The sequence below is a fragment of the Aplidium turbinatum genome, chromosome 2 (assembly GCF_918807975.1).
Source record: "Aplidium turbinatum chromosome 2, kaAplTurb1.1, whole genome shotgun sequence".
Lineage (NCBI taxonomy): Eukaryota > Metazoa > Chordata > Ascidiacea > Aplousobranchia > Polyclinidae > Aplidium > Aplidium turbinatum.
This window is the reverse complement of record NC_137473.1, coordinates 22,611,572-22,662,933: the sequence shown is the minus strand read 5'-3', so window position 1 is coordinate 22,662,933 and position 51,362 is coordinate 22,611,572. Positions and strand designations below refer to the sequence as shown.

The 51,362-nt window shown below is 38.0% G+C and overlaps 1 protein-coding gene across 2 annotated transcripts; it reads left to right on the top strand.

The window, feature by feature from the left end:
* The first annotated feature begins 1,970 nt into the window (after positions 1-1,970).
* Positions 1,971-41,166, top strand: LOC145788233 (tyrosine-protein phosphatase non-receptor type 11-like). Of its 2 annotated transcripts, XM_082599997.1 has the most exons (15): positions 1,971-2,137; positions 4,424-4,546; positions 4,663-4,857; positions 6,563-6,725; positions 7,400-7,621; positions 9,969-10,065; positions 14,791-14,870; positions 23,661-23,816; positions 25,065-25,196; positions 25,708-25,821; positions 26,633-26,738; positions 28,424-28,575; positions 38,250-38,339; positions 38,416-38,507; positions 39,644-41,166. In XM_082599997.1, exons 1-15 carry the CDS (start codon positions 2,127-2,129, stop codon positions 39,768-39,770), a joined length of 1,860 nt encoding a protein of 619 aa, XP_082456123.1. In that variant the 5' UTR covers positions 1,971-2,126; the 3' UTR covers positions 39,771-41,166. The 2 variants fall into 2 exon arrangements, with proteins under 2 accessions (XP_082456123.1, XP_082456124.1); XM_082599998.1 differs by lacking the exon at positions 23,661-23,816.
* The last annotated feature ends 10,196 nt before the right edge of the window (positions 41,167-51,362 follow it).

The following is a 51,362-nucleotide window of genomic DNA, read 5'->3' as shown; positions in this document are numbered from 1 at the left end:
ATTGTTTTTTTTGTAGTGCGATGTCTATTAGATTATGGCCTGGGATTACAGACACTTGTCTTTGTTTTGATCGCATGCGTATGTCTCACCTCTGCTTCATTTCGCCTTTGAACATTGCAGACAATTATGCGAAGCAAAAAAGAGACATTCTCATTTCGCTAACAGGCACAATTATACGATTAAATGAATGAAGTATGCAAACTAGAAGCAAATCCTGATGCTTTTATCCGACTTATACTTTTAAGCGGTATTCGTTTAACCGATGTTTTTACTTAACATTAGATTGGATTTGGTTTGGGATTTTAGGTTTTGATTCAAATAAACGATTGATACGTTTAAGCAGTATACTATTAACCGATTTCGTCTGTATAACAACTATTCAATATCTCTACAATTTACCTCTATGACGAAATCTTACCATGAGTTCACCCTTGTTGTTCTACAATCGTAAACATATTGTTGAAATTTGCAATTTTAATTTGCATAATTACTTGCCTTTTCTTTTAATCTAATGTGCTTTATATATCTCCATACAAACAAGTTTTACACACATTATTTCATTTCCAAATGCAAAATCTCTTCATTCTAAAAAATGTAAATTTAAAAATTGGTAAATTCAAGACAAATGTACGACCAGTCCAATTGATGTCAAGTTATCTTGTTGTGTATCGCGATTTCGAATATTAAATTCTCTTCAACATAACTTTATAACAGGCATAGTAAAATCTTCAAACTTTAGTTGGTCAGTTTAAGAATGCAGTGCTCAGTTAAGTTTAGAAAGAAATCAACAATTACCGTAGTGTTTTTCGGTAGCTAAGAAACAAATAAATTTAGTCTGCGAGCAGTAGTGACAATATTATGTAAATTTATGAAGGGAATTAAGTCATACATTACTAAAACGGAGTGACAACGCCAGGGAGGGGGTCGTCGCCGCTTAAAAATTGGTGTTTTAAATTCTGCAATGTGAACTCACAAATGAGCTTGTTTCCAAAACCGCTTAGGTGCCACTTTTACAAAATTGAGTTTAGAGTGTCATTAGGTAGAGTATTACCTTAGGTACCTACTATCCATTCCTTTTTTTCCAAAACCTTCTCTTTCTGCTTCAAATTCGACACTAAAAATTGCGTTTTCTTCCAAAACCACTTACGCGCATAAACGTTTTTCGTGGTTTTCTCGAAATCACGAAAGTGGATGTAAGCGGTTTTGAAAACAAGCTCTTCAAATAAATTCCTTGAGACTCATTTCGTTACCTCTGTGTCATCGAAGCGTAGTTACGCCAGCAGTGGTTGTGCTGTCATCAGGGAATTATAAACATTCAATAAATATAGCCACAGCCTCAATAGTGTTGTCAGATAAGGAATTCTGCCCTAATTTGGGAAAAGTTTAAAGCTGTTGAAAGCAAAAAACTTGTACTTTGGAAAATTTTTTTTAGTCCTGTGCAAAGATCAAAACCTCTAACCTTATTCCTAACTCTAACCCTTACCTTAACCCTTCCTAACTTTAATCCTAACTTTGGCAACTCCTGATTGTAACAATGGCAGCAAGTGTGTAAAAATAGCCACTTTCTAAAAAAACCTAGAACTCCTGCCTTGTCATTCGTGCTGTGGTGGCCATTTTTCTTCAAGGACCTCTGAAAATCTTATGAATATATTTTCAATCTCTTAAGCTTGTTTGTAGTAATGTGGTGGGATTATTGTACAGTATTAAAATTGCAGTAGTGCCTTTTGTGATTGCTATTTTTACATCCAATTGTGTTTAAATAATACAAATTCTTTGCATCAGAATTCAGCTTTTCGGCAAGTTACATGTTGGTGAAAAAAAGATTGCCTGATAGCAATAGATGCAGATGTCTGTGCTTATTATCAAGAGCATAAGCCTGGTATATTTTATCAGTCAAAAGTATGGTGCTCATAAAAGTTGCACGTGAACTAATATTATACATTTTGAAAATTTTTTTATCAGATATTTGCTACTTTTCATGAAATTTGTCCGGCAAGTTTGTTTTACCTGAAGGTTTGGAGTCTATAATGCATTCAACATTTTAGGAAAATTATTGCAGAATTTCAAGATGCAAAAATAATACTTGTTTCTTGGACAACAAACAGTATTCCTCAATACTCCATTCAATGTCACGAAGGTAAGGAAAATCTTATCATGAAAACTTTATCAAATTGATTTAGTGTTGTTACCTCACATTTAAATTTATCGAATTTATGATTGTGTTCTATTGCAACAAATGCATCATATGTTTTTTAGCCCATAGCTCTAATAAAACCTACATACTATCCACTACCGTATGATGTAGCATTACAGCGAGACCACTACAGAGAATCAAATTAGAATGGTTTTCGAAAGTTGTAAAGGTTTCAAAGAATGTAGGTGTAGCCTGTTTAAAAGTAGCTTTATACGTACTGAAGCGCTAATCTAGGCATGTGGTTGTTAATAGCGAGTTCATAAAGTTAGTTAGCGCTTAGCAGTGAGTAGAATATTGAACTTATCAAGCAATTATCCGCCTAAATCGGTGACGTGGCAAAAGGCAAGTTAACTGAGTTCAAATCTGCACAGAAAGATTATTAGAAGTTTATTTAAGTGTTCAGCATGAAATCTGATGCAATAACTGAAAGTTTTTCATTTTGTTATTGTCACGATTCTATCTTTTACCAGGAATGAGACTTGGAAAGATTAATGACATAGTTTATTGGGATATCAACGTAAAAAGGTCAAATAAATGGTCGAGTACTTCTACTTGTGAGATGATATATGAAAACTCTTGAAGGACCTTAACGAATGGTTCAGCACTTCAACAAAAATCAAAAATAACTGTTAACAGCAATATATTCCAACACCTGTAAGCTGTAACTCTTATATTTGACAACAACAACTTTTAATAGCATCAACTCTCATCTACCAATAACCATTAACCAACTTCAATTCAACTCTCAATCTCAGTAATCATTTCTATAATCATTACGCAAATTATGCCTCTATTTGGTCTGCTACTATTCGGCGAGAGCCTTTTTTCGGCGAGTTCCCTATTCGGTGATTTTTTGAAAATCCAACTACGCCTTCTGCAAATCCAATGATATTGAATCAATGTAAATTTGAACTGTTAGGCTAATTGGGTTCTTTGAATCCTACGTCACTGTCTGTATGCAAACTTAGAATATATAATATTAGTTATTTTTGTCATCAAATCACCTAGCCTAATTATATTTTTAGAAGTAGTCCTGCCAGACTTTTTTATTTTTTGTACTAAAATTCGTATCATCAAAGCTACTTTACTTTTGTAGCTTTAATGTTTTATACAAATTGTTGCAACTATAATCTCCTTAATTTGCTATTGACTGGAATTTTTTTGCATTTTTATCACTACCTTTTTGGTGAAAATACAGTATATACATATAATTGCGTTTAAATAGCCATAAAATTATTTCACTTGTAACTTTTGTAAAACTCTTGAAAAGTGAAATTGATTGAACAAAGTTTATTTGAACAGAAGTAGTATGTCTGTACATTTAATTGTATCTCTATTGTTATTTACTTTTTTCTGAATCCGCATTCCGCATGGTCACACTGAGCCGGTTCGGCAATATTTCTTCATAACTGTTAGTGTTAGGCTAACTGGGTTCTTGGAACAAATCGAAGTCTTCTGTGTATCCTACTCATCAAAAGTTCCTTTTTCTACATGATTTCAATGTTCATAACAACCTACTACCTCACAAATTGCTTGATTAGTTGGAGTCCCTTGTAGTTTTCCATGTATGCAGATTGCAGAGTCTTCTAGAAGTATATACATGACATAATAAAGATTTTGCAATCAAAGGGGAGCAAGTCTTTTAGGCGCAGATAGCTAGGCGCCGGTCAAATAGGCGCGCACACTGTGCTGTCAGGATATTTAGGTGCGGAGCACCGTGGCGCCTTTACATTTAGGTGCTATCCCTAGTAAAGTCTGCAGATTGTATCAGCTTGGCAGATAGGGCAATGGTTTGTTCATCAGCTTGCTTTTAATATTACATGTTTTATAAAGTGCATACGATACCAGCAATGAATGCAGCGCTATATAAAAGCGCAATATTGTTATTCCCAACCAGTCTCACATCAAAAAGCATCAAAACGTCTTGCAATGAAACATAATTATGCTGCATCAATGATCTGACAAGAGGTTAACTTTGTGTAATGATCAGATCCAAACTAAGGTGTAATTGCAACGCTTTTTTAAATTGCTTTACCTTTTGGTACTTTCAAAGTGTGTGCATTCTGTTGAAGCACCTGTTGTAATTAATAGACGATGTTCACCAACAATGATGATCCAGTGTATTCCATTACAAATGTTGGATAAAAGTCTGAAATATTTCAATGATATGTCACTGTAACTGTTGATGATATGTCACTGTTTTGAAGTCTCATTGCCTATTTTGTTTAGGTGGTTTCATCCTAACATTAATGGAGCAGATGCTGAAGCTCTGCTGCTTAACCGTGGTGTTCAGGGAAGCTTTTTGGCAAGACCAAGTAAAAGTAATCCAGGAGATTTCACTTTATCTGTCAGGTATGCACCTTGCTTGTATAGTGGTTACATCAATTTAACTTATAGAAAGCTTTACTGAAATATATTTTTGTAAGCTATTTATATCACTAAAAGATGTTTTGTGACTAATTGTTTAGGCGAGGTGAAGGTGTAACGCACATAAAGATACAGAACACTGGAGATTTTTATGATTTATATGGAGGCGAAAAATTTGCTACACTGACTGAGTTAGTGCAGTTCTACACCGAGAAGCATGGCCAGCTGCGTGAAAAGAATGGCGAAGTAATTGAACTGAAATATCCACTCAATTGTGCTGATCCCACTTCTGAGAGGTAACTTGTCATTTTATACCACTGAGTTAAAACGATTGTTTTAACACTACTTTTGAACGACGAAGTTATAGGAAAGATGAATGAAAAGTCAATATACATTTCATAAATTACAGTATAATTTTGTGACTGCACTTTTTATTAATAATATACCTTTGAATTTACCAATGGTCCAGATAGATATAATACAATGCAGTACAATATAAAATAATGATAGAAATAGGAACCACACTGAATCGACAAATTCAAGTGTGTTTGGGAGCTTTCGTCACACACGTGGCTTGTTGCCACATATTATATCATATCAAAGAAGAAGGTTTTAAGTTTTACTTCAAATGACAAGAATGACTGATATATAGCCTACTGACGAAGCCACGCTTGTGTGGCAAAAGCTAAACAGTACCATTGAATTTATCAATATAGTATGGTTTTCTTTGTTTCTCCAATGATACAAAATATTTGTATTTTTGTCATGCTTTCACACAGGTGAATATATCTATCTACAATTTATCATTGCCTAGTGTCTACCCTGTCGGCTTTTTTTATGCCACTCAGTCATGAGGGTCGATCGATTCGAGGTCTGCCTACTGCAAATCTTCCAGAATAGTATGTATCAAGCCAATGCTTCTTATCCTATCCTCGAAGGTTATTCCAATCAAAGGACTGACAACTTAACTGAGTTTTATTGAAAAATCCTAGATATGCTAGCCTAGTCACGGATCTTGACACTACCAGAACCCATATTCGCTAAAAATTTTTTTTTTTTTAAATTTTTATTCCAAAAAATAAACGAATCACAAACCTAATCGTATGTAAGGAATCATCTTGTAGTGTTGAACGTGGACTCTTCCAATTCACTGGATTGCAAGGTGTGGAATTGAAGACTTTGCTTTTGACACAGACCAGACCTTAGACAGCCAGACAGCTAGGCGAGGATTAATTCATATCTTGTATAATCAAAACTGGTTATTATGGTGTATTGAAGTTGTTTTAACCAAACTGTTCAGCTATCGGAATGTTATAGAGTTCTATTGCTTTTGTCGTATCCAGGCTTGCACCTAGTGGTTGAAGATTTAGATTAAGTGGACGGGAAGGCAAGGACGCCAATCTTCGTGTCCACCTTCAGGCATGCCTTTAAGTGTCCTGCCAGAAACACAGCCGCATGCTCTTGTGCGGTGTCGAACCAGCGCCCTTTCGATTGCCGTTCCAGAGCCCTCACCACTCGGCTATGCAGCCGAGTGGTGAGGGCTCTATTGCTAAAGAAAGATAACGATATTCTAACAGATTGCAAACGTGCTTTTGAATACAATTTTTTAAAAGTGCTCACACTACACTGTGAAGAAGCTTTATGATCAGCATCTATGCTGGTGCACAGGGGTCTGCTACTATTCGGTGAGTCCGATTCGGTAAGTTCCTAACCTCTAATCCCTAACCCTAAAACGGCAATGATAATTAGGCTACGGTACCCGATAATTAAAAAAAAAAATTGAAAAAATTCCCCGTTAAGGGATCGGACTCACCGAATCGGACTCACCGAAACGGGCCATTCCGGTGGACAGACATGGACATCAAATCCTTATTGTGCAGCCATGCTTTGAATTCGAACACTTCAATGCAGAATTCAATATTGAAAATAAACTTTTCTTTATAGTTTACTGCAGACGCCTGCAAATCAACATTAGATATCAATTTTAATATGTTTTTCTAGATGGTTTCACGGGCACACTTCTGGTCGGCAAGCAGAAGTCTTACTGATGGAGAAAGGAAAAAATGGAAGTTTTCTGGTGAGACAAAGCCTAAGCAAGCCAGGAGACTTTGTTTTGTCAGTTCGATGTGATGAGAAGATAATTCACATCATGATCAGACACAGTGTGAGTAAATTTTGTGACAATATACGGTAGTCCAACACATGTTGCTATGGAACTTGATCCAACTACTAAAAACTGGTTGAAAAAGTTTGTGACTGAAAGCAAGCTTTTATGATTGCTGCTTGGATTGTCTCTATTCAAAAATTTAAAACTAAAACTAACAGCTTCAAACTAAACTTTGTTTTTATTTATGACAAATAACATTCTTGTGTCACAATATTTTGACCCAGCCAACCTAAAGTACGACTACTCAGTGTGTTACCATGGCTTCAATCTCTGAAAAAAGAAACTGTAACCTGGGAAAAGTATATGCAGAGCTCTTAGTTATTTGTGAAGAACATTCTAGTTCCCATTAAGATGAATCTCATGTCTTGACCGTGTGGGTCCCTGAAACAATTCATGATGTGAAAAAGTGTAATATCTACAATTCAACCTTAACTGCTCTATATAATATAGACTACATACCCCAAGTCACGCGTGGACGAAAAAAATGTATATCTGTGTTGTGAGAGTGCTTTTTGTTTTTAAGTTCAACACTATCTGTAAAGAACCTTATCATATTTAACTTTATGTTCCAGTTGAATGCTCGGCAAATCTGCGCCCCTGATGCAGCACTTAATGATCATACATGACTTATTTCTATTGGATTTTTTTGCTAAACTTGTTTTCCCGTTCAGGACAATGACAAATACGATATCGGAGGAGGGCAGATGTTCGATACATTGTCAGAGTTGATCGACCACCATAAGCACAATGCCATGGTCGAACGAACAGGGAGTGTTGTTTATTTGAAGCAGCCCTATAATGCTACCCGTATCAATGCAGCTATGATTGACATGCGAGTTAAGGACCTTCATCTATCAGATTCAAGCAAAGCTGGATTCTGGGAAGAGTTTGAGGTGAGTTACAGCAACCACTGGCGCCGACTTACGGGGTTACGGGGTGGCCACGCCACCCCGTAACGGCTGTGGCGGGGTGGCAGCCACCCCGTTTAGGTTACATTACTTACTGCAAATAAATGTAATTTGAACGGACGTTTAAATCTTTTTTTGGTCATTAGTTTTCGCTTCAAGTCAACGTAAAGCAAGAGGTGAACCAATACAGTATTGCGAAGAAACTGATTGTTTTTGTCACAAGCATGATACTCGCGTAACATCAAGCAAGCTACGTGAAGATTACGCAACACGTGACTACGAGTTTTTTCCTTGTTGTTGTTGCGATCGTTTTATTTGTTACTTGTCATAAGTCATGTTACATTTGTTAGGTTTACAATGGGATTTATTAATCAATAAAATACGATCTTTCCCTTGCCTCCCTCAAAAATCTTTTTTGAAAATTTTTAAACTGCTCATAATATCGCTATAAATTATGCCAGCTATAAAATACTTGGAAATAAAATTATCTCGATGATTGATAGCTCCACCCCCTAAATGAATATCTATTTTTAAGTTTCATTAAAAAAATGCAATTTTTGAAACTTTTTGAGTTTTATTTAAAAAGTGCACTTAGTAAAGTAGCAGTTTTAACGTTTTGCAAATTTACACGTTTACATGATTCTATTCGGGGAAAGCTACACCCCCTACCAATTCCCAATAATAAAAGCAACCTTTTTCAATTACTCAAGATTTTGCATTTTGAATTATTTTCCGATTTCAGTTGGAGTGTACTGTACTGTGATATACTTCATGCAGTAATATTACGTGTCAATGCGTGACAAACTGTGAGGCGGGAATTTATTGGTCTGACATAGGAGTTGCTTGTTACATCACAGAAAAAATTACGAAAAGTCGTCCAGTAAAAGTTTTTGCCGACATTCCAGTTTTATTCAGCTTAAAGATGCCACCGAAAAAGCGTTCAAAGTTGCAGCCCTCCATTGAGTAATTTTTTGTTGCGTCTAGTCAGGATTTCAGCCAGCATGAAAGTGACCAAACGACTGAACGAAACGAAAGTGTGCCCGTGCCAAAAGGCAGCACGAGCAGGATAATCGCTGTTGAAGGGAGAAGCTATCAAATATCATGGGAGAACGAATTCCCGTGGCTAGAATATGATAGATGCATACGATAGATTCTGTCAGTTCTGTCCAAATGTTAAGTGTCAGAGCAGCAACGTAACAATAAAATTCACGACATACCTTCTGTGCTTTGTTTTAAAGTTGCTTTGTAAATTATCGAGCTACAAATCAGGTGTGAAAAGACAATTTCATCTACGAAACACGCTTAGTAAAAATCAAACAAAAACATGCAGTTTGAAAGTTTTTAGGTTGCCATATTGTGCTATCCGCCACCCCGTGCAAAAATAAAAGTCGGCGCCTATGACAGCAACCACGACATGTGTATGATACAGGGAGTTGTAAAAGTATGAGACGTCCAACTATTTGCCAAACGAAAGTTGCATTAAACAAAAATGTTGCCAGATACATTTCAAACTTAATAGAGAAATTTTATTTTACAGTGGCGTATCCCAAAAAGTGCTAGCAAAAAAATCTATTCCGAAAATAATTCAAGCAACTTTTGTTATCCCATTATCAAAACATCTTACTGCTTACAAATGTAACTTGTCTTAAACAGTAGAACTTATTGTCTGAAAAAAATTACAGGCTTGCATAAAACATGAAGCTAAAAGGGTGCATACTGCATATCCAAATATTTTGACCAGGAATCGGACTTTCAACTTGATAGGAATTTTGGACGTCCTTGACTTGAGTCGAATTCGAACCTCTGTCGAGATTGTACTACGGTGTCTATGCCGTTTTTAACTGTAAACAGTAAAAAGACTTGAAAACATTATTTTCAGATAATTTCATTCAAACAGTTAACAAAAATTGGTAAAAACTTCAAAAGTCTGCAGAATGCAACAAATCAGTCCATGGTTCTAGGTAGCCATGGGTGTATTTTACGTTTTCTAAAGTATGGTTGTTTTCAAATACTCAGTAAGATTTTGTGCTCAGTGCTAGATGACGTAATAACAAATTGCTTTCAACTTTGTAGAAGTTTTAACTTTGGGGTAGTTTTTAACTGGTAAGCTTTATGCAACTACTACTTCAAAAACAAAATATCAATTTTGCTAAAAATTTGAAAAGAATCTCACAGCACTTTTATTTGACGCTCTATTTGCTTGGCAGGTAATTCGATATGCCGTATTTCTATGAATGCCTGGCTTGATAACACCTGGATTTAAAAAAACGATTGTATGAAGTAAATTAAGGAAAGATAACGTAGTAAGTACTTATTATAATTGATTACACAGACCCTGCAGCAGCAAGAATGCAAGCATCTGTTCAGTCGCAAAGAAGGAGCAAGGCAGGAGAACAAACAAAAGAACCGATACAAAAACATATTACCCTGTGAGTGGTAGAAATGTTATTCTTGTTTGTGCGCATCATCTTTGTAAGTCCAGGTATCAAGGACCAAGGTATCTTCGCTTTATAGCGTGAGATAGTGGCGGTGAGCTGACTAAATGTTAGGAAAGGTATCAAGTGGCTATTGTATTTAATTTATTCTAAAGTATATGTTGAAATTGAATGCTCTCACATACTTTCATATTTGTCAGTCAAGATATTCAATTATTCAACGAATCAGTTGTTGCAAAAGTAATATAGAACCCAATGTTGCGTGTTCGTTTTTGAGTTGTTTGATGGTTATGAGTGACTTACATTAGCTTAGCTGGCCTTGCTTTTGATTGGGTAATACATTCAATTCAATGACATGCATCAGGCCGATGTTGTTTTGAAAGAGATCAAAGACTTTTAGAAATCATGTATGGCTTCACACAAATGTAAAACAAACGTAAATTTCTTATTGGGCATTGTTGTTACGCTATATAACCCGCCAGGGAAATTAAATGAATTTGTGCTGACTCGAACGTTGAATCAACCCAAAATTAACTTACTTCCCCCCCCGTGAGTTATTTAACGTGAATTACCGTAACAGCGTGCTTACCGCGTTGCTCGCTTTAACGCTACTTTTGGTAGTATAAGGCTACACCTACATCACAACAAATCAAACAATGCGTTCGTGATAGACTACTCTAGTATATTTTTCGCTTCCATTTTACATGTTTTGGTACAATCTTTTCGTAATAAATGTTCACAGCAATTGCCGGAGGCAATTTCAACTTTTGCCGTTTGGCCTCGGCAACGTTTTTGCCGAAGTAAAAATTTATGCTAATTTCGAAGACTGTACCAGTAGAAAAATTTTGCATGCCTGGTATAGACTTGCGATTGCAACTTACGTTCATTTGTCTACATTTTTTTTACCACAATAGCTTATTATGAAAACTTAAGCAGAGGTATGCCAAACACTAAATTGGTTGCATTGTGCGAGTTAAATATAACCGTTGACAAAAAATTTAAATGCGCAATTTTTGTGTAGGCTGTGTGTAGAGTGTAGAAGAGTTATAAGGAAAAATTTGACGAATAAGACTAGCCTGAACAATGAACACCAATGTTAATGTATGTTTGATGACATACCATATTTACTCAATTATAAACCGTGATACAAAGATTTTATTTTTCATAATTTAGGCGGTTTAGATTCGGAGGCGGCTTATATTTTTGATCTAAGTTGTACTTGTAGTATCAGTACAATATGTTTTTATGCTAAGAGTAGATTTTTGAAGGATGTTAAGTTTTCAAGTGCGTGAGACATCACATCAATCTAGGTAAGTGGTCAGTGGTTCCCAACCTTTTTAAACTTGCGGCGCCTTTCAGAGGATAAATATATTTTGTGGTACCCTGTTGCAATCCAATGATCTTACACCTTGAATGCAGCAAGGTGTCAGAATAAATCTCCTTAACTGTTTCATATCGAACACTTTAATAAATGGTATTCATAGCTTTTCTGCTTGACTTTCAGCTTTATTAAAGTGTGGAGAAGAGTAGGCAAGTTCGCTTGTTGTGCAATCAAAAAAACAAAACACAAGTGACTTAAAACAAAAATACGTACGTCGTACAATGTTTAATTGTTTTGGATAGGGAGAGACAACAAAATGACTATACGGTCTACTAGTCAGTTGCTACCCTGGAAAGAACAACTATTCAAATCGGTTACAAAAAAAAACGTAAACTAGACTAATACTACATTACTACAGTTAGTAACTTACTTACTTGTCAGCTTTACAAAATATTATGCAAAATTTCCCAACAAATAGTAATAGTGAAAATCACAAATGGACACCATGAACAGATAACCAATAGACGTCGTTGATTATCAGGATATGCTTAGGCCAATGAAGACCCACTTGTGAAGCATCACAGCTTTGTAAAGCTGATGCTAGGGGTGTTCAATTTCGATTATTTGAATATTCGAAATTCGAAATTCAATTTATTTTCGATTTTCGAATTTCGATTTCGAATATCACAACTATTCACCAAACTGCAAAATGTGATTTTATTGAAAGAAACGATATTGAAAATTCGCTAGAAAACGCGAAAAAAAGCCATGAAAATTTGCGAAAAAATAACACAAAATAACGTCTACAGCTCCAGGCCCATGTTGGTGTTTATGAACACAAGCTGATCGACATGGTCACCCGTCAGTCGGGATCTCAGCTTCGTGACGATCAGGCCAGCTTTTGAAAACGATCGCTCCGCTGGAGCCGAGGTTGCTGGGATCCCAAACACTTCAAGTTCATTTTCACAGCGAGCGATTCACTGCCGCAACATTTCACTGCAGAATGCAGAGGTTTCGACTCGAAAGCAACATTGAGTATGTTTGCAAGCGCATCAAGCTAAACGCACGCTCCGTCTACGTAAGCAAATTATGTTGTTTTTGGGTGCATTCGACATCTGATGACATTGAATCGACGCAAAATGGTAGATTTTTGCTATGTCCCAGGAAGCAAAATTAGTCATTTTTACATTGATTCAACGTCTGCAGACATTAAATCAATGTAAAAATGACAGATTTTGTTGTCTGGTGTTGAATTGTAGCATCGCAACTCGTTCTAGTGATTATTTATCGCGAAGCTGTTGCGGTTTGCATACAAAAAATGTTTTCCTGTTGCCGATCGCTAGTTCATCTATTGTTTTATGTATCAATACAGCATAAAAAGTTGCCCACACACAGAAATATGCGCAGGCCCGTAGCCAGCCGGGGTAGCCAGACCGCAGAGCAGGGGGCACCTTTTTTCAGGGGGCCTCGCCCCCCTGAAAAAAATTTCTCCCCCCTTGGCATAATCTCAATCTTCTCGGGCAAAAGCTACAATTATAATGATTTTGCATATTTAAATTTGTTCGGCCCCCCCTAAAAAAGTTGTCCCCCTTGCTCTGCGGTCTGGCTACCCCTCTCTCTGCGGTCTGGCTACGGCTCTGCCCCCACGGCTTAGGCGCCTATGAATTCGGTAAAAAATGGATAAAACTGCGACAAAGCTCAGCCTACACTTTCTGCTATTGCACAACCTAGCTATCTTTATTCTTGAGAAATTTGTGAAATTTGGCAATAAAAATGCCAACCTGGCATCCCTGGTGCAGGACTGGCCGTTGGACCCGCGAGAGCGTGTGATAGTCACGTGATCGACGATGCGCATGCGTCGAAGTCTTTTTTCGCTTGCAAAATGCGACAAGACAGATTTCGCGCCACTTGCGTTACTTTCAACCGCGTTCAGCCGAAAGGGCGGCTATAATTTCGAATATGTCCGACACGAATAACGAATTTCGAATATCACCATAATCGAAATCGAATCGAATCGAAAATCGAAATTGAACACCCCTAGCTGATGCTATGCTATGTTTTTTTAAATTATGAAAACATAACATTTTGATATCGCTTGGAGCATCTAACAACACCATCAATGTAATAATAGTATCACTTCAATTTTACTTGGAAATTAATTGCCACTTTGAAACGACATTTTAATAAAAAAATAAAGTGTTCTTTTTCAAGTCAGTGGGAAACTTAAATACCGGTAATCGCTCTTCTCTTAGCAGACAAAATGGGCAAAAATTTTCTATGCACATGATTCACCCACCAACTAGCAATCAGCACAACTTGTACAGACATTGACATCACAAATCCACAACAATACAAGAGTGCCACACTAAGAATTTGTGACCACAATACATGTGGCTATGTTTACCATGTATGATAACTATTGCTTCCGCAATTACTACAGCAGGTTGTACATCTTCAAAAGTAAACTTTATGCGTTATTAGCTCTGAAGATGCGCATTTTGATTGTGTGAGAAACGTCAGTAAAGTAGTGATGCATTGTATTTTTCTGCTGGTACTGTGAACATCATTCATAGAAAATACGATAATCTACATTTGAAGCACAATTTTTGCTGCAATTGGAGCCACAACCAAATAATCGCTTAATGTTTTGTTGCATTCATTATTTTTTTGCATTTTTCACATACATTTATTACTTTTGTTATATTGGGGCAGTGCTTTATTCATGTGACAATCGTAATACACTGTTAACAGTAAAACGTTTCCTTTATTGAAAGGTATCTGAAATTAAATAGAGTGACAAATGTGTCAATTAACAATGTCGCCCTAACTTGGGCACCTATGAGATTTCACTTCTAGTCCACTCTATGAAGCAGTCTATGCACGGGCATCTTATGATAAGAAATTTTTAATTGGATTAGTAAGGAATTCGTGTCAAGTTGTCGTTGTGATATGTCCAGGCGACAGGTCGGCCGTGGTCAGTTGTCTGGCGACAGGTCGGCAGCGATAGGATTTCCTGTTCCTGTCAAATACCCAAGCTACAAAACATGAAAACGCTTTTTAATGTAGCCTACTTACACTTGCGCATAGTTTTGTGATACACTTAGTTAACTATAAGTCTATATTGGTAAAAACACTTCCAAATTAAAACATGCACATATGTAATCATACCAAACCAGTACCTAGAAACTAGTTTGATTAAAGTGGGATAATAATCAAACTGGTTTCATTCAAATAAAAGTTTTGACTGGTACGTATAATATGACATCTTTACTACTCTAGGCACATCAAAAATTCAGTACGGTACCTTATTTCATTTTTGATTGGCACATGCTGTGCATTATGTCACCTTTTCTTAAAACATACACTACAGTAGCCTATAAAACTGTTTTGCTTTCCAGTTGATCACACTAGAGTGGTCTTGCGTGATGTGGACATGTCACAGCCAGGGTCAGACTACATCAACGCAAACTACATCAAGGTGGGTGTTTGCCACTCTTTTTATTGTAATAATTTGTAAGATAGGCATAAATTAGAGTTGTTGCAGAAGTGGCTTGATATATTTGTAGATGTTTAGAGCCTTTTATGCAGGCCTGGTTACTGGATGGAAAAATTGTAGTTTCCGCTTGTTGTTGAAATGTTGTTGTCTGTGAACTATTCCATTCACTAGTTAGTAGTTACGGCTGAACGGAGAGCTGCTCTTGATATGCGTTGCTCAAGCGCATATTCCGAGAGACAAACCAGCCCAGCCATACCATGGAAAAGTGAAACTTGGGAAAGAATAAAAAGCATACAGGGTGCGGACAAAGTCCTTGGACTGCTTTAAAGTGTAATATTTCTGTAATGTATAAAATCGCAAAATATTTTAACGGTGTATTGCCAAGACAGTAACTAACAATCGTACAAAGTTTTATTCAATATATCCCCCTCTGACCTGAATAGCACGCTCAAGTCTACTTCTGAAACTCCCTTCCACTTTACGTAGGGTTTCCTGGGGTACCTTATTTTGCCTCATGCTTTTTTAAGAGAGCACTTCAACGCCTCAACTGAACCATGGGATGAAGCACAGGCATCTGCCTCCAAAATGGACCAAACACAAAGTCCATTGGATTCAGGTCTGGTGATGAGGGCGGCCGAACTTCCTTGCTCTAAAAATGAGGAAAATGGTTCTGGCACCATTTGTGGGTTTTCTTGGACGTGTGGGAAGGCTTGTTGGAATGTGAATGGCTTCCTTTTGAAGTGTTTCTTAGCTTCTGCAAGGGCAGGAGTCAAACTTGTCTCAATGTACGAATTGGTGTTAACTTTAGCGCCTTGTGGAACAAAAATGAGGGGAGACCTCCAGGTTTTGGAGACATTGGCCCACACCATGACAGAAGACGGCTTCTGGCTCATGAAAACTTTTTTTACGGAGTCAGGAATGTCTGCAGAAGACTTAGCAAGGGTACGATCATTTTGTCGGTTACACACTGCTTCGACATTTAACAATTTTTTATCTGAGAAAATAATCTCTCCTGTGTCCGTACCTGACTTCATTTTGTTCAGATGAATTTTAGCTCGATCGAGTCTCTTTTCTTTTTGGAGATTGGTGAGGTGTTGGCAAGTTTGCGTTTTGATGTGGGACAACTTTAGATCGGTTTTAACGATCTTTCTGATCATCCATTTTGCGAGCCATTTTTCTCATGGATCTCTTGGGATTGCGGCGGATTCTGGCTCGAACCGCATTAATGACCTTTGGGGTACGAGAAGTTCGTGGTCTCCCACTTCGAGGGCGATCTTCGGCACTGTTCAGTTCTTTAAGCCTGCTAACTGTGTGATAAACTGTTGATTTCGGTGCTTCAAGAAGCTTTATTATCTCTGAATTGGTCTTGCCTGCTCGATGAAGCTCAATGATAGCTGCACGTTTATCACTCATACTTGAAAATAAAGCTAAATTATGATAAACTGATGACACATTCTGAAGATAAGGATTGATACTATAAATATGCACCATCAAACACTTACTAAATCTATTTAAGGACATAGTAATTAGTAAATTAAAATTTAATTTCAGTCCAAGGACTTTGTCCACACCCGGTAGAAAAGAAACTGCTCAGGCTCAAACTGCCAATCTTTAAGAACCTTGGTACATGATGGATTGATGGTGCTATTGTAGCAGCGTGTTTATTTTTCTTTGTTCTAAATATTTAAATACAATTCGTAGTTTGAAATCAGGGGTGACGAACCTTTTTGCGGTCGCGGGCCACTTTGTCAATTACACATGAGTTATCGGGCCACACAACTTTTTAATCGTAACCTACTATGAAATCTTTTAGAAGCGATTCAAGATATTATTCATGAAAAGTAACAAACGGCAGATGAAAGTAATAAAACACACACAGTTGAAATTATCTTACGCAGAATCGAAACATACAACAGTAAAAAATAAAAACAAATCAACTTGAGCAAAAAGGATAGAGCAACAGTACTTGCACTGATAATGATGACAGTTTAATTTTCGAAGCGTTTGCTTTCATATGAGTATGATTTCTTTTTCTGGCTCTTTCCTTTTTGCTCAAGTTGACTAAATGTTTCGCCCATTATGCTCCGAAACAACAAATCAGTTAATGAAATTTCTTTTTCAAACAACAAACAAAAGCCCATGCAAATCATACAGCTGAAGCTATCTAATGCAGCATTGAAGCATAAAATATTAAAAAATAACATTGAAGCATTGATTTTTTTGCTTAGTGGGATTTTTGGAAAGTTTTTTGCTTGAATAAGCGTTCAATATTAGGTCGAACAGACGATGTGGCAACTCTCCACTGCATACTAAGATTTTCATCTGTCAGCCTCGACCTGTAACGACTTTTTGTAAAGTGCATTTAAAAAAAGACTGTTTGCATAGGTATGTGCTGCCGAAAACAGATGACCATTTTAGAGTGTGAGCTCTCACGTTTGGAAACTCCTCCTTTGATAAACATAGAGCACGATAAAGCGGTGGTGAGATGGCACTGCGAATAAGGCATTCACTTTCCAATAATGCAATCCTATTCGACTCACGGCTTAAGCTGGTTGTTGAAAAACGCTCACCTCTACCCAAGGCCAAGGGTGTAATAAATTGGGTGGACGTAGTTGCTGAAGAAAAAGCGGTCGACCCTAATGACTAATGAGAACCTTATCTTCTCATCCCCCGATGCTTGGATCAAGTATGGGACTCATCTAACACGATAAAATTTAAGCAACGGCTTGTTCACTTACATTGCTTTTAGCGTGTCATCACTCTGTAGTTTTATGAGTTCAAGTTGGAGCTCATAGGGTGCAGAAACTGGTGTAACATTGAAGAAGATTCATAGATTGGAATCGACCAAAAATACAAGGTGAAGTTGGTGAATAGTGTTTTCACAACTTTACCATATAGCTTTCCTATTTTCTAACTTTAAACCCTGAAAGTTAGTGTTTAGGGCAAGAAAATAGCAAAGGAAAGGTGTACCAGTGAAGGCATAAAACAGCTTTGAGATGTCTTTTGTCTTCAATGCATGAGCGATTGTCAAATTGTTTTGCGGGCCGCACAAAATTCTTTGACGGGCCACATGCGGCCCGCGGGCCACAGGTTCGTCACCTCTGTTTTAAATCGTTCGTATTGTTGTGTAACTGTTTTACAATGAAATTATTCCATTGGTCCGCTGGTGAACAATATTAAGTACGGTAATTGCCAAGCCCCTAATGTCCTTTCCGGCAACCAAGTATCGCCTACCATAACTTCTTCCCAGTAGCCAAAATAAAAACTTTGTCATAAAATAACAGCAAATAGCGCTCTCTCAACTGGCAAAAACTGACTAACTAAAATTACGCGTTGTGGTTTGGTTGTGATGTCATGATTGTCGGTGTTAAGTCCCTGACACTTGATGTAGCTGTGTCACAGCTGAATTTCAAATCAAGTCACTGCTGGATATATTTTGTTTGAACTGGGCCTGGTAAATTAGTGTTATTGTATGAACTCACGATAATATCGTGAGTTATATTATAGCTACGAAAATTTGTGCTACAAAATGACGGCATTTAGTAAAATTTGCCTATATCAACACTATTATGAGTTTATGACTCAGGTTATGGCTTCAAGTAGTCATTGATAATTAAATTCTTCTGGTAGGTTAGCATTAGCGAAAAAGTTTTTTTAGACTGAAATTATTTTCACTGGTATAAGCTTAAACGTTGTTTTCAACTATTTTTCATTAAATCTTTTACCTTCAATCGACCTTGTTGGCGTCATCCTTCACCTGTTTTTCTTGGATCTTCCGGTTTCCTCTTTCCATCCACCTTTAAATCTTAATACCTTTCTGAAAACATTTCTTCCCTCTTTAGCAAATGCCCATTGCCAATACAATCTTTTTTTATTTGGCCTTGCATCTAAGCCTATAGTTTGTTTCTTGAATATCAACAAGTTTTCAGTTATTTTCTTCCCATTTTTTCTTCTCACATTGCTCTTGCCTTTTCTGTTCTTCTCAGGATTGTTGGTTCACTCTGTTCTTCGTCGTATGAGAACTCTGTTAATATCCATTCTAATTACTGTGGGAAAAAGAAAGTGAGGAGGGATCGTGGAGACACATGGTGGTGGGATGAGGAGGTGAAGCATGCGATTTCACAGAAAAGAGATGCATACAAGCAGTGGCGCAAAAATGGGTCAGAAGAGAATAAAAAGAAGTATAAGAGTATGAAAAAGAAGGCAAAGAGGGTTGTTGCAAGAGCTATGAAGAATGGTGCTGAGGAGGAACTTAATAAAATGGGGGAAAGCCAAAACAAAGTATTCAGACTCATAAAGCAAATGAAAAAGGATGGGAAAGATATTGTAGGGGGAAGATGTATAAGGAGTGGAGATGGGAAGTTACATTTCAGCCCGGAAAGCAGAGGAGAAGTGTGAAAGGAACATATGGAAAATGTTATCAATAAGGAGAATGTATGGGATCATATGACAGAGGTTGATCTGGTGGAGGGTCCAGTGGGAAAGGTTACTCGTGATGAAGTGGTGGAGGCAATGGGACAAATGAAACTGCATAAAGCAGCTGGTCCATCAGAAGTGAGCGTAGAGATGATAAAAGCAAGTGGAGAGTTGGGAATTGAAGTAATGCTACAACTTAGCCAAAGGGTATTAGATGGAGAGGGAATGCCGGAGGAGTGGAAGCATAGTATTGTTGTTCCACTGTTTAAGAGAAAAGGGGATGTGAGAAGTTGCAGTGCATATAGAGGTGTAAAACTACTAGAGCATGGAATGAAAATTGTGGAGCGAATACTAGAAAAGAGGTTAAGAACATTGGTGAAATTAAATGATATGCAGTTTGGATTTATGCCAGGAAAAGGTACAGTGGATGCTCTGTTTATATTGAGAAGAATGCAGGAGGAATACCGAGAGAAGCAGAGAAAACTATATATGTGTTTCGTCGACTTAGAAAAGGCATTTGACAGAGTACCAAGGAAAGTGATGGAATGAGGAAAAGAGGTATACCGGAGGTATTAGTGAGAGCTATGTATGAGGATGCAAGAACAAAAGTGAGAGTTGGATCAAATTATTCAAACGAGTTTTCTGTGAAGGTTGGTGTACACCAGGGATCAGTTTTGTCACCTCTGATATTTGCTATTGTGGTTGACGTTGTAACTGAAGGAGTGAGGGAGGGCTTATTGAGTGAAATTTTGTATGCAGACGACCTGGTCTTGACAAGTAATAGTATGGAGGGAATGGAGAGAAAGTTTGAGAAATGGAAAGAAGCATTTGAAACCAAGGGTATGAAGGTGAATCTTGAAAAAACAAAAGTGATGGTGAGTAGAGCAGAAGGAACAGTTGTTGAGAGCAAAGTAGATCCCTGTGGAATATGTGGCAAGAGAGTGATAAGAAATTCAATGCAATGCAAGGAATGTGGAAAGTGGGTACATGCAAGATGTGCTAATGTCAAGAGAGCCTCAACAAGATTGGCGAAGTGTTTTGTTTGTGGGAAATACAGTAAAGGAAGGAATGAAGTGGAAGGCCATGATGATGAGTTCTGCCATGGCATCGAAACAGTGACAGACTTCTGTTATCTGGGTGATCGGATAAATGGAAGTGGTGGATGTGAAGCAGCGGTGACAACAAGGGCAAGATTGGGCTGGGCAAAGTTCAGGGAATGTGGGGAAATGTTGCATGGCAGAAAATTTTCACTAAGGATGAAAGGAAAAGTATATCGGAGCTGTGTGCGGCCTGCAATGCTATATGGTAGCGAGACATGGGTATTGAGAGAGAGTGAACTGGCAATCCTGAGAAGAACGGAAAGGTCAATGGTGAGAGCAATGTGTGGGGTGAAAACGAGAAGGGAAAAAAGGACTGAAGAATTGTTGGATATGCTAGAGATGAGAGAGACCATAGACCAACTGGCAAGGGCAAATGGAGTAAGATGGTATGGACATGTGATAAGGAGGGAGGAAGGAAGTTTTCTTAGAAAGGCACTAGATCTAAAGGTAGATGGGAAGAGGAAACGCGGTCGTCCAAGAAGAACGTGGAAACAACAAGTGAAGGATGAGTTTAAAAAAGTCGGACTGAAGGAGGAAGATGCAAGGGACAGGGTGAAATGGAGAAAAGGGATTAAGACAATTGCTGCGCGGAAACAATCGGCCACCCCCACTAGTAGGGAACAAACCGACGATGGATTATGATGATGATGATGAATTACTGTACAATCATACAATGTTGTCAGCCACGCACAACTTCGCTACACTTTTCCCTTTATTTTTAAAGGAGCCCGTCTTTTAGATGCAGATAGTTAGGCGCCGGTCAAATAGGCGCGCACACTGTGCCGTCAGGATATTTAGGTGCGAAGCGCACTGTGGCACCCGGTCATTTAGGTGCTATTCCTAGTAAAGTCTGCAGATTATATCAGCTTGGCAGGTAGGGCAATGCTTTTCACGCAAAATGTTATATTGAACAGAAAAATATATTATTTTGTTAATGCACATGCATTTATTTGTTGTTAGTCATGGCTTCAGTGAGTGAAGCTGCTTTACTCGGCAATGCTTTTCACACAAAATGCTATATTTAACTGAAAGTATTGTTTTTTTTTAAAGCGCGTGTTAGGCATTTCCAGGTTTGCATTAGTCCAGGTTTGCATCGGCGAAAACTTTATCAATAAATTATTCAAGTTTCTGAACAAGACTGAGTTCACTTTTAGTTAAGTCAAATAATAACTACACTAAACATCAGTAAAAAATAATACCGTAGTAAAAATCAAATTTAAATTCTGGTGTGCAGTGTTTGAGTATGCAAGTACAGCAAAGAACCCACTTGCTCTTTTGTTCGAAAAGGTACACGGGGTGTAAGGATGAAGATTTTTATTAAACAATTATTAATAACTACGGAAAATGCATAATTAAACACTGCAAATAATAAAATAACCCACCTAAAAACACAATGCAGACTTTACTAGGAATAGCACCTAAATGACCAGGCGGCGGGTGCCACAGTGCTCCGTGCCTAAATATCCTGACGCCACATTGTGCGCGTCTATTTGACCGGCATGGAACTGTTTGCACCTAAAAGATGTAGACCCATTTTTAATGAGTATTTTTTCCATATAGTATTTCTCTATCTCTACATTTCCTGAACTTTGCCAAACCCGGTCTTCCTTTTATTTGTCACAGCTGCTTCGCATCCACCACTTCCTTTTATCTGATCGTCCAGATAACAAAGGTCCGTCATTGTATCAATTCCATGACAGAAACTTTTATCTCGATCCTCAACTAAATACCTGTAGCTCTCCTCATATTCACACATCCTGGAAGTACCCACTTACTACACTTTTTGCATTGCATCGAATTTCTCATATTTCTTCTTACCACATATTGCACAGTGCACACGGGTCCACTTTTCTCTTTGCATACATGTATTTTGCTCCACTCACCATCTCACTTTCTTTTTTTAAATTTACCTTCACCCCTTTGTCGTAAATGCTTCCTTTCGTTTCCCCTTTTTTCAATCCCCCATGCTATCCCTGGCCATCTGCATTATATATTTTCGTTCAGCAAGCCCCCCCTTACACCTTGCAAAACAGCAATAGCAAATATCTGAGATGACGCTACTGAATCTGGCCCTCCTATCTCTAGCATATCCATCAGCTCTTCAGTCTTTTTCTTCCTCCTCGTTTTTACCCTACACATTGCTCTCACCATTGACCTTTCCGTTCTTCTCAGAATTGAAAGTTCACTTTCTCTTAGCACCCATGTCTCACTGCCATACAATATTGCAGGCCCCTCACAACTCCGGTAGACTTTCCTTTTTATTTTTTTCAAAAATGTTTTTACGTATTACATTTCCCCACATTCCCTGTACTTTGCCCAACCAAGCCTTGCCTTTTCTGTCACCCTCATTTTTTTTTAGTTTTTCACAAATCAGTTTATCTCAAACTTTCTACATTTTGTCATCTAATCCGCACTCCACAGTTCACCCCCCCATCTTGCACATTATAGACCTTCTTTCGCAACCCAGAGATTTTCTCATCCTTTACCTATCTGAGGGCTACTGGGGACTATGGGCCATTTTTGTTTTTGCTGCATCAATCAAAACAGTTTTCAAGTCAATGCCCTTCCTGACGTCAATCACAGTTATGGGTGGTGGCCGGTGGGCCTAGCCTTTACCTAAAATGAGTATTTTTTGCAAGGCACCAGGATGCTTGATAAGTTTTGGGCTGTTGCTCATGAGGTGGGATGTGGACCCAATTGTTAGCTTGATGTGTAGTACTAATTGAGGCTAGAGTTCCTCGAAACCCATTGTTTTTGAAAAGTTACTTCAACTACCCAAAGGTGCTTTGTACCAAACACTAAAATTCACAATCAAACATTAAAATTTCACACTAAACAGGATAAATCACCTTATTTTTTCAAGAAAATAATTTCTAAAGTTGCAGTTTGATGGTTAATGGTCAGTTTGATGGTTGGTTAATTCGTTTGGTTTAGTTTCATTTCGAACCGACTGCAATAAATACCAACTTAAGATCTAATCAAAACATGAAGAGTCTAAAATGTAGGTACAAAACTCATGTTCAGCAAAGGTTTCAAAAACTAAACTGTTTTTATCTTTAGTGTGAGTAAATTTTTGAGATGCTTTTAAATTTTAGATGATGAGTGTAGTTTTTAATGGACGCCGTCATGTAAATGATGGACATGTAGATTGTAGATCCACGATATCACGAGAGAACCTGGTTTTTTGTGTGTGGCCCAGGGGTTGAAAAGCACTTTCTTAAAGTGAGCGCTGACCTTGGAAGATTTATGATTTCAGCCAGACACAGAGGATCTTGGTGGTGTCTGGAAGAGCAAGATCTACATCTCGACACAAGGTTGCCTTCCTCACACTGTGGCTGATTTTTGGACGATGGTTTACCAAGAAAACTCTAAGATCATTGTCATGACAACAAAGGAGGTTGAAAGAGGACGAGTGAGTTTTGCCATTGGAGACGTTTCCATTTTAATACAATAAAACTTGCCCAATTTGTCAGCTCAAGGCATCAGAAAAAAGTGAAAAATTAAGTAAATTAAACAAACACTTCGTTTGCATCTTTTCAATTCTAAGATTGGTTCCTTTTCACTGGCGAAACCTTTCAAAGAATGGAACATTGTACTAGTCATTTGTTAACTTAACACGCTAACATGCTCTTGGCTTTACCAACATGCGTTTCCTTGTTTTCTTACAAGTTGTCGTATGTTTCATATATATTTTCTGTGGCTTGTTTTGACTATACTCCAGAAATAAAACGCAGAAAGTGAAGTTCCAGTTTGAACTATTAACCGAGAATCTTTTTAACGCCTACGATTTGGAATAACACTGACCTGTATCTGGCTTGCCAGGATTTACTCTGTCAAGATTATTTTTTTAAAGTTAATACATCATGAACTACATGAACACTACTGAATTCGGGTGTTAGTATCACAATCACTGGTAGTCTGTGGTAGACTCCCAAAAGTTGTTGCTGAAAAAAGCCACACATGCCATTAGAAATTCAGATAACGTCTGCAGACGTTAAATTATAGTGAAAAAATAATATTTGTTTCAATGGCTGGGCTACTTTCCAGCCAGCAAATGTCGTTTTTAACATTGATTCAACGTTTGCGGACATTGATAATATCGGCCAGATTTGCCGATATTGATACCTATAGTACATCTCTAGTTTAAAGTATTTATTTGAATGTGTGTTATAACTGTTAGGTTGTTATACGTGTTGTTGTACTGAAACAAATGAAAAAAATCAGAATCTAACAAATTACCCGAACAAAACATTTGTTAGAAGTGTAAAAAAGTGACAAATTGGACCATAAAAAATTAGAGCTTAGACCAACTGAACTGTACTAAACAATAGAAATTCTGCCGTGATTGACAAACGTGTGACAAATTAAACAAATTGGTCAATTTAAGGAAGACCTATTAGACAAATATGCCCGTTCCAAACAGTTCTCCTCTATTTGCAATTAATAACATTGCTTTTTTATGCATTTTTTTATATAAAATTCTTGTGAAGTCATATAATTTTCACTGTGTGTGGAGCTACATGTGGTTGAGAGGTTGCTGATTAGACAAACTCTACAACCTACATTATTTACAATAAATTGGATTTGCCTGTGTAATGTTACTTGTGCATTTGCTGTCGTAATAATGTGTCACAATTACGCAATCTTGATTGTGATGCAGAGCAAATGTGTTCGTTATTGGCCTGGCGAAGGAGAAAGTAAAAAGTATGAAGCTTATACCGTCACCAACAGTAAGGAGACTGAGACGAGGGATTATACATTGCGAGAGTTTCAGTTGCTTAAAAGCAGCGAGGTAAGTTGAATGGAACTTCAGTTTCCCCCCTATGAGGGAGAAACTGTTAAGTTCGTGATAAAATCAGACAAACATACCCCAATAAACTGCAAAAAGGCGGCAAAAACTTAAAGTGTTTACTGTTTACGTACATGGTTAGTTGTTTGGGTGACAGTGTGGGTAGCAAGTTTAAGTGACAGTCTGTAACTAACAATCCTACTACAGACTACTTTTTGCCGATAGGTAGACACTTCGATTTTGTGTGTGAGGCAGTTACTATCTTCGCTTACAGCTCATGCGTTGCGTGAAATGTGTTTAAAAATTTATTTTATTGAAACGTGATTGTTTTGCCTGGTTTATGTTTTTAAATTTGAATTTCTGGTAAATGATAAAATCACAGGAATAACTTTCATCTGATGTCACGTTTTCAAGTTTAACCAATTAGGTCGTCGTATTTATCACTGTGCAAAGTGTACAATAGCGGTTGGTTGGATACAGGATATTCACTTGGTTATGTAATGTAATATTGCAGCCTGGGTCAGAGCGAGTGGTCTATCACTACCATTTCAAAGTGTGGCCAGACCACGGTGTCCCGGCTGACCCTGGGGGAGTGCTTAACTTTTTGCATGACATCAACGAAACCTACGTAAGTATGAAATTACTTTATCATCTTTGAAAAATGCATTTAAATTGAGTTTGTAGTGACGTTTGCTAGGATATAACATTTTTAATACAAGTTATTTAAATTGATATTTCTTGCAAGATCAGAAAGAAAATACAGGATCGACGATAGTTGTCGCTGTATTTGTTTTGTCCTCTTGTTTAAATTCAACCAATTCCCCGGAGAATAGTTGGCCGAAAATTCGTCGTCGTGGAAAGACGATATACATGCGACCTTACATACGACATTAAACTACAAAGTGTAGTAATGTAAAATTAGCAAAAGAGGATAACTTACAAGTATTTAACCATATCAAATATTTTGAAGTAGAAGTTACTGCTAGGATTTAGGGTGCTTGGACCAACTGGAATACTTTGTGACAAGCCTATTCCACTAATGCTGAAAGGACTGGTAGTCTGGCAGGCCTATGTAAGGCAGTGGTTTGTTCGTTCTTACTATTTGACGCGGAAACGTGGACTGCAAACAAACGGGCAATACATGCTAGAAAAAAGAAATGTACAATTGTACATTAAAAATAAGAATTATAACTATATCAATGCCCTTGTATTTGAATGCCACGGCTGAGGAAGATAGCAATTTCAATACCAGCCTATAACTTGCAGGATAATCCACAATTCAATCATCGGGTATGAGGCAATGCTTGTAGTTTTTGGGTAGGTTTAGACTTTGCACGTTTTTCGTGGTACTTGTCTAAACACTCTTACAAACTGTCTTTGCAGTTATCAGTATTTTTGTTAGTTTTACCGTGGGCATTATTGCAGTAATGTTTTCTCAGCGTTCTTTGTCGTGTGGCCCTGTCGTGGTTCACTGCAGTGCTGGTATCGGCAGATCGGGAACTTTCATCGTCATCGACATAATACTGGATATGATCCGTCAGCAAGGTTAGTGTCTGCATAGTATTCAGCAATGGCTGGTTTTGTAAAATGCCCAATCCTTGTTGTCAGGCCAACATTTTTCCATTGATCAGGCACAAGTCACAGTTCAGTTGTGATAAATATACAACAAAATGTTTAGAAGAGTTTAACACAAAACATGGAAAATTGACAGTGGATATTTGGATAAATACAATACATATGTCTAGATTATGGTTCAGAATTGAGATATATGTCACACTTGACATTAGGTAACTGAAGCTGAAGGCAGTGGCATACGCAGGCCAGCAAGGGAGACATTGGGCCATAACCCCCCTCTTTATTTAATTTTTTTTAGACGACCAATTTCAACAAATATAATTTGGCTGGTGTTTGGGTAGCAGAAGTCAAAAAAACTCCAAAATCTTACCAGAAGCATATTAAAAGCTAAAACCTTGACTTAATACTAATAATAAATACATTTTTCTTACGAACGAAATTAAAAAAAAAAATGGCATAGCCCCCTCTAGAAAATCCTGTGTAGCCTACGCCACTGGCTGCAGGCCTACGCTATCTGTTGTGTCTGTTCTTTCGTCTAATCACTTTGGTTTGATTTCACTTTCTTAGGCGTACCGTAAGTTTTACTTTCAATGATTGCTTTTACAAAATCAGCACGTCTTGTAATGGCCCTAATTTTGTAAAAAATTAAGTGATTGCATCAAAATTTTGACAGTTTAGTTTAGCCACGTTTATCTCCTGGCACAAATCTATAGTCACCTCACAGGTTGTCACTAAACCCAATTGATTTCTTGCAATCACGTGCAGTGCGCACCATAATAAGCTACTGTTATAGTGCTTTGACAAAGGTCATTGCAGTAACTAGACTAGAATAGATGCTAAATTTTGTGAGTAAACAGATTTACTGATAGGCTACATCGTGGGCCATACGGTAATAATAAGTTGAAGGTTTGTGGGTCGTTTCTGGCCGAGTCTCCTTCAAGTCAGTAGCTGTGAACTGAGCAAATGGCAGAAAATGAGTAATTTGCTAATTAAAAGCTCTTGGGCAATTATTTCAAAACTACTTTCATTGTCAAATATCTCGAAAACTAGAGCCAATTCGAAAAAAGTAAGTGCATTTTTGGAATCGGTGGACTTAAAATACTCTAAAACGACTTTCACATGCTGTGCTTTTTGAAAAAAAACTGTTGGGCTATGTAATAATTCTGTGTTGCACACTGTAAAAATGCGCAAAAAAAAACAGTGAATGCCGAAAAAAAAACTTTCTATACAAAGCGAAAGGCTAAAAATTAACAAAACGCAATTCTATGCGACTGACCTTCAATAAAAGCGGCGCTCGAGTAGTTAGACACAGTATAGCTTCCTTCTTTTCAAGTTTTTTTTTTCAGCTTCACCTTTCAAAGTGGCTTTTGATTATTGCAGTCAACCACTCAGAATGTAGCCTTTCTCAGCAAAGTTTATCCTGTTTTTATTTGTTTTACTTTTATGCTTGGAACAATGTCGTACATTCAACGTTTTTTACTGTTTAACGTTTCGCCGCTATAGATTTTTCTCACATTCTCGGAAACTATAATTTGCAGTGGTCTTATTTGTTGCATTAACGTAAACCAGCTTGTTACAAATGAGCGAAATGAAAGTTGCAACCGTATAATTTGAAGGCGTAATGTAATGTAAATCGTAAATGTGATGCATTGCAGGTTTGGATTGTGAGATCGATGTTCAGCGCACCATTCAGATGGTTCGCAGTCAGCGCTCTGGGATGGTACAGACAGAGGCACAATATCAGTTTGTGTATCAGGCTGTCAAGCAGCACATTGAGACATTGACCAAACGCATGGAAGCCGAGCAGGTGCGACTTAGTTTTACATGTAAAATATTTATGAAATATCAACTGAATGATTGCTTTTAAGTATAAGTTACGTTACACTAAAACGCTTTGGCGTTTGGATCACCTAAAATACTCATTTTAACTGCAATATCAGTAGTTTTTCTGTGTGAGATAGATAATGTTTAAGCTTTGTCTTTTGATGTCTTTGTGTAGTATTGCTTTCAATATGCAATTCAAATTCAACCTATGTGATACCCTCATAAACTCAAGGATGACATGATTAGCAGTTTTTCATGCCGGATTAGCAGGCTTCTGAAGGAGCCAAATCCACTAGCATCATACTTTCATGTTATTTTTGTTGTTGTGAAGCCACAGGAAATTACTATTGCTTTTTTTAAACCCATTGCCACTTTCTACTGAAATGAAAATCGACTGTTATCATGCTTGTGTGGGTATTGGGTATCACCTTGACACCTTTTTCTGTTCCTCTCGCACTACCTTAAGATACGTTAGAAAGATAGACAACGTAGTGTAATGGAACAACAAGTTCTACTTTTGAGATTGTTGATCAAAAATCAAGATTTTCTTCATAGGACTAACGGAGATTTACTGTGTAGCGGACGCAGAGTGTTGCTGTTCGCTCATACACAGCTGTTAATATAACAGTAACACCGTCAGTTCAGTTTATTTATTTTGTTCTGTTGGCGAATAATCAAAAATATACACAAGACAATAAACAAAAATAATTCGCACCGCAAGGATGGCAGTGAAAGACCAAAAGATCATCAAAATCAGCTGCCACCCGCAAATGTAAGCAAAACACCAAAATTAAAGAACATGATACCGGCACTTGACATAATACGGCAAAACAACAAAAACAAAGCAACATAAAGACTATGTGCAATGAGATTTTTCTTCGTCGTATGAGCTTTCTTCCGGACTATATGTTTGGGCATGAGGTCATCAGCCACTCGACAGTCTCGTCATCCAGGGCCTTCAGTCCAAGCGTTCCATGTGGTGGTTGATGGATTGGAGAGTCATGGACGACATGGTCTACTGTCTGGTCTGTGGCTCCACACTCGCATCCCGGTGAGGGAGCCAGGCCCCATTTGCACATGTCTGAACGAAAGCGACCGACGCCGGTTTGTAGGCGGTTAAGCCGGACCCACGCAAGTCTTGTGAGGGACATTCCCGGAGGGTGGGGATCGACGTCGGGTAGGAAATCACGGAGTCAGGAGGTGTTGTTTTGCCACTCCGTGTTCCATGTGTAATTCGTCCAGTGTGCTGCACTTATTCCAAGATCTTCAACGTTGTTCAGAAGTTGTCAGAAGCTTGATTTCAGTCGCTGCTGTTCTCCAGGTAGGCGCTGGAATGTACTGTGAAGGAGGTGGTCGGGGTTCAGTGCGCGACGAGCAAGGGAAATCATGGCTCCTTTACGACGAAGCTCAGCAGGTTGGATGCCTGCGAGGATGGGAAGGCAGTTCGTTGGAGTGGGACGCAGGCATCCAGTCACAGTGCGTAGTGCGTCGTTGATGGTGGTGTCAATGTGGCGGGTGTGAGAGCTGCAGCACCACACTGGTGCGCAGTACTCGGCGGTAGAATGGACGAGGGCCAAGGTAGCTGTGCGAAGGGTTTTTGCGTCAGCTCCCCAGCAGGAACCCGCCAGCCGCCTCAAAAGTGATTACTGTACAAACATTTATATTTCAATTTAAAAGTATCAAAAGAAAGTGCCTAGTAGCCAAAAGAAAAAAATTTACAGTTAATTTAAAAAAGTAAATTTAAAATTGCCAAAAGAAAGTAAATTTAAAAATATATACTGTAAGATTTTTCGTTTAGTATTTTTGGTATTTGATTCCATAGCAACACTCCATAACATCTTCTAACCAAAGTTTGATTTTATAAATGGCAAATGTAAGTCATTATTGTTTTTTTGATGGGTGCTATCATATAAAATTTATGGACAGTTTATTGGATTTCATCCACATATCAATTTTTTCTATTTCTCTACATCTAAATCTAGCTGCAGTTGTTATCAATGATTGACAACCGGCAGCTTCAAGGGCTTCTTTATAATTTAATACTGCATGAGACTTTGCAGCCTTTAACAAGTCAATATTTATGTCTCTACAAATTATGTATTTACACCTGGAGTTTTCTAATTTATTCAAAGAATCAATTATTTTGTCTTGAACTGTAGAAAAATTGTAACTAGAATGACGATATATTGCTCCATAATACTTATTAAACATTTTTGCACAATTTCTACCCAAAGATTTTCACAATCGGGCACATCAATGGAAAGGTCTTTCCGTTTAAGAACAAATTGAACATAGTACGTTGTTTTTTAAGTAGAGTGCAACTCCTCCAGAACTGCTACAAGAATCTTTATTCTTTATGTAGTATGACATAGCCTGGAAAAGAATAATGGCAAGAATATCAGGAGTATGATTAACAATTACAAAAGACAATAAGCAGAGACAAACAAACAAACAATGAATACAAATTGCAGTGATTTAAAAAAAAAATGTTTGATACTATGCAATAGTGTTTCTTTTTGAGTATCTGCAAAGAAAACTTGCAATTTCATGAAATTGAATGTATGAAAAAAATACCCATTAACAAACACTGTCTCCAGGTAAGTTTAAGCTACCTCTGTTTAGTTTATCAGTGAATTGGCCATACTGTTCCATATTGTACGTCATGCTGTCATTTAATAAAAGTGTCATTTCCAGTGGCTTATCCAGCAATGTAAACAAGCCTCATTTTGACAGCATTTGTTAAACTTTCCATATTGTCAAGATTTAGAGACACATTTCATGTTTTCTCATCCTTGATGAGGTACTGACACTTTCCGCAAGAATGTGAAACAGTTGTGTCTAAATCACAGACACCAGCTCCAATGTCAAACAACAACTTAGTTTTCCTTATATTAACTTTTGGTAACACTTGTTGGGAAAGACGATAACCTTCTCGCGGTTCACCCTGTCAGTACTGATTTTTCAGGAAGCTAATCATCGTCTAGGCTTGCGGGCTGACAGCCGCATAAACACCGAGTGGGTGGTAAAAGGATAAACCCTCGGCCCACCTTCGGAAAGATGTCTAACTTTCAACAAGCACCTTTTAGGCCCAACACTATACCCTGGGAAATCACCATCGGCACATGGAATGTACGAGGCCTTAATGCTGAAACCACAAAGCAAACTCTGGGCAAAGACCGCCAAAGCTACAATATTGACCTCTTATGCATTCAAGAAACCAAAATCAAGGACCACCAAGAAGTCAACCTACAAACAGGGCACAAACTTGTCCTGCTGCAACAAAACAAATCAGTTCATTATGGCTTGGGATTTATTATTGGCCAAAGACTGATCAACCACGTTGTGAACTATAAGTACGTTAGCGACAGAATTGCAACTATGGACCTCACTGTTCCAACTCGAAATCGTAGTCTAACAAAAAATGCGGCTGATCAACGCCTATGGACCAACCTCTGAAAGAGCAGCAGAAACACCAGAAAATCTTGAAAATTTCTATGCAGAACTTCACACTGCTAGCACCACTCCCGCTAACTGGCTTACTTTTATATGTGGCGACATGAACTCCAAACTAGGAAAGCTTACCCAAGATGACATTGACACGGGCCTAAACGCGTGCCTGGGCAGTTACGGCACTGGCCAACGCAATCTGAACGATAATGCACTCATGGATTTCCTTTCTGCCAATGGTTACTTTGCTAGCAACACTGCCTTTCAACACCCAAGCAGACACCGCACTACCTGGACGGGATTTATCAAAGATCCAAACAACCCCAACTTAAGTAAGCCTATTTACAACCAAATTGACTACGTCATCTGTCAACAGAAAGCACGCCCTCTACTACAAAATGCAAGGTCTTTTGCAGGCACGCACCTAAACTCTGACCACAAGCTTGTTTCCACGAAACTAAGAATTGATAAAATTCATTTAATTCACAAACGCCATCCAAAGAAATCCAAGCAACAGAGAATCAACATCCATCGTCTGAGAGATGATCGAAAGACCCAGCAATCATATAGGAAAATTCTGAAGAATATGTTGAGCGAATTAGACCGCAACGATGATCCAAACACAACTATGAACCATCTACTTGACTGCATGAAAGTTTCAGCCATAAAAGCTGCCGGCATCACCAGAAGCAACCCATCACAACATACGTTTGATCAACAAGTAGCAGATCTGTCCAAACAGCAAAAAGCCTTAAGGCTACAAATTTATCAAAGCACAAACAATATGGAACGCTCTAACCTCCGAAAGAAACGTACAAACATCCTACACAGCATATCCAAAAGATTAAAGGAGGTTGCAATAGAAAAAGCCAATTCTTTGGCAGAAGAAATATCCGCATCTGAAGACAGCAGTAAAATGTTCCAAGCAGCAAAACTACTTAAAGCGAGAAAGCCTCCTACCCCCATCATGATTCAAGATGTCAATGGCAGTTTTGTGCTCTCAGACAAAAGCAAAGTAGAGATTGTAAGAAAATGGTTTCAGCAACAATTTACAGATTCAGATGATGAACCAATACAACCATTCACCGGAGAAGCAAGACCCTTGCAAACACCAATAACCACTGAGGAAGTGTCTGCAGCAATTTTTTCTTTGAAAAACCGTCGTGCTGCTGGCCCTGATAACGTCAACAACGAACTCTTCAAATTCTCCAAAGACATAACCTCCGGTTTAATATCACAGACTATTAATGAATCTTTCAAACAACACAAACCAGTAGACACCATCGGCGAAGGCATACTAATTGCTATACCAAAACCCAAGAAACCAAAAGGACCACCAGCTAATCTTCGACCCATTGTGCTCCTCAATAGCATCAGAAAAATCCTCTCCATCATCATTTTGCATCGGATTAGAGACAAAATTGACAGCTTCACTGGACCCTTCCAAAGCGGTTTCAAACGTGGCAGAAGCTGTGCTGACATTGTCTGGGCACAACGTATGCTCGTTTCAGTGGTAATGGCTAGAAAATGGGACTTCCACAAAATGGGAATAGATATGTCCAAAGCCTTTGACACCATCAAACGCAAAAAAATCCTTCAAATTTTAGACCAAGCTGGCTGTGATGAAGATGAACTGCGACTAACCCGCACCCTGCTAGCTGGCACGAAACTGTATGATTGTGCGCATTAACAACGAAATGTCCGCAAACTTTGAGACTACCATCGGTTCCCCTCAAGGAGACAGCCTCTCCCCAATACTCTTCACCTGCTACCTATCTGCAGCATTGAGCTCAGTGCGAGAGCAGTCCTCCAGACCAAACCCCCCTATATCTGACACATGCATGCCTTTGGAAATGGAGTATGCAGACGATGTTGAGTTTCTGGATGAGGAAAGACAGCCAATTGATATGCTACAATCTATTGCTACAAAGAACGTGAAAAACTACAATCTTTTCATGAATGAGACTAAAACTGAATTCACCCACATATTTCTTGCAGACACAAATGAAACTGATACTGATAGCCTACCGATTCGAGGAAACGAAAAATGGCGTACACACAAACTTTTGGAATCATTATTGTGCAGCACTGCCGATGTCAAATCCCGCTGCAATTTAGGCAATGTCGCTTTCAGATCACACTGGAAACTATGGAGCAAGAGATGGAGAATCCCATTACAGTTGCGACTAAGATTGTACAACGCGTACTGCATCCCAATTATGATCAACAACTGTAATAGCTGGTCTGTTACCAAAGCAAGTCTTGAAAGATTGGATGCCTGTCATCGAAGACATTTACGTGGCATAACTGGTCATACTTGGCTGAACAGTCTTATCTCGAACAAAAATCTCTACAAAATATGCAACAGTGAACCATTGTCTTGCAAGATCTCCACCATGAGATGGAACATATTTGGACACATTCTGAGACTTCACCAGGACTCACCTCCTCAGAAAGCCCTTGAATTTGCAATAATTGGCAGCAAAAAGTACCAAGGCCGAACCGGACGTCACCGTACCAATTTATTACAACTGCTGAGATCTGACATCAGAAAAGCTGGCCTGGGATCCCTACTCAGCACACCACATCTCCATCGATTGCAAAACATCGCAAAGGACAAAACAGAATGGAGATCCTATCAACCTTGTTGAAAGACTGATCGAAGCTAGCGGATGCCAAACGATTTGGCTACACTGGCGGCGGAGACAGTTACAATAATAATAACACTTGTTGCACATTGATGAAATACGTACCACCAGAACCGTGGCGTAATTTTGAAAAAGCTTTTTCAATGGGGTCACTGTTAAAATTCCCAAAGTGATATAGTCGTGTGAAGTGCATAACAAATACTTTGCAAGATCAACCAGACCTCTGCAAGTTTGAATAAGTGCAGATGCTGTATCATTGGTAAAGGGCCTTTCTCTTTTACCTTTTTTTTTGTTTCATAGATTCAGCAAAAAATGCAAACTTTCATCTGCTGTTTTTACGATAGATCTTGTCGGCCGTCGGGTCTCTTGAAATTGAAACGGGCAAAGTTTAAAAAAATCTACAGCTTTAATAAGAAAAGAAATGCGCAGGAATCTCAGTTCATGCAGTCTCGAACAGAAGGCTAGGCACGAAATGGTGACCACTAACCATGCAGCCCATATTAAGTATTGTATGTCCAGCAAATAACACCTGGTCTTTGGCATTTAATGTCTACTACAACCTGCCAAGGCGAAATCGGGACCCAGGACAAACTTTATTGACCAACCAACTAGCCACCCGTGCAGCAACCTCAAATTACAAATCATGTACAATGTACAGCCTGTTTCAATCTGTCTTGTAAGCACGATTCAGTCACTCGATGAATATCGAGGTAAACGAAAAGACTTTATAATTTGCAAAGCGAGGCAGTCGTTTATACAGCAGCGTATTTTTTCTGGAGCAGCATTTCTCTGTCTTCTTTTTTCTCCGACCAAAATTGCTAAACCACAGTCCGCAAAAATTATTATATTATAACTCAAATAAATTTTGAGTGAACGGTTATTGAAACAGCACAAAATAGCAATTTTTTCTTGTTGCCTTCAACGCGTTTTCGAAACCGTGGCTCAAAAGTCAAGGATTGGCGGGTTAGGAAGTGACTCCGCCAGTCAATGCCTTTTAATCTTTGGCAAACTCTTAGACTGTAAGGAGGTAGCGATCATCTGAGGCAAGGGAGTGGGACCACTCACCTGCTTTGTGGAAAGAAATGGTACCTATATATACCAAAACCATGTGTTTTTTCATTGGACTTGCTATACCTGTATTCTTCAGCCGGGCATACAGTAAAGGGGAAGGGTATAATGGCCTAGTTTTGAGTTTCTAACACTGCATCTTTTTTTTCTTTTTTTTAATTAATGAGAGTATATATTAACATTAGGGGAAATCTCGAATCCAACTCTGAGTGATTTTAAATGTTTTATTGATGCTACCATTTTTATGACATTTTCAAAAGTTTGGGATACTTTTGGAGCTCAGTACAACAACGTTTCAAGGGTGTGTTAAAAATACAAAAACTGAAAATGTGGAAGTGACTGTCTCGATGTATCTTAGATGCATTATGCATAACTTCAAATTTTAAACGTTACCTTTTCAGTTTATGAAATATTAAAATCTCATTCAGTGATATCTTATGTTGTTTATGTAATGGCCAGGGGTGGAGGAACCCCGTGGGCCTGAGCCCACCTACTTTTTTTCTGGGAGGGCCTGGCCCACCCACTTTTGAAAGCCTAATATTTTTTGAAAAGGTAGCGAAAGATTTGACCAAGATAACCTGCAGTTGTTGGTGACATAGAGAAAGTAATTTTAGCTGCAGCAAGGGTAGAGGATGCAGCAACTTTTTCTATAAAAGAAGGCACTTAAACCAGGCTAGATGGGGATATTGATGTTAATTCTCTTGAAAACGAACTCAAGCTGTTATAATAGATAAAACATTTACATAAATCTATCAAAACTGATACAGTTTTACATGAAAATCCCTATGTTTAATGCTACTGCAAAAAGATATTTTTCGTGCCACCGACTGGTGAAAAATTACTTAAAAAGCAGATTAGCCCAAGAGCACTTGAACCATAGGATGAACAGTTGAACATATTCACAAAAACTTGATCGATCATGTTGATCTCACCTCAATTTGCCAAGAATTTGTTGCTTTCAATGATCGTATTATTAACTTTTTTAGGCAGAAATTCCAAGTGTAATACAATAGCAGTCACCTATATAGTGACAGTTAAAGGAACCTTGTTGTTGTTTGATACCAGTAGCCTAAGGCCTAGGGCTAGGCCTATTATATTTGTATATTGGTGGTGCAGCTGTTGTGTATGCACATAATACTGCAGGCTCTTACTCCCGGATAACTTTGCTAACTGTTAAATATGTGTATACTGTATATACCAGTACCGGTACTTCTGGTATTGAAACTTTTTGGTAATTAGCTGTGCATTGTTGATGCCAGTATTATATTTGCATATTGGTGCTGCGGCTGTTACATATGCGCACAGCCTACAGTATAATGCTGCAGATTATTTATTCCAGGTGGTATTATAACTGTGTGTGTATTGTTTCTTTTTTATTTGTGTGTTCATCGCCATATTTTGTACAGCATTATAAAGCATACAGAACATAGTAACCTTACCGGGTTTAACATACTTTACTAGGCTACACACAAAAAATATAACATAATTAAAATAAACTCAAATGTTTTCGACACTTACGTGTGTCCTCATCAGGAATTAAATCTGCAATATACATTAAATGAAAAGTCGGAAGATAAATTTGACTTTGCACTCTAACTGTAACGGCACTCTGGACTGAAAAGCACAAACTGAACAAATGATACGAGAATGATTACGAGTAAATTATGCGGTGAGAAATAGATCACATGAGGTGTAAACTACAGGCATTGGACAAAATATTAGAACACACACAAAAGGAACGATGAGCCACAGGCGAATAACTGCCGGTTGAGAGATGGATTGTTACGTTTGACTTTTAAGGCTTCCATAATCTTAGTCTGAAAATCAGATCTGCCTCGAGAGATGATTTTAAATTGGCCGATCGAGACATTGTCAGTGCACGTTTCACAAGAGGCGATGTGCTCTTTAATTGCACTTTTAGTTGTTAGGTTTGGAATTAAGTGCTCCCTGGCCCTTGTCAACAAATGTTTGGTTGACATACCAATGTATGTGTTGTTTCCTGATGAGGACACACGTACGACGTACGTGTCGAAAACGTTTGAGTTTATTTCAATTATGTTCTATTTTTTGTGTGTAATAGGCTAAAATATGTTAAACCCGCTAAGGTTACTATGTTTTATTTCTCTATGGTTCAACAAAGCAAACTCTCTACCAAAGCTTTATCACTATAAAGCAATTTAACAATTTTGTAAATGCTTTGAGCAAGTTGGGCCCAAAAATGGAAATATTTTGCTTGTTGGTACGAAAGGCAATCATGAAAACTCAATGTATAAATGATATAAAGTATTTGGAATGCAGCAATGCTAAGGGGGATCTGGGGGCGTTGCCCCCCAGAAGTTGAATCGACTTTGACTAGTGCGCCTCTGGGCCCACCTATTTTTAAAATGGTTCCTTCATCACTAGTAATGGCTCCAACAAAATTATAGATATAACAATAGAAACTATAGATATAATTTCTATGGTTTTATGCGACGTTGAAATTATTTGTTCGCAGATGAACAAAGGGAAGGGGAGAGAATACATCAACACACGACAGACTGCAGAGACGGCCGGAGGTGACGCTGCTGTCCTTGCATTGCAGAAGGCAAGTCATACATATGTCACTTTTCTTCAGCTGTTCACTTTTTGATAAGATTACTTCAGTGTTTTGTTTGTTTCAGGCCCGCTCCCCATTCAGCTCTCTTCCGCCATCACCAGGCGCAGGATTGGTTCCTCCAAATCCGACGACACCAGGTTCAAGGAGCGGATCCCTGTAAGTTCTTCCAGTAAAATGTTGCTACCTCGGCCATGCTAGACGTGTGTGCTACTATTCGGTGAATGCGGTTCGGAGAAATTCCAATTCGGAGACAACCTTTTTTGGAGATTTCTAAAAATCTCGCAGCTTCATTTGTTTATTCAAAGGAATTAGCATGATGGTTAAAAACGTTTTTGTATTTGCTTCCTATATATACACAACACAGGCTCCCTATAAAACAGGCTATGCCAACATGCTTTCTAAAAAGTATAATTTTAATGATATATAAAGCACATTTTGCTTAAAGTTCAAAATCAAAATGACATCGGCCTCCAGTCATTATCACAGGTTTGCATACATAGCTATGGTTTGCACGTTGGCAAGGCCTGTTTTTATAAGTTGCTATGAGTCTCAACCTCTGGCCGGCATGAGGTTTCGTTTTGTTTGGGTTGTCGTGGTGTTTATGTTTGCGAAAACTTTGCAAAGTCCCAATGACAACACGGTCCAAATATTTTTTAATGTAAACACCAGATCGTATGGAGCTTTGTTGAGTAAATCTACCTACCTTGTTAAGGCGCAGTATACTACGTAAGGCACCTTGTTAAGGCACAGTATACCACGTGACGTAAGGTGACATATGCACTTAAAATAAACTATGAACTCAAATTAAAATCGTTTTCAACTACGAAGTACCATCTGCTAAGATAGTTAAAGGGTCTGATGTTTGTACACAGCACAGATGTTTTCATGATTACCGTATGAGAAGTTCAGTGACAACTGGTTTAGCAGGTTATGATGGTGGACAATGCTGTGGACATGAATTTACGCCAAGTGTGAGAGTCGCTGCAATATAGGTTGTGAGGCACTCCAGGCAGACATTGGTAGTCTTACTGAAGTTTGGTAGTTTGGATGCCATGTGCTAGGTTTTTGAAAAAGAACATGGATACTTTTATGATTTCTACTCTGAGCACCTGAAACTCAGTATTGTTCATAGGCTGGTCAATAATACGTCATTCCTGAAACTGTTTAAACCTCTAATTCTCACCTTTGTAAAGCTGCTTGTAGTTCTTTATGTGACTTTTTTCTACCTCTCTTTCAATTGACAGTTTATTTTGCTTGTTTGATATGACAGTAACTTGCGTTACTATTTTCAGGAGCAGTTTGCCGGGAACCCCTTCTGCCATGCTGTCCACCCGCGCCATATACGAGAACACTGGCCATTCATACAACCAACCGCCCCGTAGCGCCCCCCACACTCCACAGATGACTCAAAGAAGATGACTGATCCGACCTTGTTGCCGACACCTTTCATGCACTCGTGCTGCTATGGCGTCCACAAAGCGCAGGTCGTCATGATGTTGCTTTGTACTTGGAAGTACTGTGTAGGCAGATGCTTCGGTAGAATTTGACTTTTTTGTGAGCATGGGCGTGTTTTCGTTTTCTTCTCCCATTGCCTTGTGAACCTTTTTGTATATTTTTCTGAAAGCTATTTTCCTTTAAAATCGTGATCGAGCGCACCGAGCAGTTTATGACTAATTATTTCATCGATGTTATTTTTTTACATTCCAAATTGTTTTTGTGCTGTTCCGGCCCCTCATTAAAGCTCACTTCATTCCTGGTGAGTTTTCTCATGGACCTTGATACTGGGTAGTTTTACCAATTGCATGTTCCTCTTACCTACTAGTTTATCTTCTGTCACATCGATTTAGTATAATGTTAATAGTATAATGAGAACCTTATCTTCTCATCCTCCGGTGGTTGGATCAAGTATGGGACTCACCTTTACCACCACATCGATGTCTGGAATCTTTTTCTATTTTGAATAAGGTGGTGTAGGAAAGATCACTCGCCCAGCGTCGCAGATGTTTTATTTGTTTTTTCAAAACTTGCTCGGTTGCTTCAATTGAGCTACCAATTCAGTGCCTGCACTTGACTTTTGTGTAAATGGAATGTTATTTTAAAGCGTTTTGCAATCCAAACAAACGGAATGTTTATGATTACTCATCGCATGATATAGTTGAGCACAGATTGCAATATGTTTTTGCATAATTTTTAACATTATTTTAGCGTAATCCACCGCATCCATAATGAGCTGAAGAGCAACAGAAATATGTTGTTATCATACTTTGCCAGTTGTGAAGCAATTTTGATATTTAAACTTAATTTTATCAATCACTTTGAATTACATTAAAATTCTACCATTGAGAATTACTTTTTTGTCGTGTGTTACTTTGTAAAACAGTGTGCTCGCTATACTAGTGAGTGCTCTGCTCTTTCGTTGATCAGAAGGTCAGAAAGAATTGCTTCTTTTACCATGTCAATCAATCTAGCGTTAACTTCCGATTGCTTAACTCAATCAGGTTGCCGGCAGTGGCATAACCTATAAACCTAGTGACATTTTTGTAACCACTTGTCTAAAATGTTTTGCTTTGTTTGTTGAAAATGTGTTTGTTTCAGTTTGCTTTGTGAAAATGTTCGGCTCTAACAGAAATATTATGATCAAGTGTTTTTGCTCATATCTCATAACCTGAAGTTTCAACAAATTTCAGAATATATTTTTCTACTGCACCATGTTTAAATTTCTGCCAATTTTGTGTTAAATATTCAAACAATGCCCAAAATGGACCATTCTGACGTCTCAACCACGACTTTATTCTTATGAAATAAAATTATTTGAGGAATATTCTTGTTGAGTTCAACTTTAAAAGCATTGTGGACAGCAAACAAATGATTACACTGGTCTACACGATTTTTGCTCTATGAACTTCAACTTTGAAAACTGATTTAGAGTAGTTTCGGGGTGCTGAATCCGAATCTGACCTCAGATTTATCCTATCACGCCAGATTTGTGAGATATGACAACAGCAAATTGTTACTTTTATCAAAAGTGGAAAATTTGACGTTACGTTTATTGCACAAAATGCACATACACATTGTGCTATATCCAGAAATCCATGCCACGTGGTGCATAAGTAGCTGAAATACATTACAAACTATAATTTTGATACCAATTTGTTTTCTAAGCAACATTATTAACAAGGCAGTAAAAACAAGCTAAAAGGGAGGCTAAAAAGTATAACTGACCCCCTCCTCCAGTCAATGTTTTGCATGAAACCACGAAGATTTAAGCAGGTCTATGGCAATGCTTGTTCAGTATCCTTAGTTAGGCTGTTTTGTCCTGTCTAACGCTAACCTTTCGTTATAGCACTGCATAAATTATGTTGATGGTAAACGCAACGCCAAATCTTCCACTTTTGACAAAAGTAACAATTTGTTGTTACCATATCTCACAAACCTGACGTGATAGGATAAATCTGAAGTCAGATTAAGGATTCAGCACTCTAAAATCGCTTTTAATTAGTTTTCAAAAAAATCTTTTTTTGTAGACCAGTGTTATCGGTTGGTGGTAATGTGTTCAGGTTTCGACGTAAGATATTGTTTCGAGCGACCACCCACACAGTCACTTTATCTGGACCAGAAAAAGTGGCTGTCTTGGCACCTTATCGCTTAGTTTCTCGATACGGGATTTGCGTTATAAGGGACTTTATCTAGTTTGACACCTGGGTATGTGGGATTAGCAAAGGTGGGCCTAAGCAGTAGCTACCTAATTACTTTTTGAGTACCGGCGATATATTTTGGGGATGGCTTACATGTAAAAAATACTTTTACTTGAATAAAATTGTTACTTTTTGTCGGTATACTTTTGTTTTTTGCAATTTGACAATCGAATTATTTTTGAAGGCAAGTAGCTTCCGGTTACCGGATTACATTTAAAATACGGATAGACTACCCATCTGTGGGGATTGGTGGGCTACAGTGTGCCAGTTTGATTTTATCCCAGGATAGGCCACGTTTAGTTGGGACGAGGCATCCCGGGATCTAAGCCAGAGTGTAAAGTAGAGCTCGTTCAAAACATTGATGAGTAGGCTACTCAGTAGCGTTGTCAGGGGTGGCCTACTTTTAGACCCGGGCCTGCGATAACTGTAGAGACCCGGAAGCATGAAGGAATCAAGGCGTATTTTTGGACGTAATACATTTTTCTTATAAATATCTTCATTTAGGACCCAAAATATTCTCAACTGTCCTATGAGTATTGCCTCAGAGGAAGTGAAGTTTTTGCGTTATAGGCTGTGTGTACAGTGTAGCCTACAGATCGTCAGCCTATAGAAAGTTTCCAGAAGACCACCAGGATGGATTGTTTGGTGGTTAGCATAAATTAATATTGAACAATTTGAGTCTACAACACTCTTTTGTGGCAATCTCTTGTTCTGCTGTCTCTATGTAGGCTACTATGTTAATTTTGCCACGAAAATAAATGTAGAAGTGGTAGTGCAGTCGTGGGAGCTTAAAAAGTGGTGTTTGTGGGAAAATTTTTTTATCAAGCTGATACTTTTCTCAGACCTTCCCCATATTATGCAGATGGCTCAGAAAAAATTCCCCATCAATCGGATGATGGGAACCCCCCTTTTGGACCCATTTTCCAAATGACGTCACAATCCCTTTATGAAAATTTTAAGTTTTTCAAAATAGGACATATTATACATCATTTTTTAGCTTTTTTCAAGGGGAACAACTTTTTCTATTAAGAAGAACCCTGAAAATGTACAGAAAAAGAGTTATTACCGATTTAGCAAAAGGATAAATCTGTCAATTTCAGGCAAATTTGAAATTATTCGTCACTGTTGGACTTATTCTTCTATATTCTATAACAAAAATTAAACAAAGTAGGCTAAGCGAAATGTAAATTGAAGCTATCATCAAAAACGACAAAGATGTTGCTTTCCTCCTCGTCTTGTCCCGTTTCATATCTTCATTGTACGAGAATTCTTTTTCTTCGGTACCAACATCGACGTTACGCAGAAGTGAAAAAAAGTCTTCATTCTTAAGTTTTTCGTCTAGTCTCTGGAATATGTCGTTCATACAAATTATTACTTAGATACGAAAAAGATGTGAAACTATCTTTGTATTTCAAGCATGCTTAGGCTACTATACTATTACATTCCACACCATGACATTCACCACACGAAGAAACACATGCCATTCCATAATTGCGACAGGTGCAAGTTTTCGTTCCACATGGATTTTTCGTTGATTTCTTACATCTGCATCTAATTACTTTGGTCAATGCTTCTGGTGCTATAGGCATATCCGTCATTATTGGGACAAGTTCGTTGTTGCTATTGTTTCTCCATCCCCATTCACAAACATTGAATTTAAATTCTAAAGACGTAACCCATGGAAGCAGGCTGCTCTTTGGCTCGGTGGTAGCTTTTCGGTGCAATTATCCCTTCGCATGCCATATACATGTAATTGTCATGTCTAAAAGTAAACAAAGATAAATATTACATACAGGGTATCTAGAATTGGACAATATCTTGAAAGTGTAAACATTATTATATAATCCCTATGTAAAAATACATACCTGAGTTTAGTAAGCGTTGAATCTTCATTGCCACAATACCAGATCTTGAATGCAGTTATAGAGGCTTCTCCGACCTCGTTTTGGGAACTCCAGACATTGCTGATAATTGCAGAATTCTCTTTCAGCGTTTCTGATTTTCGCAAACTTTTTTTCCCTTTTTCAATTATCGATGACGTTGTGTCGCATCCTGACCATGCATGGAGGAAAAGAAGATCTTTTTTAATATCTTTAATACTTGGGTTGGCTTCTTTGATTCTCCAGGCTTTGTTGAAGCGCTCCTTGGTCGAAGTAAATATCATCTTGAGTGTCAGTCTTCCAATGATGCAGTAACATAGTAACTACATCAGTATCATCAGCAATGACATTTACTGGACCTTTTCGAAGAAGAGCATAATCAAGGGATTTCGCTACAATGGAACCGTCAGCATCATCAGAGCATTTTGCCTCGCGTAATTAACCGCCATGCGATGTGCCTTTCTCCTCTGCTTTGCAGTTTTATTCTTGTGCATTTCGTTTTTCAATATTCATTGTGTAGATCAGTTATTTTCAATGTAGATGTTATTGTAAAATCATCACAGCAGTTGTGAACTTCAACTTCGGATTGTCTCAGAAGGGTAGAAACAAACTTGATGAATTCAGCCTTGGTTTCGATGCAGCTGAGGTAGCGATCTTGAGTAAAAGGAAGTGAATTGCTCGGATCAATTTTCACAAACGTGCTCTGTGGAACGGAGTTTCGGCGCAAGTGCTCGTGACTTTTAGTACTTTCGTCATGATAGACATCAAATACAACTACAGCATGGGTATAATGTTTTTTGGATACATTTCACATACGAATTTCAAACTTCCGAAAACTTCATTCCTTTTTTCCAGCGAACTTTATGTAGTAGGCCTAATGCACCACCGTCGATATAATAGAAGTTGCTTGTTGATTTCCTCTAAGGCATGCGACGAAGAACCAGGCAAAAGAATTTTTCGAAGAGAGGGTTTGTCAGGTTTGTAAGCAATGATCATTCTGCTAAAAGTAGAACTCAATCTATTGCATCAAGTCTTTTTTTTAAAACTTTAAATATTTTTACCCCATTTCTTTACCAAAATACTGTACATTCGACAGTCTATATTTGCTATGACTGAGTAGTAAGTGGACAAAGTGAGCTACAGTACAGTACATGTTCAATTGTTCATAGTTTGAGTGACGTGTGCAGCCATCCTAGCAGTGTTGGTTGAATCAAGGCTCGTAAAAATCTTCACATACCTTGCGGTTCACAAACAAGTTACAACATAGGCTTGAAGTCTTAGCTCGTCGCTGCTAATTAAACCGTGAATGTGTCACGGCTTTCTCACCAGAAATACAAACAAAAACAAAGTGAAAGGGACAAAGCAATACAAACAATAACAAAACCCAAACGGCGCAAATTCTTCGCTTTTATTTTCAACTTGTTCCGTTTAGAAATAAATTTATATACGGTACTGCAAAACTGTGTTTTTCTGTCATAAAGTTTGTTTTGAACAGCTCTGACAAAACCGCGTGCATGGCAATTTAGCAGGTCAATTGCCATTATCACTGCACGGCGCATGTAGTAGGTAAACTGCAGGCAAGCAAATGTGTCATGGTTTGTTTGCAGATTCACTAAAACGCTTATATCTTGAGTATATTTCGCCCATACTTCTAGGCTTGCACACATTTCCAAACCTCAAGAGGTACGTGGGTGGGCCTACATTGAGATTTGGGAAGTACTGACTTACTTCCTTTTCAAAGTTCAATTGACTTTACGATATTTCATGTATTTTTCTACGTTTTTTGTTTTACTGGTCTTGTGAGTGTTACACTCATCGCGAATCACTTTGTTTCATCGATAACCAAATTTATTTTCAAGCGAAGAACATTCAAGGCGAAACGCATACACTTACTCTTAAAGTTAAAAAAACCCAATTCAAACCTATCCTAACGTAAATATAATGAAATGGACACTGCATTACCTTCTCTTCGTAGTGGCAACTAAAACTGCTCTGGATTAAACCTAAAGCTTTGAGAAATAATACAGCTGCTTTTTGCGTCATGTAAAACATATTTTGGCACTGTGTGTCATATCTCGAAAAACAAAGCTTATCAACAAATTGCCAGCCGATATTCATGCTCAGTGATCCAAAATTAGTCAAAACTAATTACACTTGTTTCCGAGCAAACTGGCCGTAGACGAGTGGCGTACCTTATTTTTAGTTGGCCAATATTAAATTCAATAGCTGATTACCCATGTATGGTAATTAAGAACGATGTATGAAGAGATTTGCAGTGCCAATATGGTTTAAGATTTTACCGCTAACTTATTAGTGTCAAGATGTTCAGATTTGAGAATGCTCATGAAAGGCTCAGTTTAACACAGACTCAGCTTCCAATCTATCTCTTTCAAGTTTTGCATTCAGGTGATGCTTTTAAAGCTTCATTTACAAAAGGGTAATGGAAAGAAATAGGTTTCATAGCGTCATGCCCGGATGACTAAGATATTTGGGCAATTTTGTTGAGGATTTCTCATTTGCTTGGCTGTATCTAAAACAGGCTAGCATAGCCTACAGTTGATCAAATACTTAATTCAACTTATCAATCAGCAATTGACTTTGAAAACATGGCTAACATTTTCACTGGGGCAAAACAAATACCGCTTTCAAAAACATAAAAAAACTGCTTGTTTTACCACTTCATACTTTAGGTTAGGTAAATGGCCAAATTTTTTTTTTATTTGGAACCTTTGGTACTAAATCTATGCACCTCGCCGACAAAGCACCGCGCTTAATCAACAGAGAACGGCGAAAGTGATCTCTTTAACATAGAAAACAAGTTGATAAGAGCACAAAAAACGAAGCAACATGAAAATGAGCTGAGAGGAAATGTTATGTAAATATTTATTTAAATATCGATGTTATCTCAAAATTTTAAACTATTCTTCCTGCCGGCGAATACCACACAGCTCTTACAGACTGTAGTATATATATATATATATATTTTTTTTTTTTCTTGAAATAAACTATTCTTATCGCAGCTTTCATGAATACGTTTTTATGCATACCTAAACAAGCAGACTTTGATCGTGAAGAGACGTTGAAAGACCGCAGATAGTCTACCGAAGTTATCCTACTAAATGACGTAATGCTATGCTACTAATCTGACGCTTGGCACACACAATTGCACATTACAAACATCTGCATTGCTAGTCAAATGGTGACTTTGCGTAACACGCTCCAGTAAACGGGCTGAAGGTTTTGTCAGAGCTGTTCAAAACAAACTTTATGACAGAAAAACACAGTTTTGCAGTACCGTATATAAATTTATTTCTAAACGGAACAAGTTGAAAATAAAAGCGAAGAATTTGCGCCGTTTGGGTTTTGTTATTGTTTGTATTGCTTTGTCCCTTTCACTTTGTTTTTGTTTGTATTTCTGGTGAGAAAGCCGTGACACATTCACGGTTTAATTAGCAGCGACGAGCTAAGACTTCAAGCCTATGTTGTAACTTGTTTGTGAACCGCAAGGTATGTGAAGATTTTTACGAGCCTTGATTCAACCAACACTGCTAGGATGGCTGCACACGTCACTCAAACTATGAACAATTGAACATGTACTGTACTGTAGCTCACTTTGTCCACTTACTACTCAGTCATAGCAAATATAGACTGTCGAATGTACAGTATTTTGGTAAAGAAATGGGGTAAAAATATTTAAAGTTTTCAAAAAAAGACTTGATGCAATAGATTGAGTTCTACTTTTAGCAGAATGATCATTGCTTACAAACCTTCAGCCCGTTTACTGGAGCGTGTTACGCAAAGTCACCATTTGACTAGCAATGCAGATGTTTGTAATGTGCAATTGTGTGTGCCAAGCGTCAGATTAGTAGCATAGCATTACGTCATTTAGTAGGATAACTTCGGTAGACTATCTGCGGTCTTTCAACGTCTCTTCACGATCAAAGTCTGCTTGTTTAGGTATGCATAAAAACGTATTCATGAAAGCTGCGATAAGAATAGTTTATTTCAAGAAAAAAAAAAAAAAAATATATATATATATACTACAGTCTGTAAGAGCTGTGTGGTATTCGCCGGCAGGAAGAATAGTTTAAAATTTTGAGATAACATCGATATTTAAATAAATATTTACATAACATTTCCTCTCAGCTCATTTTCATGTTGCTTCGTTTTTTGTGCTCTTATCAACTTGTTTTCTATGTTAAAGAGATCACTTTCGCCGTTCTCTGTTGATTAAGCGCGGTGCTTTGTCGGCGAGGTGCATAGATTTAGTACCAAAGGTTCCAAATAAAAAAAAAATTTGGCCATTTACCTAACCTAAAGTATGAAGTGGTAAAACAAGCAGTTTTTTTATGTTTTTGAAAGCGGTATTTGTTTTGCCCCAGTGAAAATGTTAGCCATGTTTTCAAAGTCAATTGCTGATTGATAAGTTGAATTAAGTATTTGATCAACTGTAGGCTATGCTAGCCTGTTTTAGATACAGCCAAGCAAATGAGAAATCCTCAACAAAATTGCCCAAATATCTTAGTCATCCGGGCATGACGCTATGAAACCTATTTCTTTCCATTACCCTTTTGTAAATGAAGCTTTAAAAGCATCACCTGAATGCAAAACTTGAAAGAGATAGATTGGAAGCTGAGTCTGTGTTAAACTGAGCCTTTCATGAGCATTCTCAAATCTGAACATCTTGACACTAATAAGTTAGCGGTAAAATCTTAAACCATATTGGCACTGCAAATCTCTTCATACATCGTTCTTAATTACCATACATGGGTAATCAGCTATTGAATTTAATATTGGCCAACTAAAAATAAGGTACGCCACTCGTCTACGGCCAGTTTGCTCGGAAACAAGTGTAATTAGTTTTGACTAATTTTGGATCACTGAGCATGAATATCGGCTGGCAATTTGTTGATAAGCTTTGTTTTTCGAGATATGACACACAGTGCCAAAATATGTTTTACATGACGCAAAAAGCAGCTGTATTATTTCTCAAAGCTTTAGGTTTAATCCAGAGCAGTTTTAGTTGCCACTACGAAGAGAAGGTAATGCAGTGTCCATTTCATTATATTTACGTTAGGATAGGTTTGAATTGGGTTTTTTTAACTTTAAGAGTAAGTGTATGCGTTTCGCCTTGAATGTTCTTCGCTTGAAAATAAATTTGGTTATCGATGAAACAAAGTGATTCGCGATGAGTGTAACACTCACAAGACCAGTAAAACAAAAAACGTAGAAAAATACATGAAATATCGTAAAGTCAATTGAACTTTGAAAAGGAAGTAAGTCAGTACTTCCCAAATCTCAATGTAGGCCCACCCACGTACCTCTTGAGGTTTGGAAATGTGTGCAAGCCTAGAAGTATGGGCGAAATATACTCAAGATATAAGCGTTTTAGTGAATCTGCAAACAAACCATGACACATTTGCTTGCCTGCAGTTTACCTACTACATGCGCCGTGCAGTGATAATGGCAATTGACCTGCTAAATTGCCATGCACGCGGCTTTCTCATCATGCCTTCCTTGAACATAGACATTGGCTCTGAAGTCAACTCGAATTCGAAAAACTGCTCAAGGCTTTCCTCGCTTTCAGCAACAGCAAACATCCTATTGAACATGACTTTTGAACCAATACCACTTGCACTACTTTTTGTTTTGTTTACTTCCATTAAGGATTCTAATGGTTTGATCAATTGATTGATGCGATAGTAATTGCTACCCCATCTAAACCTTTTTGGATATTTTGACCAATTTGCTCCGCTTGTTCACGATTGACGTCATCTTTTCCGGCGATGGACACTAGATCGTTTGAAGGAGAAGATAGGTTTACATCTGGTACTAAGAATGGGTTTTTCGTTGTTAACCAGGCCAGAAACTTTTACAATCTTCGTAATCCCTCTTTTTTCTTGAAGCACCCAACTCTTCATGCTGGTTAGCCTACTTCATAGAAACTGAGCCTTGTTTAGTTGCGTCATTGCTTCATGAATACTTGCCGAGTGACTCACACCAAAAACCCAAAGATGTCGAACACTTTCTGCATACTTTTCCTTCCGTCAATCTTCCACGCGACTTAATTGATCGCATAAGAGCTTACTCGATCGCAAGATCTTTCCAAATTCCGGTGAAGCTTTTTGCTGTCCTCTTTACTGTGTGCTGCTCGGTTTGAAGTTGATCGTAGGCTTACAACCATAGATGAAAAGAGAATTCTGCAAATATCAGCAATATCTGGAGTCATGGTGTCGAATGTAATAGTATAGTAGCCTAAGTATGCTTCAAATACAAAGATAGTTTCACATCTTTTTCGTATCTAAGTATAATAAGTATGAACGAGTGAACGACATACTCCAGAGACTAGACGAAAAACTTAAGAATGAAGTTTTTTTTTTCACTTTTGCATAACGTCGATGTTGGTACCGAAGAGGAGTGCTCTTACAATGAAGATGAAACGGGACAAGACGAGGAGGAAAGCAACATCTTTGACGTTTTTGATGATGATGATAGCTTCAATTTTTGTTTCGCTTACTTTGTTTAATTCTTGTTAACGAATGTAGAAGAATAAGTCCAACAGTGACGAATAATTTCAAATTTGCCTGGAATTCATAAATTTATCCTTTTGCTTAATCGGTAATAACTCTTTTTCTGTACATTTTCAGGGTTCTTCTTAATAGAAAAAGTTGTTCCCCTTGAACAAACCTAAAAAATGATGTATAATATGTCCTATTTTGAAAAACTTAAAATTTTCATAAAGGGATTGTGACGTCATTTGGAAAATGGGCCCAAAAGGGGGTTTCCCATCATCCGATTGATGGGGAATTTTTTCTGAGCCATTTGCATAGTATGGGGAAGGTGTGAGAAAAGTATCAGCTTGATAAAAAATTTTTCCCACAAAAAACCTTCCACGACTGCACTATGGCGATTGCTAAACAACGATTGTATCAGGTCAGTAAATCGAAAGCCTTTGGTGATATTGAGGATCTTTCACATAGGCCTAAGACGACGATGGTTAACAGTGTCATATGCTACGCAGATAGATCTACAAGGCAGCTTTGGTGACGTAGTTCTTTTAACCCATTCTCTAAGTTATAATATGCTGGCTGGCTCAGATTCAGGAGTTGTTCTGGACTATAGGACCCGTCCGCAAACAATTAGAATGGCTGAACGGGCCAAGGAGACAGGCTTAACTTTCCGCAATGACAAAGCTATTCTGGCCTTCTGGTTAATTTACAAGTAGGCCTTTGGCCCTCAGAGCGATTTGAGTTTGAAACCCTTAAGGCTTATATTATATGGTAGATGACGCTGCTGAGCAATGATAGAGGTGGATAAAAGAATTTTAAATTATTGATGAGTTGATGACGCTTTAGCTTTTCAATTTAATCGCGAAATGCGCCGAGAGTAAATGAATGTACAAAGGCTATTGCACTTTCAGACAAGTCTCAATCGAT

What these genes read in the sequence shown, in the direction of transcription:
- LOC145788233 (XM_082599997.1), top strand. An exon ending in ATACAAAAACATATTACCCT is followed by an intron (nt 10,066 to 14,790) that starts GTGAGTGGTAGA and finishes TTTGCTTTCCAG; the next exon opens with TTGATCACACTAGAGTGGTC. An exon ending in CTGTCCTTGCATTGCAGAAG is followed by an intron (nt 38,340 to 38,415) that starts GCAAGTCATACA and finishes TGTTTGTTTCAG; the next exon opens with GCCCGCTCCCCATTCAGCTC.